Consider the following 72,089-nt stretch of genomic DNA (forward strand, 5'->3'; position numbering starts at 1 on the left):
TAAATATTTACTAAGCACCTAATATATGCTGGCCATCATGCTAAGTATTAAGGATACAAAATAAGACAAAAAGAAATCCTGCTCTCAGGGTGCTCATAGTCTAATGGGAGGAACAACATACTGATAACTAGGTACAATCAGTGCATAAACAAGATGAATTGGAGATAATTTCAAAGGGGAGGCAATAGCATTAAGGTGAATGAGGCAAGGCTCCTTGTAGAAGATGTGATTTTAGCTGCACCTTAAAAAAAGCAAGAAAAGCTAAGAAGCAGAGATTAGGAAGGAAAGGCTGCCCACCTAGCATGGGAGATAGTCCATGATTGACTTGACAACCCATGGTAGATGGAACATCATGTCTGAGGAAAAGCAGGGAGATTATTTGGGCAGAATTATATTTAGTCTATGTATAGGACTAAGTTAGAAAAAGAATAGAAAGGTAAGAAGGGCTCCCGAAATGCAGCCACTGAAAATAGATGCTATCCTCCATAACCTTTACCCCCGACAAGTGAGACCTGAGACTCAAGATCTATGCGTAAAATAATTTTTCTCTCTAGTCTCCCTTTATTCCTTCTATTACATGCTTTGGCCTTGCATATTTTAAGTAAGACATGATGTCTTATTTTATATGAGTTAATATGTGCCCAGAATAAAGACCTACTGATATTACTATCACTGGTTGTTTAATTTGTGAAAGCCGCTAAGTCATAAAGAAGCCACGTTAGGCTAGAACAATGGGTCGCTTAACAAAGAACCAAACATAAAGACAACAACAAAATGGTTCTCTAATTCACTAGAACAGAATTACATAATTGAAAATCTTTAGATTGTCCAAAGTCTGGAAACTAGGGAATTTTGGGACTGAATCTGTCTTAATTATTTTCCTCTTTTTGCTGGACATATCATCTTTTGGTGTTCCCAAGTAGAGATTTAATCCCTTATGTATTGATGAACAGGTTCAATGTTTAATTCAAGGTTTATTAGAATCATATAAAACCATTTTTGCAGAAGAACCCTTAGCCACATGACCCTTTTTTAGTATCTTCCATACTTCCTGATGTTTGTTTTTCTTCTTGAAGGGAAGAAGGGCACAATCCTAATGCTTTATAATGCTTAGGCATTTTATTAAAAATACTAACAGGGTAACCAGAGGTGACTGATAGAATATACAAACATTTGAAGAATATGGTATTGTGGTATACAAATACCTCACAGCAAAGATAATTGAGTCAAAAGCTCCTGAGGAAGACAAAGGTGAATTTCAACCACCATCTACATCCTTGATGGACCATAATGAAGTAGAAATAGTAATTCATAAGGAAAAATAAGACTTATAAATATTGATTCATGTGCACACACATAATTTCTGGTCCAATCCAGTTTATAGACAAATTCTATCAAACATTTAAGGGGCAATTAAAACCTGAACAATGATTTCGTTTTGGACATAGCTAGTGTTTTCTTTTATCTTATGGAACTCCTGATGACAAAAATCCCTCTGACAATTCAAGTCAGTATTGTTCTGATCAGGTTGTAGGCATAATAGGAGTTTAAATATATTTCAACATTTAAAACAATTAATATTATTAATGATAAAAACAAAAATAATAAATCACTTACGATAACTTGAATAGACATAGAAGTCTCTGACAAAATAAGGAACTTGTTCATATTAAAAACCCCAAACAGCACAGGCAAAAAGGGGTACATCTTCTAATATTGTTTGCAATAGAACAGTACTAGAAGATTTTCAAAACCAAAAAAAAAAAAAGTAAAGATACTCAGTTTTCCCATGCAGTTCTAAAACTATTGGCATATTTTTAGGGATTGTAATAAGACAGAAGGAACAAATTAAGGTATAAATGGGTGGAGCCAAGATGGCAGAGTAAAGGCAGGGACTCACCTTAAGTCTCCCCCAAAACCCACCAAATATCTTTAAAAATTACTTTTAAAAACTCTAGAGCAGCAGAACCCACAAAAGATGGAGTGAAATGAAGTTCCAGCCCAAGGCAACTTGGAAAGTAGGCAGGAAAGGTGTGTTGCACCAAGGTGAGAGAGGAGTATACTTCAGAATAGGCCATACCAACAGAGACCAAGCCCCAGCAAACCAAGAGCATTCCTTGAGGCAACTGAATCTCTGGCAAGAGTAGAGATTTCCAGACCTCTCAGCACACAGACACCAAAGTCAACTTGGATGGTCATCAGGAAGGGTCTGTTGCACCAGAGCAAGAGAGGAGAGTAGTCCAGTAGAAGCCGAGACTTCAGCAAACTGGGAGTGACTGAATTAGCAGCAGAGTAGCAGCATCAGTGGCTGCAGCTACTTCTTGAATTCTCAGCCCACAGACTGGGAGTTGAACATCTGGGCAGGAGGAGATTATATGAGTCTTTTTGCTAGCACTGTAGCAGGACTCTATTGCTTTGCCCATACTCTTTTCTAGGTCACAGTCCTGGGTGGCAGTTCGCAGGGTAAGGAGGAGGAGCACTAGCATAGCAAAGCTTGGAGCCGCAGTAGAAGGGGGACTCTCCTCACAGCAGAAAAGAGTGCTTGTATTTGCTCACAGAGAAGAGCATAGGCCATGAGAATAGTAAAAACCTTTCCTAGATCATACCATCTTGGAAAAACTGAAAACTTACAGGTCCTAGAATGCACAAAACCCCTGAAGCTTGCCCTCCACCCTGGAAGCAGAGTGCTACTTTAACAAACAGGTAAAAATCAAGCAATAGGCTGGGAAAATGAGCAAACAGTGGAAAAGGAAAAAAAAACTGACTGATATGGTGACAAAGAAGATCAAAACACAGACTCAAAAGAAGACAACAAATTCAAAGCTCCTGTATCCAAAGCCTCCAAGAAAAATAAGAATTGGTTTCAGGCCATGGAAAAGCTTAAAAATGATTTTGAAAATCAAATAAGAGAGGTAGAGGAAATATTGGGAAGAAAAATGAGCATGTTTAAGAAAATCATAAAAAATAAGTCAACAGCTTGGTGAAGGAGATACAAAAAATACTGAATAAAATAACTGCTAGGGGTAACTAGGTGGCAATGGCCTCAGACATTTGACACTTAGTAGCTGTGTTATTCTGGGAAAGTCACTTAACCCCATTGCCTAGTGAAAAAGACAAGAAAAACAAACAAACAACAACAAAAAAAACCTCTTTAAAAAACAGACCAAGCCCAATTGTAAAAGAGGTCCAAAAAAGTCAATGAGGAGAAGAATGCCTTAAAAAGCAGAATCAGCCAAATGGAAAAGGAGGTCCAAAAGCTCACTGAATAGAATAATTCTGTAAAAATTAGAATGGAGCAAGTGGAAGCTAATGACTTCATGAGAAATCAAGAAACAATAAGACAAAACCAAAAAATAAAAAAAAAGTAGAAGACAATGTGAAATATCTGAAAAAAAAAACCTACTGATCTGGAAACTAGATCCAAGAGAGATAATTTAAAAATTATTGGACTACCTGAAAGCCATGACATCATCATTCAAGAAATTATCATGGAAAACCAACCAGATAGTCTAGAATCAGAGGATAAAATAGAAATTGAAAAAATGCACTGATCACCTCCTGAAGAGATCCCAAAATGAAAACTTCCAGGAATAAGATAACCAAATTCCAGAGTTTCCAGATGAAGGAGAGAATGTTGCAAGCAGCCAGAAAGAAACAATTCAAGTATCGTGGAACCACAGTCAAGATAACACAGATTTAGCAGGTTCCACTTTAAAGGATCAGAGGGCTTGGAATATGATATTCCAGAAGGCAAATGAGCTAGGATTACAACCAAGAATAACCTACCTGAGTATAATCTTTCAGGGGAAAAATGGACTTTCAGTGAGAGAGAGAGGACTTTCAAGTTTTTTTGATGAAAAGTTCAGAGCTGAATAGAAAATTTGCCTTTCAAATACAAGACTCAAGAGAAGCATAAAAAGGTAAACAGGGAAGGGAAATCATGAGGGACTTAATCAGGTTAAACTGTTTACATTCCTACAGGGGAAGATGATATTTGTAACTCATAAGACCATTCTCATTATTTGGGTAGTCAGAAAAAAGTATATATACACAGAGGGCACAGGTGTGAGTTGAATATGAAGAGAAGATATCTAAAAAAATATTAAGAGGTGAGAGGAATACACTGGGAGAAAGAGAAAGGGTGAGGTAGAATAGGGTTAACTATCTCATAAAAGAGACAAGAAAAAACTTTTACTGTGAAGGGGGAGAGGAGGGAGCTGAGAGGGAATGAGTAAACCTTACTCTTATCAAAACTGACTCAAAGAAGGAATAAAATACACACTCAATTGGCTATAGAAGTCTATCTTATCCTACAGGAAAGTAGGAGGAGAAGGGGATAGGAGAATGTTGCAGTGATAGGGAGGGCAGATTGGGAGAGGAGGTAATCAGAAGCAAAATTCTTTTGAGGGGGGAAGAGTGAAAGGAGAGAATAGAAGAAAGAGGGGAGGAGGAAATAGGATGGAGGGAAATACGGTTAGCAATAGTAACTGAAAAAAAAAGTTTTGAAGTAAGTTTCTCTAATAAAAGCTTCATTTCTCCAACATATAAAACATGAAAATGTGAGCCATTACCCAACTTATAAATGGTCAAAATATATGATCAGTTTTCAGATGATATATCTATAGCCATATGAGAAAATACTTTAACTCACTATTAATCAGAGAAATGCAAATTAAAAAAATTCTGAGGCGCTACCTTATACCTATTAGATTGGCTGATAGGACATAAAAGGTAAATGACAAATGTTAGAGGGAACATGGGAAAAATGACATATTAATGCATTGTTGATGGAGTTATAAACTGATTCAACCATTCTATACAGCAATGTAGAACTATGCCAAAAGGGTTCTAAAACTGTGCATTACTTTTGGCATAGCAATACCACTACTAGGTCTGTATCCCAAAAGAGATTAAAAAAAAAAAAGGAAAACCACCTATATGTACAAAAACACATATATGCACATTTCTGGGTGCAATGCATTAGAAATTGAGGGGATGCCCATCAATTGTGGAATAGCTGAACAAGTTGTGGTATGTGATTATGATGTAGTACTATTGCAGCATAAGAGGTGATGAAGAGAATGCTCTCAGAAAAAATCTAGAAAGACTTGTGTGGGCTGATGCAGGGGTGGGGATGCAGCCTCAAGGCCATATGTGGCCCTCTATGCCTCATGTGTGGCCCTTTGATTGAATCCAAACTTAACAGAATGAATCCCTTTAATAAAAAAAATTGTTCTATAAAACTTGGATTCAGTCAAAAAGCCACACTTAAGAACCTGGAAAGCCACATGTGATCTCAAGACCATAGGCTCTCCACTCCTGTATGCAAAGTGAAATGTACTGTGTGCAAAGTAACAGCAATATTGTAAGACGATCATCTGTGAATGACTTAGCTATTCTCAGCAATAAAGTGATCCCAGACAATGATGAAGGACTTAGGATTAAAAATGTATCCATCCCCAGAGAAAGAACTGATGGTGTCTGAATACAGATTGAAGCATACTTTTTTTTTCTTTCTCAATTTTTCTTGAATTTTTTTTGTCTGTTTTCTTTCACAATGTAACTATTATGGATATGTTTTGTACGACTACATATGTTTAATCTGTATGAAACTGTTTGCCTTCTCAGTGAGGGGGAATCAAAGGAGAGAATTGGGAACTCAGAGTTTTATAAACAAATGCTAATTTTTTTTTACATGTAACTGGGGAAAATAAATAAATTTATTAATTAAAAAAAGAAAGAAATTAAGGCATAAATATCAGGAAAGAGAAGACAACATTATATCCATTTACAGATGGATATACTTATGGTATCTTTGTATGGCATACATAGAACACTATAGGAAGTAATGGAAGAATCAAATGACTACAGAAAAACCTATAGGAAGTCAGTAATCCATCAACTGAAAATGAGATCCTACATGTACATATATAGAAATAAATCAAACATATTTAAAATAATTTTTGGGTGAAATTTAGTATCAACTGATGGGAGCATACCAGAAAATGTATAACTGGAAGACAGAGCAAGAATGGAGCTTTGAAAGAAGCTACAAATTCTAAGAAAAGAAGTTAGATGGTATTGAAGAGAAAGTAAATTCCAGACACTACCAGGGAAAAGAGCATGGGCACATGAAATGGAGAGCCATATGTAAAGAAAATTAAGAAGGGAAGTTTTGGTGGACCATAGTGCATGTGAAAATGAATTAATGTATGATAAGACTGGAAAGGTGGGATTGGGCCACTTTATCAGGGACTCTGAGGACCATAAAGAATTCATATTTCATCACAGAGACAATAAAGATCCATTGGAGTCTATTGAATAGGAAAGTGACCTGGTCAGATTTGTGCTTACAAAAAATCACTTTGACAGTTTTCTGGAGAATGGATTGGTATGGAGGTGAGATAACATAGTAGAAAAGCACTCAGCTGTGTTCTTCCAAATTACTCTTCAAACAGCTCTAAAATAACATCTCAACTAGAATTCTGGAGCAATAGAACTAACAAAAGTTCAAGTGAAAAAATTTTTCAGACCAAGGAAATTTAGGAGGTCAGCAGGAAAATAATTTCTCACTGGGGTGGTGGTAGACACTGGAACACAGGTCACAGCTAAGGGTGGCTCCACTGGCCACAAGAGCAACTTTCAGAGCTCTCCCATCTCATAGTCCATGAACGTTGGACAACTGGTTGAAAGGGGCTTGTAGAGGATTCTTTTCTGGTGGTAGGTTCAGGACCCTGTTGTATTGGCCATACTCAGTTCCAGGTCTAGTATCATTTGTGGCTGCACAGGAGCAATGGCCAGGCTCTAGGAAGGAGAGGAATGCTTGTGGTCACCAATGGAGGAGTAAGTACCTTGGTCTCAATTCCAAGCCAGAAGGGAGAACTAGCAATTGTGGTTGCAGGAGAGCAAGAGACCTGGTCATAGCCCCAGGGCAGTAGGTATACTAGTGCTGGTGGTTACTGGGGAACAAAGTCCATTCCTGGATAAACATAAGAACAGAAGTCAGGGAACAGTGACCACACCTCTCCTTAGATCATATCTTCTTTGAAGCAGAAAAAAACATGAAGATCCATAGAGCTAGCTCTGAAAACAATAGCAAGAAAGGCCTGAAGCCTGGGACAGTGGCCACTCCACCCCAGGAGCAGAGTCCAATTTTCAAATGAAGTTGAAAGTCAATAAATATGGTCAAAAATGAGCAAACATCAACAAAAGAATATGACCATAACAAATTATTATAGTGACAGAGAAGATGAAGAAACAAAAACAGGAGACAATGATGTCAATGATGCTACAAGCACATCCTGAAAGAAAAATGTAAACTGAAAATGAGCCCAACAAAATTGTTAGGAGTATTCAAAACAAATTTTAAAAATAAAATAAGAGGTAAAATAATTGAGAAAATAAAGGAGAGTGATGCCAGAAAATTGTGAAAGAGAATCAACAGCTCAAAATATACTGAAGAAAATAACACCTTAAAACCAGAATTGGTCAAATAGTGAAAGAGGTATAAATGGTGAAAAATCCAACTGAAGAGAAGAACGCCTTAAAATCAGATTAGCCTGAAGGGAAAAAAGTGCTACAAAAATTCACTGAAGAAAAAGATTCTTTGAAAATTAGAATTGGACAACTGGAAGCTAATGATTACATCAAGCATTAAGAAAAGATAAAACAAAAACAAAAACAAGATAAAATAAAATAAAATGTAAAATATCTCATTAAAAAAATTAACCTGGAAAATAGATTGAGGAGATTTAATTTAAATTAAGAATTTAATTTCAAATTTAATTTAATTTGAGAATGATTGTGCTACCTGAAAGCTATGATAAAAAAAGAGCCTAGATATTGTATTCCAAAAATTATCAAGGAAAATTGCTTTTATATTCTAGAACCAGAGGTTAATAGTCATTGAAAGAATCCCTCAAACACCTCCTGAAAGAGATCACAAAATGAAAATTCCAAGGAATATTATAATCAAACTCCAGAGCTCACAGGTCAAGAAGAAAATGTTGCAAGCAGCAAGAAAGAAATAATTCAAACATAGCAGAGCCACAGTCAGGATAACATAAGATTTAGCAGTTTCTATATTAAATAAACAGAGGTCTTGGAATGTGATGTTCTTTAAGTCAAAAGAGTTAGGATCATAATCAAGAATCACCCACCCAGCAAAACTGAGTATAATCCTTCAGGACAAAAATAGATATTTAATGATATAGATGACTTTCAAGAATTCCTGATGAAAAGATGAAAGCTGAATAGGAAATTTGACTTCCAAAAACAAGACTCAAGAGAAAAAAAAAGGCAAATAAGAAAGAGAAATCATAAGGGTATCAATATGGTTAACATATTTACATTCCTCTATCAGAAGATCAATTCTGACTCCTAAGATTTTTATCATTATTGATGTGGTTAAAACGATTATACATAAAGGATATGGATGTAAGATTATTATAATAGAATGCTTTCAGAAAAACCTGAAAAGACTTACATGATCTGATGCAAAGTGAAGTGAGCAGAAATAAGACAACATTATACAAAGTAAAAGCAACATAACACAATTATCAACTGTGAATGACTTAGCTAATCTTAGCAACATAATGATCCAAGACAATTCTGAAAGACTTATGATGAAAAATATTATCTGTCTCCAGAGAAAGAATTGATGGCATCTAAATACAGATTAAAACATACTTTTCTGTGTTCTGTTTTGTAAAATAGATATTATAGAAATGTTTTGTATGATTGCACATGTATAATCTATATCCAATTGCTTGACTTCTCAAGAAGGGGGGAAAGGAAGGAAGGAGAAAGAGAATTTGGAATGCAAAATTTTTTTAAAACATATTTTATTTCTTATTCAATTACGTGTTAAATATTTTTAAACTTTTTTTTAACATATTGAGTTCAAAATGCTTTCCTTCCCTCTCTTTCTCCCCTTTCCCATCCTTGAGATCGTAAGCAATCAGATACAAGTTCTACATGTGCAATCATGTAAAGTATTCCCACATTTGTCAGATTTGAAGAAGATTTGAATAAAAGAAAAAGAACGTGAAAATAGCATGTTTCAGTCTGCATTCAAACAACATCAGTTCTTTCTCTGGAGGTGGATAGTATGCTTCATCATTAGTCCTTTAGGATTGTATTGGATCGTTGTATTGCTGAGAATAGCTATCTTATTAACAATTCTTCATAATACAATATTGTTGAAACTCAATTTAAAAAAAAAGTCCAAAATTTTGGTTTATATGGAATCAAAGAAAAAAAATTAAATATAAAAAAAGAATGGATTAGTACAGGAAGACATTTCAAGTTGAGAGACTAAATGTGAACCTAATTCAGAAAGATACCATATAAGCCTTAATTAGAGTGAATAGAGAGGAGAAAACAGATGTGAGTGATTTTGTTAGTAGAGAAATAGCAAAAATTTGAAATTAATTTGATATGTGGAATGAGTGAGAGTGAGGAGATAAAGATGAAAATGAAGTTGCAAGTATAGTTGATTGGAAGGAGAGTGGTGACCTCATAAAAGAAAAATATAGAAAATTTCAACATAGTGGTTTAAATAGTTTCATTTGAATGAAATAAGAAAAAATATCATAAGATAAATTGTAGGTTGTGAAAATATTTACAGTAAATATAACAAAATGAGAGTAAGTAGACTAGATTATATCTCAAGTTCCCTCTAGCTCCAAATCTATGATCATATGATAATTCATAATAGTGACATTATATACATATATACATACATACACATATATACATACATGCACATATAATACATATTATATATGTATATGTGTATGCAATTATGTACTTATATATAATTGATAAAATACTTAATTCCAAGAGCCGTTCTCCAATAGAATAGAAAGTGGTAAAAGGATATAAATGATTTTCAAAAGGTTTTAAAAATTGATGCTAAATAGAATAAGTAGAACCAAAAGAATGACACATAAATGATAATGGCAGTGTAAATGGAGGCAACAGTAAAAGGATATGAAACATATCCATCTTCATTAAAAAGAGGTGGGGGATTCCTAGAACATAATGTATATTTGGTCAAAAGTTTTTTTTTATCAGAAGCTATTGTTTAAGTGTTGTTATGAAGTGGGGTGAGGAAGAGAGATTTTCTTTTACAGAATTGATTGCAATATAAAGAAATCAAATCAACAAACATTTATTAAGCACCTGCTTTATTCAAGGTAATATGTTAGACACTGGGAATACAAAGACAAAAATAAGAGCACCTTGCCCTCATGACCCTTGTAGTCTACTGGGGGTAGAGGAAGCATGATATTTACATAAGTGAACAAATTTTAAAAAATGTATAAAATAATAAGTAAATTATAAAAATAAGAAAGAGAGAACACTAAGACTAGAAGGGATCTATAAGGCCTTATATAAAAAGGTGGCAGATAAATTGAACCTTCCAAGGCGACAGGGATGAAAAGAGCTTATTGTGAGGAGAGAGCATAAATAGGCCCAATCTTGATAGTCTAGCCCCGTTGCCCCCTATGTACTCTATGTTACTATCCCATATCCTCTCATTCACTCAGTCTTAGACCACCTACTCATAAACTGCCGCCCATTCATACCTGGCTGGTCCCAGATTTCCCTGCTGTCAAGTTTGTGCAAGTAAAAGTCCAGAGTTGAATAGCAGCCGGGTGGGGAGGGATAGAAGTTTGCCTCTTCTATGTTATTGAGATGCTTTAAAAAGTAATTCTTTTACCCTTCAAGGTCAATTTGTGTTGGATATCAGCCAATGCTCCTTCCTTGTACTTGGAAAACCAAGGCATTGAGGTGGTAGACATAATCTGATATTAGGTGAAGTTGTTTTCCTAAAAGTTTTTGCCTTCAGTGCTCTTTGTCATGTGCATTTTCATAAGGGAGTTTTCTCCAAAAATAACATATGTATATGTATATGTATGTGTATATGTGTATGTGTATGTATGCACACATATACACATATGCATGCATACACTATATGTACATATATGCATATATATGTATCCAACATATAGTCTCCCTGTTGCTGTTTTTGTAGGGACTTCTCAGTTCTTAGACTGTGTTCATAGATGGTGGGGTTGGGTAGGAGTAGGAGGGGGACAGGCTAGTTCTAAGTAATTTATTTACATTGCGACCTTGCCAAATTTTATGTTTATCTTCCTTTCTCCAGAATGCAAGGAGGCAGGAGAGCTTGCCTTTCATGGCATTTAAAATTGGTGACATTTATTCAGGAAATTAATGAAGCAGAGGCCACTTATTGATATGATTTGTCCTTATTCCCACAGCTTCCTTTCAACAGTGACATTTAACAAAAGAAACTGGTTCAATGCGCACCTAATCAGTCTAAGATCACATGTGTTTTCACCTTGCACATCTGCATATTTTGCCAGGCTTTTGAAAACCTCCTCACCCCTGCTACTCCATAATGAAAGGCTAAGCTGCTGGATACTCTTTTGCCAAGACCACTAGAATGGGCTTACAGATGAATGGATAAATTATAGTTCTAAACTTTCTCATAAACAAGTCTGAGAAAATGAATGATGACCCAGATTTTGATTCTGAAACAGCTTTCAAAATGTCTATGTTGATTCAAAACCAAAGCTTTGACATTCCTCAGTCCATACTCTATAGATGGGCCACATTTTCCAGCAAATTATTTTTTCATAGAGACAAGAACCCTCTTTAGAGCCAAAGCATAGAAGATCATCTGTTCTTTCCTGCATCTGTGTCAGGAAGCAGAGACAACAATGAATGAAAGATGATCATCTGTCTTGGCAGTTGTTAGCCCACAAATATTTGAATATTTTAAATAAATATTGTGATAGATGGCAGAACTTATGGAAGGTTGCATCCACAGAGTGTATTTCTAGGACAGGTAATGACAACTGTGCAAAGATATCTTGTGGAGAAAAAAAAGGACCCATTTAATGCCATCCAATATTAAGTTTCCTGTTTACTCAAGCCTCAATTATGCTCAGTCATGATGACAGATGTAGCATGAATATCTGTACTCTAGAAATAATCTTGAAATTTCATTTAATCCTTAAATGTCAACCTCTTCCCAACCCTTTTTTCTAATCATCTTTCCTCTCCTCACATTCCCATTCCTCTAAATCTGTTATTGAAGATTAAACTGAGAAAAAAAAATTGATTGGCTTATGATTTTCTCATATCCTTTCCCAGATCAAGCTTTGGTCGAAGTGTCAAAGAGGAGATCAGGCAAAAGCCCAGAAGCATGTGTGTGTGTGTGTGTGTGTGTGTGTGTGTGTGTGTGTGTGTGCGTGTGTGTGTGCATGCTTGTGTGTGTGTGTAGAAGACAGAGAGACAGCCAGAGAACTACTAAATTTGATAATCGTATCTTGGATATGTAAGAAACAAATGAGTTCTACTAGAAACCCACAAAAGTTTTTTTTTAAACAATTAAAAAAATTACTGTAAAATGTTATGTGATAACCTTCAGCATCAGAATTGCTGCTACCTTTGAATGAACCCCCACAAAGATATTTCTGGGAATGCAAAGGGACTACCAAGCCCCACTGCTTTGATTTTCTTCTTGCCACTCCCAGGCCTTTCCTGAAGAGATTGAGAAAGCCAAGTCTCATACTCCCTTATTTTAACCATGCCAGGAAATCTCTTAGTATATGCACATTCGTGAGAGAGCTTAGCCTAGAATCTAGGTCTTTTGATTCTCAATCTAGTAATTGTTTTTTCTATCTCAGGCATGTTTATGGAAAATGCTTTTTGTTTTGTTTATAAAACCAGATATTTTATGGAATAGAATATGATCTAAAGTGGTTGGACTTAGTGATTTCTAAGGTCTTTAAGAGCTCACATTTGCATGTTTCCTACCACGTACTTCTATCCTTTTGCATGCTATATCTGTGTACAGTGAGCTCATCTGTGGGAGAGTGTGCTCCAGGTTTAGGAGGGACCTGACTGATTACTAAAATTCTTCCTATTCTATTTCAAAGTAGTTTCTTTGCTTGAGGGAGATAGATAACATGGTGGGTAGAGTGCTGGACCTTGAGTCAAGAAGACATGAGTTCAAATCCAGATTCAGATACTTACTAGCTGTGTGATCTTGAACAAGTCACTTAACTTATGCCTGCCTAAATGTTCTCAACGGTAAAGGGGCAGGCATAGTAACACCTAGCTCTCAGGGTTGTTGTGAGGATAAAATGAGATAATGTTTGCAAAACACATTGTAAAACTAAAGGAGTACATTGGATATGATCCTTTTTACCAGAAAGCAATTCATATTTTGACCCTCTCGTCAGAGGTACTCATAGACTGGATGGGTTAGCTTCATATACAGGAGTAGGGGAGAATATCACTCCTCTCTGATTCAATTTTCTTGCCTGGATATCCTGAGACAAAGTTCTTAACTGGATAAGCAAATACATCAGATAAGATTCTAATGAATCCCCTTGTGTCATCAAACTCATGGACATCTCACAGGTCTCCTCTCCTATCATCCTCTTTGGGGCATGTTCTAAATTATCTACTTTCACCATCCACTAATATGTGACCTCTTCTGATAACCTCTTGTAGGAACATCTAATAGAAATTAGAGGACGATTTCTTTCTGGATATGACTGCATCTAGGAACAGGGGCAGGATATTCCCCATCCTCAGAGAAAAAAGTCCAATCACTTGAAGAACAAACTTTTGACCGGAAAGATAATCACAAGAGCTATATATTAATAAAGTTACACAAATCTCATGTTGCTATTGCTCTTCTCTCAAATGGGCCCAATCTGTGATCAAATATGAGTATAGATCTGATCATAGATGTTGTGAAAAAATAAAACAACAACTGGGGGTGGAGCCAAGATGGTGGAGTGAAAGCAGTAACTTGCTTGAGCTCTCTCCCAAACCCCTCCAAATACCTATAAAAAATGTCTCTAAACAAATTCTAAAGCAGCAGAAGCCACAAAAAGATGGAGTGAAACAAATTTCCAGCCCAAGACAACTTGGATGATTGATAAGAAAGATATATCCCACTGCGCTGAGAGAGGAGCACAGTTCGGTGTGGGTGCAAAGGCCACAGCAAACCTGGAGCAGGCCTCAGAGGACTGAATCATGGGCAGCTGTGGAGGTTTCCAGGCTCCTCAATCCACCAATGCCAAAGACAACTTAAAAGGTCAGTGGGAAAAGTCTGTTTCTGTGGTGCTGAGAGAGGAGCTTGGGGTCTCAGGTCCAGTTCCTGAGAACAAGGCATTGGTGGGGGTAGCTGCCTCCTGAGCTTCCAGCCCATAGACTGAGGGGGAATCCAGTGGCTGATCAGAAAGGGATTGCAGGGATCCCTTTGCCAGTTCTGAGGCAGGAATCTCTTGCTTTGCCCATGCTTGGGTCTGGGTCACAGTTCTGGGTAGCAGTCCTGGGATGAGGAGGAGCTCTGGCATGGTGGAGCTTGCAGTGGCTGTGGAGATGAAACCCTCCTCACACTTACAGGACAGAAAGGAGTACTTGTGGTAACTAACAGATGAGAGAACAGGCCAAGAAAGGAGTAAGCACTTCACCCCCTTATCATACCACCTTGCAAGAAATGAAAATTTACAAGTCCCTGCAAGTATCTCTGAAAACATCTGTAAAACCCCTGAAGCTTGGGACAGTACATTCTCCACATTGGAAGCAGACTCTTACCATAACAAAGAGTTTAAAACTTAAGTAATTGGCTGGGAATCATGAGCAAGCAGTGCAAAAAGAGTCAGACTATATTATCTTACTTTGGTGACAAAGAAGATCAAAATATAAACCAGAAGACAATAAAGTCAAATCTCCTACATCCAAAGCCTTCAAGAAAAATATGAACCAGTCCCAGGCCTTGGAAGAGCTCAAAAGGGATTTTGAGAAGTAAGAGAAGTAGAGGAAAAACTGGGAAGAGAAATGAGAGTGATGCAAGAAAATCATGAAAAACAAGTCAACAGCTTGCTTAAAGGAGACCCAAAAAAATACTGATGAAAATAACACCTGAAAAAATAACCTAACCCAAATGGCAAAAGAGGTCCAAAAAGTCAATGAGGAGAAAAATGCCCTAAAAAGAAAAATTGGCCAAATGGAAAGGAAGTCCAAAAGTTTACTGAAGCAAATACTTCCTTAAAAATTAAAATAGAGCAATTGGAAGCTAGTGACTTTATGAGAAATCAAGACACTGTAAAACAAATCCAAAAGAATGAAAAATAGAACAATGTGAAATATCTCATTGGAAAAACAACTGACCTGGAAAATAGATCCAGGAGAGAGAATTTAAAAATTATTGGACTATCTGAAAGCCATGATCAAAAAAGAGCCTAGACATCATCTTTCAAGAAATTATCAAGGAAAACTGCCCTGATTATTAGAACCAGAGGGCAAAATAGAAATTGAAAGAATCCACAGATCTCCTCCTGAAAGAGATCCCCAAAGGAAAACTCCTAGGAATATTGCAGCCAAATTCCAGAGTTCCTAGGTCAAGGAGAAAATATTACAAGCTGCCAGAAAGAAACAATTCAAGTACTGTGGAAATACAATCAGGATGACACAAGATTTAGCAGCTTCTACATTAAAGGACCACAGGGCATGGAATATAATATTCCATATGGCAAAGAGATAGGATTACAACCAAGAATCACCTACCCAGCAAAACTGAGTATAATCCTTCAGGGGAAAAAATGGTCATTTAGTGAAATAGAGGATTTCAAGCATTTTTGATAAAAAGACTACAGCTGAATAGAAAATTTGACTTTCAAATACAAGACTCAATTGGAACATGAAAAGGTAAACAGGAAAGAAAAATCATAAGAGACTTATTAAGGTTGAACTGCTTACATTCTTGCATGAAAAGATGATATTGATAATTCATGAGACCTTTGTCAGTATTAAGGTAGTTGGAGGGGAAAAATATATGTATGTATATTTAGATAGATAGGATAGATAGTAGATAGATAGATAGATAGATAGATAGATAGATAGATAGATAGATAGACAGATAGATAGATAGATAGATAGATGGATAGATTGATAGAGGGCACAGGGTGAGTTGAAGATTAAGGGGTCATATCTTGAGAATAAAATTAAGGTATGAGAGGGGATTATACTTGGAGAAGAAGAAAGGGAAAAGTAGAACGGGGTAAATTATCTCACAAAAACAAAGTCTCTTACAGTGGAGGAGAAACGGGGGAAGGTGAGAGGGAATGAATGAATCTTATTCTCATAGGATTTGGCTTAAGGAGGGAATAACATACACATTCAATTGGGTATGGAAATCTGTCTTACCCTACAGGAAAATAGGGGAAGAAGGGGACAAGAGAGCTGGGAGATGATAGAGAGGAAGGCAGATTGCAAAAGGGGTAATCGGAAGCAAATACTTCTGAAGAGGGACAGGGTCAAAAGAAAGAATAGAATAAATGGGAGGGTAGGATAGGATTATGGGAAATAGAGTTAGTTTTTCACAACATGTCTACTATGGAAGTGTTTTTCATAACTGCGTATGTATAACCTATATTGAGTTGCTTGCCTTTTCAATGAGGGTGGGTGGGGAGGGAGAAAGGGAGAAAATTTGAAACCTAAAGTTTTAAAAACATATGTTTAAAAAAAGAGTTTTCACATGCTACTGGAAAATAAGAAATATAGGAAATGGGGTACAGAAGTCTATCCTGCCCTATAGGAAAATAGAAGGGGAAGGTGATAAGAGAATGGGAAGAGAGATAGAAGAGAGGACAGATTGGGGAAAGGATATTCAGAATGCATGCCATCTTGGGGTGGGAGGAGGGGTGAGATTGGGTGAAAACTTGGAACTCAAAATCTTGTGGAAGCAAATATTGAAAACTATAAATAAATAAATTTATATTTAAAAAATAAAATAAAACAACATAATGAATTGGTATTTGTAAGTGGCTAATGTGTGCAAAATTTTCTGTCAGGCTATAGGGAGGTACAAACTTTATATCAAATTGCCTCATTGCTCAAAGAGATTATGGTCTGAGGAAGGAGAATCAGAATGCAAGATATGTAATTAGAATACATAATATGATAAAATAATTGTGTAAAGTAAATAAAACAAGGTATTATGCATGGTCAAGGAAAGAAGGCAAAGAACATCAATAGCAACAGGTTTGAGGAAAGAGAATAAGTGAAAACTTTCTAAAGAATGAAATATTTGAGTTGGGCTGTAAAGGAAGGGTAGGAATTTGATAGGATGAAAAGGAAATAGAGGACATTCTAGTCACTGGGAACACCTTGAGCAAAGATACATGAAGGTATAGATGGTTCTCAAAACGTCAGAGGGGTTTAGCCAAGTTTGGCTAAAGTATGGAACACCTACAGGGGAATAAAATGAAATAATTTTGGAAAATAAGGATGATGCTAGAGGGATGGTAGGTAATGGGACTTTTCCTTTACTTGGAAGGCAGGAAGAATGTGCTTAAGTTTTTGAATAGAAGTAAAAGATGATTATATCTGTGCATAAAGAAATTGATTTTGCCACTATGGAGAGCTGGATAGGAGGGGGAAGAATTTGGTGAAGGAAATCTAGGAGGCAATTGAGAAGTTCAAGCAAGTTACAATGAAGACTTGTATTAGAGTAGTGACTGAAGGAATAGAGAGGGAAAGATGGATTAGAGAGGTATTGAGGACATAGAATTGGATGTATTTGGTAGCTAGTTAGACATGAGAAATGAAGGAGAAAGAAGAATCAAAGAGAATATCCCACATACAAAGATGGAAGACTAGGTGAATGGTGATGTCACAGACACAATTAATAAAACCAAGAAGGAGAAATAGAAGGGAGAAAATTAATAAGCTCAGTTGGAGACATTTTGAGTGTGAGATGTCAGTGTAACATCCAGTTAAAGGTATTATGGAGGTAATTGTAAATATAGGTCTGAGGCTAAGAAGAAAGATTAGGACTGAAGTTTTAATTGTTTGGCAAAAGTGTTCTTTACAAAGGTGTTAGTTGAAATTGTTGGAGTAAACAGAATTATAACAATGTTATATGTAGGAAGAAAAAGTACATACACTCAGGCAATACTGAGCTGAAGAAAGTGAGGTGATGAACTAGGGAAGGCATGAGTGATTAAAGGTGTCAAAGTATAGCTAAGAGATCATTGTGTCTCTTTAGCCAGGGTTGGGAAATACATAATAGTAAAGGGTATTCATCAATATCAAAAGTCCAGGGTTGGGAAATACATAATAGTAAAGGGTATTCATCAATATCAAAAGTCATAAAGGACAATTGGAATTAAAATAGAAATTTTAAAAAGTCAGGTGTTTGGCAATTCAGAGGTCTTCGACAGAATAAATAGAGTGCTTAATTCATTGAATAATATTGAATCAGATAGAGTTGTAGAGAAGGCAACCCAATTACAACTAGTTAAGTTAAAAAAAAAGCATGTGAAATGAGAAAGTGAAGGCATCTGTTCTAGATAAATTTCAAGAAATTTGACAGCTGAGAAGGGAGATGAATTAGAAACAGCATGAACAGGAAGAAAAAAGAAACATAAATAGGTAGAAAAGTAAAGGAGGAATCAGTAGATTCTCTTTCTTGAACCTGGGGCAGGGTTTCCCCAACTTCACAAATCTTAATTAACTAGGAAAAGAAACCAGTGAAGAAGTTGTTATAAAGATCACAAAACTCCTGCTCTGTGTTTGTGCCTTCTATAAGCCAGAACTAGCCCTAGGAGGTGCAGGAAGATAGTGGGAAGATGGTCTACCTATAGTGGGATAGTCACCTCTATAGCTTACTAAAATCTGGCAGATTCTAATATGTCATTGTTTTTGGACTTTGGATTATGGGAGTAGGAGAACAGGGTTTCCATTGAGAAGGTATCAAAAATTAGGTGGAATCCAAATAAATTCACTTGTACAGATGGCAAAATGTTAATTACATTTCAAAATGAGTTACTTCTCTTAGGCTACTTTACAATAATTACCAGACACCCTGAAAAAAAAATTAAGAGATACCTTACATTTTGTCAATTCAAAAATGCTCAAGATTAAAATTATATTCTATTTATAATAGGAAATAAATACATAATACTGCTAGACTTCATAAAACCTACAGATAGTTTATGTTAAATTCAACAAATTTGTGTTGCCTGTTATGTGATACAAATAAACAAACAAAACTGCTGTAGGCTCTGAGGAAGCAAAAAGATGTCACAAATTCCTTTTTCCATGAATTTAGGGGTTATTGAAGACATATGGCCCACAAAGAGAGGCATAATACAACAAAATGCTGTGCAACATCTGAGGAGGAAAATTCATTACTTAGAGGGAAATCAAGGAAAACTTCATAGAAAAGCTGGCATTGAATTCAGGCTTAAAAGGATGAGTACAATATTTACAAATGAAAGGGAAGAAAGAGGGATTCCAGGCATATTGAACAGTCTAAAGGAAACCACAGAGAGGGACTGTTCTTGGGACAGAGAGCAAACTAGTTAGCTGGAAAGATGAGGATGACTTGGACTATACGGCAATAGGAAACTATTACTTTATCAACAAAAAAATTTAAGATGGGATGAGATACCAAACACATTGTCTATTAAAATAAGCTATTATCTTACCAATGAACATATGATTCTATTTTAAAAAGACATTCTATGGATAATGAATGAATGAATGAACTGTGAGCTCCTTGAGAACAATAAGGTTTTTTTTTTCTTTTTTTTGCCTTTTGTTATATCGTCAGTGCCTCGCCCACTGCCTGGCTCCTAGTAGGCATTTAAGAAATGCTAATTGGCTGACTTTAATGCCTCTCTATTGATTGCGATATGGGATAAAATATGAACTTAATCTGGCATTGAAAGCCTATCTCCAGAATTCCTTTTTAGTCTTATTTCATATTACTTTTCTTCACATAAAGTATTGTCCAACCAGACAGAAAATAGTAAGGATATCTTTGGGAGAAACAGAAAGCAAATTGTGCCACGAAAATCAAGGAACTACCATTGCCTTGATTATCATCTCTCCTCCTACCCTGATGGACATAAGACTCTGAACCAAAAAAGATTTGGGAAAAGTAGTGCCCTTGAAATCACCAGAAGTGATTCTAGTCCAAACCCTACAGTAATTTTTGAAAGGAGAAATTGTGGTAGAGAAGGGACCCACACCTCCCTCAGGACCACCACAATCAATTACTAAGTTACTGCTACCAACAGGCAGAGAGTAACACAGGAGGCCTGGAAGTATGAGCATAGTGCCCCACCTCCACCTCAAGACCACCAATCCTGTTTTCAGGCTAGGCCTCAAAAATATCATTCTGTGGAGAAGGAAGTACCCATATAGGGCAAGCAAGTCAGCTAAGCTAAAGCAGGAGAGAGAGAGAGAGAGAGAGAGAGAGAGAGAGAGAGAGAGAGAGAGAGAATATGTTTTGCATAGTAACAATAATATTTTAAGGATCAGCTTCTCTGATCAAGACAATTTGAAATAACCTTTGATGAAAAATGCTATTCACCTCCAAAGAGAGAACTGACAAAGTGTATGTAAATTGAAACATAATGTAAAATTTTTTCTCTATTTTTCTTTTTTTAAGTCTGTTTTTTTTAGCAACATGCCTAATATGGAAATAATTTTTGTAGTACTTCACGTATATAATATTATAAAATTGCTTTCTTTCTCAAGGGGGGGGCTGGGTGGGAAGGAGAGAATTTGGAGCTCAAAATTAAAAAAAATATTTTAAAAATTTTACATGAATTTGAAAAATATTTAAATTAATAGAACATATTTTAACAAAAGAACTAAATTGAGAAAAGAGAAACAAAAGTCAAAGTGCTTATCCTGCTAGAGCGGAGTTTAAGAAATGTTGTCAAGACAAAACATTATTTCACAGATATCCTCTATTCTGTGATCTGCAGTTGGAGGAACCATTTACACTTAAATTTAAACCTACATATTTACATGTAAGTGTAAACTTAAGTGACTCACTATTAATAAGGTATTTGTTCAGCTTAGAGGAGTTGAATTTTATTTATAAATATTTCTTCTGAATCATTTCTAAAAGAGTGAAAACTTTAGAAATGACTCATATATAAGAAAAATAGAATCCTTGGCAATAATTCTAACCACAAATGTGAACAATTTTTTAATAACCACCTTGGGTACTTTGGGACCTGCTTAGGAATAAAGACATACAGATTTTCCAACACTTAGATGAAAAAAGACAAAGGAAAAACCATCTAAGAATTCTGATTACTCCTCTTAGGAAGAGTAACTTTTTATCCACCTTTGACCACATTAGACCTTTGGCAACCATTAGAAGGTAAGCCACCTGATGAAATAAACTTTTGATTAAAATACCCAAACACACACACACACACACACACACACACACACACACACACATGCACACACACAGAAAAAGAAAGAGAGACAGAGACAGGGAGACAGAGAGGAAACCTTTTTTCTTACTAGCTAAAATAGAAATAATAAAAAACAAAACTTCAGGTAGCACTATATACCCACTCACTGAGGGAATGTTTAATATAATTGCGGTATATGAACATAATAAAATACTGCTATTTCATAGTAAAGTGAAATGAAGACTATAGGGAAATGTGAGAAAACACATTTATGATGAGTTAAGAAAGTAAATCAGATAATAATATACAAAACCAAGGTTAGTGATGACTGGTTCTACAACTTTGAAGCTTATAAAATTAGAAAAACCAAAGAAAGCACACAGAAGAAAAACAAATATAATGCTTTTGTTATTGTTTTGTCAGAAGTAATATACCAATTTTAAGACAAACTGCGAAGGATTTTGAGTTTATGGCAATTTGTATGATCATTTTTATCGTTTGCTTATTTGAATGCTTCTGTTGATAGATACTAAATTACAGATAATTCTGTTGTTTTGTTTTGGTCTTATTACAAATGCCAGAATACCTAAAATTACAAACCTTCTAACTGGTGCCCTAGTGTGGTCTCTAAGGAATGGTACTTGACTATGTTATATCTGTCTGTTCTATTAGACCTACTAGAAATTGACTAATGTATGAATTAGCACTGTTCAAAGTCAGATGCATATATTGTTTTTTCCTGAAGAGTTATTTAAGCGGATGGATGAGAGGCAATGAAGACTAATGGGTACAGCCTGTACTCATGAACTTCAAGGTCAGTTACTCTAACACTGCGAGAGGAAAAAACCTCATGAAAACTTTGCAGAATCCTTTTTAAAACCTATCATCCATCCTTTTCATAAGATGTTTTAAAGATTTTATTAATTTATTTTGATTTATCCACAATCACTTTCATATGCTTTTGAGTTGAAAAGTTTTCTCCCCATTCCTCCCCACCACCCTACCCAAGATGGTGCACAATCTGATATAGACTTTACATTTACATTCCTATTAAACATATTTTCACATTAGTGAAGGTTTAAATAAAAATTAAAACCAATGGGAGGAACCATCAGAAAAATGAAACAAAACTCAATGGAAGATAAAAATAAGTGATAGTGATTCAACTTCCATAGTTCTTTCTTCAGATATGGACAGCATTTTCCATCCCGAGGCCTCTGGAGATGTCTTAGATCCTTCTAATGCTGAGAAGGGTTCAGTTTAATAATATTAGTCATTGCATAATGTGGCTGGCACCATGTACAAAGTCCTCTTGGTTCTGCTCAATTCACTCAGCATCAGATCATATAAGTCTTTACAGGTTTTTCTGAAGTCAGCCTGTTCATCATTTCTTACAGAACAATAGTATTCCATTACATTCATATACCACAACTTGCTCAGCCATTCCGCAATTGATGGGCATCCTCTCAATTTCCAATTCTTTGCCACCACAAAAAGAGCTGCTATGTATATTTTTGTACATATGGGTCCTTTTCCCATTTGTTTGATCTCTTTGGGATATAGCCCTAGAGGTGCTATTGCTGGATCAAAGGGTATGCAGATTTTTGTAGCCCTTTGGGTGTAGTTCCAAATTGTTTTCCAAAATGGTTGGATCATTTCACAACTCCACCAACAATGTATTAGTGTTCCAATTTTCCCACATCTTCTCCAAGATTTATCATTTTCCTGTTTTGTCATGTTGGCCAATCTGATAGGTGTGATGTGGTACCTCAGAGTTGTTTTGATTTTCATTTCTCTAATCAATAATGATTTAGAGCATTTTTTCATATGAGTATAGATGGCTTTAATTTCTTCATCTGAGAATTGTCTGTTCACATCCTTTGATCATTTATCAATTGGGGAATGGCTTGTGTTTTTTATAAATTTGTCTTAATTCTCTATATATTTTAGAAATGAGGCCTTTATGAGAGAGACTGGTTGTAAAAATTCTTTCCCAATTTTCTACCTTCCTTCTAATCTTAGTTGCATTGGCTTTGTGCAAAAACTTTCCAGTTTAATGTAATCAAAATTATTCATTTTGTTTTTCATAATCTCTATCTCCTATTTGGTCATGAATTCTTCTGTTCTCCATAGGTAAACTATTCCTTCTTCTCCCAGTTTACTTAAGGTATCAGCCTTCATATCTAAGTAATGAAACCATTTTGACTTTATTTTGGTATATGGTGTGAGATTTGGGTCTATGCCTAGCTTCTGCCATACTCTTTTCCAGTTTTCCCAGCAGTTTTTTCAAAGAGTGGGTTCTTCAGACAGTTCTCAGATGAAGAAATTAAAGCCATCTATACTCATATGAAAAAATGCTCTAAATCATTATTGATTAGAGAAATGAAAATCAAAACAACTCTGAGGTACCACATCACACCTATCAGATTGGTCAACATGACAAAACAGGAAAATGATAAATCTTGGAGAAGATGTGGGAAAATTGGAACACTAATACATTGTTGGTGGAGTTGTGAAATGATCCAACCATTTTGGAAAACAATTTGGAACTACACCCAAAGGGCTACAAAAATCTGCATACCCTTTGATCCAGCAATAGCACCTCTAGGGCTATATCCCAAAGAGATCAAACAAATGGGAAAAGGACCCATATGTACAAAAATATACATAGCAGCTCTTTTTGTAGTGGCAAAGAATTGGAAATTGAGAGGATGCCCATCAATTGGGGAATGGCTGAGCAAGTTGTGGTATATGAATGTAATGGAATACTATTGTTCTGTAAGAAATGATGAACAGGCTGACTTCAGAAAAACCTGTAAAGACTTATATGATCTGATGCTGAGTGAATTGAGCAGAACCAAGAGGACTTTGTACACAACAACAGCCACCTTATGCAATGAATAAGATTGTTAAACTGAACCTTTCTCAGCAGTATGAGGATCTAAGACATTTCCAGAGGCCTCGGGATGGATAATGCTGTTCACAATCAAAGAAAGAACTATGGAAGTCAAATTGCTATCACTTATTTTTACCTTCTGTTGAGTTTTGTTTCCTCTTTCTGATGGTTCCTCTTATTGGTTTTAATTTTCACTTACAACTTCGCTAATGTGAAAATATGTTTAATGGGTAAAACAAACAAACAAACAAACAAAAAAACAAAAACAAAGAGTGGGTTCTTATCCCAGAAGCTGGGGTCTTTGGGTTTATCAAATAATAGATTACTATAGTCATTGACTACTGGGTCTTGCATATTTAACCTATTCCACTGATTCACCTCCCTATTTCTTAGCCAGCACCAAGCAGTTTTGATGACTGCTGCTTTAGAATACAATGTAAGATCTGGAATTGCTAGGCCACCTTCCCCTGCATTTCTTTTCATTACTTCCTTTGGTATTCTGGACCTTTTCTTTTTCCAAATGAATCTTGTTGTTATTTTTCTTAACTCTATAAAATACTTTTTTGGTAGTTTGATTGGTATGGCACTGAATAAGTAAATTAGCTTAGGTACGATTGTCATTTTTATTATATTAGCTTGGCCTACCCATGAGCAACTGATGTTTTTCCAATTATTTAGATCTGATTTTATTTGTGTGAAAAGTGTTTTGTAATTGTGTTCATAGAGTTCCTGGGTTGGTTTTGGGAGGTAGACTCCTCAATATTTTATAATGTCTACAGTAGTTTAAATGGGATTTCTCTTTCTATCTCTTGTTGTTGGGGTTTGTTGGTAATATATAGAAATGCTGATGATTTATGTGGGTTTATTGTATAGCCTGCAACTTTGCTAGAGTTGTTTATTATTTCAAGTAGTTTTTTTACTTGATTCTTCTGTGTTCTCCAAGTACATCTTCACGTCATCTGCAAAGAGTGATAGCTTTGTTTCTTCTTTGCCTATTCTAATGCCTTCAATTTCTTTTTCTTCTCTTATTGCTAAAGCTAACGTTTTTAGTACAATATTGAATAACAGTGGTGATAATGGACATCCTTGTTTCATCCCCGATCTTATTGGAAATATTCGGAGCTTATTCCCACTACATATAATGCTTCCTGAAAGTTTTAGATATATGCCATTTATTATTTTAAGGAAGACTTCATTTATACCTATGTTTTCTAGTGTTTTTAATAAGAATGGTTGCTGTATTTTATCAAAAGCTTTTTCTGCATCTATAGAGATGATCATGTATTTCTGTTGGTTTTGGTGTTGATACACTCAATTAAGATGATAATTTTCCTAATATTGAACCAACCCTACATTCCTGGTATAATTCCTATCTGGTCATAGTGTATTATTCTTGTGATAAGTTGCTGCAATGTATGCTAGTATTTTGTTTAAACTTTTTGCACCTGTATTCATTAGAGATATGGCTCTATAATTTTCTTTCTCTATTTTGACTCTTCCTGATTTAGGTATCAACACCATATTTGTATCATAAAAATAATTTGGTAAGACTCCTTCTTCACCTATTTTCCCAAATAGTCTATGTAGTATTGGAATCAATTGTTCTTTAAATATAAGATAGAATTCGCATGTAAATCCATCATTTTCTGAGATGGCGTTAAAGTATTTTACTTCCTCTTTGGCTAATCTGGGCAATTTATATTTTTGTAAATATGTATCCATTTCACAAAAATTGTCAAATTTGTTGGCATATAGTTGGGCAAAATAATTCCTAATTATTTTTTTAATTTCCTCTTCCTTGGTGGTAGCTTTGCCCTTTTCATTCTTGATACTAGTAATTTAGTTTTCTTCTTTCTTTTTCTTGATTAAATTAACCAAAGGTTTATCTATTTTATGGGTTTTTTCATAAAACCAGCTCTTAGTTTTATGTATTAGTTCAATAGTTTTCTTAATTTCAATTTTCTTAATTTTTCCTTTGGTTTTCAATATTTCTAATTTAGTGTTTAGTAGAGGGTTTTTAAGTTGTTCTTTTTCTAGCTATTTTAACTGTAAGCCCAATTCATTAATCTCTTCTTTTTCTATTTTATTTATGTGAGCATGTAGAGATATTAAGCTTCCCCTAAGAACTGCTTTCACTGCATCTCATAAGTTTCAGTATGTTGTCTCATTACTGTCATTCTCTTGAATGAAATTATTGATTGTTTCTATGATTTGTTGTTTGACCCAATCATTTTTTAGGATTAGATTATTTAGTTTCCAATTATTTTTAGTCTATCTTTCCATGGCCTTTATTACATATAATTTTTATTGTGTCATGATCTGAAAAGGTTGCATTTAATATTTCTGCCTTTCTGCATTGGATTGTGAGGTTTTTATGCCCTAGTACATGGTCAATTTTTGTGTATGTGCCATGTACTGCCAAGAAAAAAAGTGTATTCCTTTCTATCCCCATTCAGTTTTATCCAGAGGTCTATCATACCCGACTTTTCTAATGTTCTATTCTCCTCCTTAACTTCTTTCTTGTTTATTTTGTGGTTAGATTATCTAGTGCAGAGAGGGGAGGTTCAGGTCCCCACTAGTATAGTTTTGCTGTCTATTTCTTCCTGTAACTCCCTGAACTTCTCCTCTAAGAATTTGGATGCTATACCATTTGGTGCATATATGTTTAGTAATGATATTACTTCATTGTCTATGGTGCCTTTTAGCAGGATGTAGTTTCCTTCCTTATCTCTTTTGATTAGATCTATTTTTGCTTTTGCTTTGTCTGAGATCAGGATTGCTACCCCTGCTTTTTTTACTTCAGCTGAAGCATAATATATTCTGCTCCAGCCTTTTACCTTTACCCTGTATGTGTCACTCTTTTTCAAATGTGTTTCCTATAAACAACATATTGTAGGATTATGGTTTTTAATCCATTCTGCAATCTTTTCTGTTTTATGGGAGAGTTCATCCCATTCACATTCACAGTTATGATTACTATCTGTGTCTTTTTCTCCATCCTTTTCCCCCATTTATGCTTTTCTTTCTCCTTTTTCCTTTCCCCCTTCACTAGTGTTTTGCTTTTGACCACTGCCTCCTTCAGTCCCTCCTTCTTTTATTATCCCTTTCCTTTTCTTCCCCTTTATCTTACTGCTTCTTCCCCCTTCTTTCCCCTCCCTTTTCTTTCCCCCTCCCTTTTCTTTCCCCTTTTCTCCTACTGCCTATAGGGCAAGTTAGATTTCTATACCTAACTGATTATGTTATGCCCTTCTTGAGCCAAATCTGATGAGAGTAAGGTTCAAACAATGCTCCCCCCTCCTTCTTTCCCTCTGCTGTAATAGGATTTTGTGTCTTTTCCTGTAATGTAATTTACCCTTGTCTTCCTCCTCCTTTCTCAGTACATTTTCTAAGATCAGATTGATCCACTTATTTGGATATATTTAACCCACTTGATTAATTTATTTTTTATCATTACATCAAAGTCAACTAATATCCACCCTCTTTATGTATACTCCTTTAACATGGTGTAATAACAATACAGTTCTCAAGGGTTGCAAGTGTCATATTCCCTTGTAGGGGTTTAAACAGCCCCCCCCATTAACAACATATTGTATCTTTCTGTCCCATTTACCTTTTTATCCTTCTTGAGTCCTGTGCTTGAAGATCTAATTTTTTGTTGAGCTCTGGTCTTTTTATCAGAAAAGTTTGGAAGTCTCCTATTTTGCTGAATATCCATCTCCTGCATTCCAAGCACCTTTGCCTTACTGAATATCATGTTCTACTCCCTGAGGACTTTTAACGTAGAAGCTGCAAGGTCCTGTGTAATCCTGACTGTGGTTCCATGATATTTAAATTCTTTCTTTCTGGCTGCTTGCAGCACCTTCTCTTTCATCTGGTAATTTTGGAATTTTGCTATTATATTCCTTGGCATGTCAATTTGGGATCTCTTTCAGGTGGTGATTGGTGATTCTTTCTATGGTTATTTTCCCTTCTGGTTCTAGGACTTCTGGGCAGTTTTCCTTTATGATTTCCTGAAAGATACTGTCCAGGCTCTTTTTTTCATCATGATTTTCAGGTAGTCCAATAATTTTTAAATTGTCTCTCCTGAATCATTTTCCAGGTCAGTTGTTTTACCATGAAGTATTTTATGTTTTCATCTATTTTTTCATTTTTTTTTCTGTTTGACTCATTCTTGCTCTCTCATAGAGACATTAGTTTACATTTGTCCAATTCTAGTTTTCAACAGATTGTTTTCTTCTATTAGTTTTTGTACTTCCTTCTTCAATTGGCCAATTGTGTATTTTAGGGACTTGTTTTCTTCAGTGTATTTTTTTTTTCGAATTGGCCAATTGTATTTTTGAAGGACTCTTCTACCTCTCTCATTTGACTATTAAAATCCTTCTTGAGCTCTTCTAAGAAGCCTTTTTGGACTTCAGACCAGTTCATGTTCTATTTTAATGTTGCAGATGTGGGTTTGTTGACAATGTTGTCCTCTTCAGAATTCCTGTCTTGATCTTCACTCTTCTCATAATATGAATCTATGGTATTTTTCTTTTTACTCGTGGTGTTTCTTTATTCCCTGGCCTTTAAAAAGAATGAGCTCTCTTGTTGGGGAAGAGAGGGCACTGACCCAAGCTTCTTGTGTTGGGAGCCTAGGTCTTGGTTACTGGCTTTGTGTGCTGGGGCCTCTTATGTGGGCAACTGGAGGCTGTAGGTTTCTGGCATCTTACCTCGTGTTGGGCTGGAATCAGCAAGGCTGGAACTTTCAGGCAATTCTAGGTTGCCTGCTTTTCCTTTCCTTTAGCTTTCTTCAGCTCCTTTTAGATGGGTGCTGCAGGGTATTTATCTGCCTGAGGCCCCTTGCAGTGTTGTCTCCCTCATTTCTGCTAATGCACAGGGAGATTCCTTTGTGGTACAGTGCCGAGGCACCTGGTGGTTTTCTGAGCTGGTTACCACCTGTTCCCCCCCCCACCATCACTGAGGCACTGGGAGGTCCAGGTGTTGGTGTTTCCCTGTCCTGTCACCTAGACTTCAGGATTTCTTCACAAGGCTGCACGGCTGCAACAGCTCACCTGGTGTTGGGCTGGAATCAGCAAGGTCGGGGCTTTAGGAAGACTTTAGGTTGCCTTCTTCACCTTCTTTCAGATGAATGCTGCAGCATACTTATCCACCTGGGGCTCCTTGTAGTTCTGCCTCCCTTATTTTTGCTGAGGCACTGGGAGACCCATTTGCCAGGCTGCTGTACTGCTGCTCCCCATCCTTCTTCTAGTTCAGCTGTTCCAGGGTATTTTTTCTGGGGTGATATTTTCTGGGTTTTCAGAGGTTGATAGGGGAGAGTGAGAGTGACTACCTTTTCATTCCACCATCTTTGCTGTCAAAAATGGAAACTTTTCATAAGATTTTTGCTTCAGTAGTACTAGAAGCAAGGGAATTCAAGTAAAGCCATATGTAAAACTACCGTCCAAATCCTTTTTGTTCTCTGGGATCTATAAAAGGACTCTAGTACCTGCTTCCTTTCATTGAGTTCGTGATCTTTTAGGGAAATGAAATTGAAAAAAAAATCCTCTAAAAATTTAAGCACAGAGTTTAAAACTATTCCACTAAGGAGAGAGCTAGAAATAATTTTGAGGCATCCTATTCATTCACTGAGAATTAAATATACTATTAATTTTTTCCAAGGATATTTTATTTATGACAACAGAGAAAACAAAGACTTTCAATCAGTCTCAGTATGCTCCTTGAATGTACGCCTCTTATAATTTCCCAGGGCTTTTATGATTATTAGTAGTCTTTAATTTTTTTGCAACATCATTTAGTATGAAAAAAATGTGATTAATGTTGATTGTCAAATTTTCTCAACAGACTAAATGTTACCCATTCTATTCTTTTGACAATCAAAATATTAGTATAAAACAGTTTATTTGAACACATGCACTTAATTCTCCTAGAATGTTGGATCCTCTTTGACTTTATCTCTTGATGAGCTGATAATCTCATTGTTTAAACATACAATGATGGTCCAGAATAGAAATAAAATTTTCTAATATTCCTAGATTCTAAGTTGTTTCCAATATTTGTAAAAATATTTTGAAAATTCCCTTAGAGTTCTGAAATTCTCCAGGGCATGTGGAAAGGAAATATATAAGAGAACTGATAGATACTCATAACACATGTGTACACACATTTACAGACAAGGGAACTGAGATAAACAAGGCTAAATGACTTGTCCAGGGTCATACAGTTAGTAAGTGTATGAGGCTGGATTCACATTCACGTTTCCTGACTCCAGGTTCAGTGGTTTATCCAGTGAACCACCCAGCTGCCTTTGACAAGGCACAAAATCTCATCATTGTGGGGATTTCCTTCAGTAATGTAATCACAACCCTTCCATAACTCTGTATGTCTTTCTTCCATGACCTTTCAAAAGTTTGTTACAAGGGATGCCCCTGGAGTTCTGGGGACTCTCTTCTAGTTCTCTTGATATCTGGAATATAATAAATGGTATGGACAATATGTAGCTATCAGATATCCTTCAATGTTATTACATATCCAACATATTATTTCATGTACACATTTTTTGGTTGCATCCTTCATATTATTCTTTTCCTACATAATTCCTTAATTATCATATATTACAGTTTACTCTTATCCACCATTCACCTTTCCTTCATCATTTTGGTGAACCTTAACATCAATTCTTCAAAGGCTATGGGGTTCTATGACATGCTGCCATACAATGCCATAAGAAAAATATTGAGTTTTTTAAAATGGTCATCTATTTATGGAGAAGTTTGAGGTCATTATAAAAACCTTATAAAAACTTTCCAAAGGCAGTACACCCCACTCTATTCATGTGTATGTTGGTGATTAAAGTAATGTATAAAGAGCTGACTTTAAACCCAAGAAAAAGCTAGATTCAAGTCTTGCTTCTAACACCATTCTGTCTGTGTCTAGGCAAATCACTTACCTCTCAGTGTTCTAACCAAGTCTCTAAAATGATAAATTGAAGAGGTGACAACCTGCATTGGTATAGCTATTTGCTCAAATAGGAGTTTCTTGTATAAATTAAATAAAAACAAGTTTTAAAAAATATAAATTAAATATAAGGATAGTGAGGCCCACTCACTATCCCTATATGCACATGTTGCTATTGAGAAATTAATTCAGCAGACAAAAATGCCCCCTTAAAGGCTCTGCTCCATTACCATATTTTCTATGCCAAACTATGGAAATTCTAGTCTGCCCTGCTCACAAAATTGTGTCAGGTTTTTGGACAAAGAGAGCAAGAAGGATCATTTGATAACTGCTGGATTATTTAGAGCAATCAAAATTCAACAAATAGATAAAGCTAAACAAAATTGTCACTAGGGGAAGGTATCCAGCAAAGAGCCAAAATAAAAGACCTACTTTTTTTAAACAATGGTAATGTCCTTCAGATGCTTCTGCTTATATAAAATGTACATTGTGTTTATATACATGTATACATACACACACACATATATGTATATAATTGAAATATAATTGGTTTAGATAATATATTATTAAATATAGCAATAATGTGCTTCATATTTATGGCCAGCCTCTATGTTGTTCATCCAGCTACATACCATAATCTGGACAGTATCTTTCACCTACTTCATTTATCCAGTGTGAATAGTTAGTCCAAACTCCTTTGAACCTCTCTTTAACTTAGGCTTTTTGAAGGATCTCCTCCACGACGATGGTGAACATCTTTAGTGAGTATACATCTCTGGACAGAGGGCTAAACCTGGAGTTGGGAAGACCTGACTTCAAATTCTATTTTAGACAATTACTATCTACATGACCCTGAGCACACCACTTTAACATAGTTTCTTCTGTAAAATAGGGAAGATAATAGTTTCTACCTTCCACTGTTGCTGTGAGGATAAAATAAGATAGATGTGAAGTGCTTTATCAATAATAAGATGTTATAGAAAGATTAGTTATTATTGCTGCTATAATTTTTATTTTAATAACTAATTTTTAAAGTGGGTTGTTACTCTGGTATCATCAGTTGAGAATGTAAACTCATTTGTAAGCATCCTTTGAAGAAGATTGAATATTATGAGCACTATACTCTCATAAATCATTTGAAAAGATGTGGAAAAAGAAAATGTTTCAAAAAATCTTGTCAAAGAGACCCAACCAACTAAAGCACCAAGCACATTTAAGAATGTTGAGATTATTATGAAGATCAAATGAGATGACATGTTTAAAGTACTTTGCAAACTTTTAAGTGCTATATAAATGCTGGGTAAAATCATGACCATAATTTAATGTATCAACTTGAAAAATATATGTGGCTATAAAAAATGATGAGCAGGCAGACTTCAGAAAAAACCTGGAAGGACTTATATGAACTGATGCTGAGTGAAATGAGCAGAACCAGGAGAACGCTGTACAAAGTAACAGCCACATTCTGTGATGACTGCCTCTGATAGACTTATCTCTTCTCAGCAATGCAAGGATCTAAGACTACTCCAAAAGACTCATGATGGAAAATGCTATCTAAATCCAGAGAAAGAACTATGGAGTCTGAGTGCAGGAAGCATATTATTTGCTCAATCTCTCTCTCTCTCTCTCTCTCTCTCTCTCTCTCTCTCTCTCTCTCTCTCTCTCTCTTCTTCTGTCTCTCTCTTTCTCTTTCTCTTATTTTCTTTTTTTTTCTTGAAGTTCCTCCCATTCATTTTAATTCTTCTTTACAATGTGACTAACATGAAAATATATTTAATAAAAATGCATATGTAGAACCTATATCAGATTGCATGCTGTCTTGGGGAAGGAGGAGGGGAGGGAGACAGAGAAAATTTAAAACTCAAAAGCTTATAGAAGTGAATGTTGAAAACCGGAAATAAATTTAAAAATTAAAAAAGTATATGTGGCTAATGGGTCATAACTGAAAATTTGAATATGTGTTTAAATAATTGTTTCATGTCACCAATCATCAGTGGGACTACATGACATCTTGTAAAAGACAATGTACTTTCAGAGATTAAGATATTAATCTACTTTTATCATTCTAAATCTAATCCTCCATTGCTTCCCCCCCTCCATTCCTCAAAAGTGAATCTTTTGCCTTATCTAGTGGAGAATAAAGCTACCACAAAACTACCTCAAGTATCCTCTCTCCCCATTTCCCCTATATCTTTATCTATATCTTCCCTTATCTCATAAGAATGTAAGGTCCTTGAAAGTAGGCAACATCATATTTGCCTCTATCTATCTGTTTAACTATCTATCTACCTATCTTTGAAGATGCAGTTGGTCTGTTACAATGATGATACCCTTAATATATCTATGTTGTAGGATTATACAGGTTCTTCCTAAAATGTTAATGAAGTTTTAAGATATTAAGGTTTAAACCTACACTGAGATTTTTGGTAATTCTTGACAAATATTTTGAGTTATTTCAATTTATCATTTGAAGTAATATTTAATAACTTCTATATATGTAACATTTCTCAGTGAAATTATGTTTTCCAAACAATTTTTTAACATGGAGATCCAAAACATAAGAGATGATGCGTGTGTGTGTGTGTGTGTCTCTGTGTGTGTGTGTGTGTGTGTGTGTGTGTTTGAAGATTCAAATAATAACTGGATATCTTCAAAAAAACTAAAAACGCACTAATGAAATTCTTCAAAGGTACTTGCCACTCTCTTGGTCTGAATATTAGTCCAATTTCCCCCCAGAATGTTTTTAAAGAGATGAAAATATTAATTGAAATTGTTTTAAAAATTAAGAGAATGATTCACATATAAATTATTGATACTTTTTGGTTTTGTATTACTTTAGTTTCCACATATAGTACTCTGTCTCCAATAATATAGAGAATATTCTCTCTCTTAGCAGTAATGAAAAAAAAAGTTCAGTTGAAGAAAACTAACCAAAACACCATCCATTTCTGACATAATATACAATATTCCATGTGCATTACCCCCCACTCCAGAAAGAAAGGATGGAAATGCATCTTTTCCACTCTCATTCTGGGTTAAATGTAGTCATTATAATTGCCCTGTGATCAATTATATTTTATTGTCCTTTTCACTTGCATCATTATGTATGATGTCATTAACTATATCATGCTCCTGCCTTTGCTTCCTTCTGTATCAGGTCATACATATTTTCTACATTTCTCTGAGGTCTTCATATTATTTTTTTTTCTTGCAGCTTAGTGACATTCCATTATGCTCATGTTCTACAATCTGTTCATCCATTTGAAAACAGATAGATACCTAATTTGTTTCCAATCCATTATTACCACAAAGAATGTTTCTGTGAATGTTTTGATACAGATGGGGACTGTTTGTCTTGTACCTTCTTCCAGTATATGCAGTGGAATCTTTGGAGATATGAATATTTTCATTAGATTTTAACATAATTCCAAATTAAGAGCAGTAATAATTTTTAAATAAATGAAAGATATTCCAATTTCTGCTTCTGCACCCTTATGCTGCCTTTTCACTTCTCTCTCTTGAAATTTCTAGCTCTTTGTAGGGTTCAACTTGGGTGTCATCTGCTAGACAAGTCCTGCCTTGATTTCCTCACATTTTTAGTTATCTTCCATACCTGTGAATATACTTTTGTATTTACTCTCTATATATGTTTATTTACATAACCTCTAGGCATAACCTCTTCCTCACAGATGAATGTAAGCTCTTTGAAGTCAGGGATCTTTTCATTTCTGTTATGTCTTGAACACTGAGCACAGTGTCTTGCCTATAGGAGACACTTAATAAATACTTATAGAATGAATGAACTTAGATTTTCAATTCCCCATACAATTCTTTACAGTGATAAATTATAGGACATCTCAATATATAAAATATAGTTTTTTTAATTGAGATTTTAAGAGCATAGCCTATATAAGTGGATTAGTTATATTTAGACCAATATAGCATTTGAATTTAAAGCCCCAACCACCAGACATCAGTTTGAAATTTATTTTTTGTACTTCATAGACAAGCTATACACATGCATACACATTTTAACATGAGAAAGAAAATGTGATGCTGTTGTCAGAGAATTCATTACCTATTGTCCAGCTTCATTACAATGAATTACCAAGCTATGCTAGTCCTAATACAAAAAATTTGCAGTGTCATTGGATGCCATTTGGGGTTTTCTTGGCAGAGATACTGGAATGGTTTGCCATTTCCTTATCCAGGCCATTTTACAGATGAAAAAACTAAGGTAAATACGGTTAGGTGACTTGTCCAGGGTCACACAGTTAGTAATTGTCTGAAGTTGAATTTGAACTCAGTGAGGTGAGTCTTCTAGGTCCGGCACTCTATCCACTGAGTCACCTAACTGTCCCACTACAAAATGTACTTTTTCTGTAACATCATCTCTCTCTTTTTGCTTTTTTTTTTCTTTTACCCCATTATTTATTTATTTTTAGTTTTCAACATTTACTTCTACAAGATTTGGAGTTCCAAATTTTCACCCCATCTCACCCCTCCCCCACCCCAAGATGGCATGCATTCTGAATATCCCTTCCCCTAGTCTGTCCTCCCTTCTATCTCTCCTTCCCTTCTCTTATCCCCTTCCCCTTCTATTTTCCCCTTTCTTATTTGCCAATTGTGTGTGAAAACATTTTTTTAAACATTTGTTTTTAAAACTTTGGGTTCCAAATTTTCTCCCTTCCTCCCTCCCCATGCACCCTCATTGAAAAGTCAAGCAACTTAGTATAGGTTATACATGTGCAGTTATGCAAACCACTTCCATAGTAGTCATGTTGTGAAAAACGAACTCTATTTCCCTTAATCCTATCACACACCCCCTATTTATTCTATTCTTTCTTTTGACCTTGTTCCTTCTCAGAAGTGTTTGCTTCTGATTACCCCCTTTCCTAATCTGCCCTCCTCTCTATCATTCCTCAGCTCCCTTGTCCCCTTCTCCCCCTATTTTCCTATAGGGTAAGAGAGATTTCCATACCCAATTGAGTATTCATGGTATTTCCTCCTTAAGCCAAATCTGATGAGAATATGATTCACTCATTCACTCTCACCTTGTCCCACTTCCCCTCCATTGTAAAAGCCTTTTCTTGTCTGTTTTATGTGTGATAATTTACCCCATTCTACCTCTCCTTTTCTCCTTCTCCCAGTATAATTCTCTTTCATCTGTTAATTTTATTCTCCAGATATGACCTCTTCATCTTTAACTCACCCTGTGCCCTCTATCTATCTATCTATCTATCTATCTATCTATCTATCTATCTATCTATCTATATCTATATGTATATCTGTATCTATATCTATACATACATAAATCCAGATACCCAGAAATGAGACTATGGGAACCAGAAGTGGTCCAGAGTCTCTAAGAAATTCTAATGCCCAATGAATCTATTTTGAGGAAGCTTCTGTATGGAAGTTCTGGGCTAGGAGCAGTTTTCCTTCCTGAGAATCCTAATAGACAAGTAATTCTTAGCAGAATCAAAAGGCTGTTAGCTCCTCCCTGACACACATAAATATACATATGTGTTTGGGGGCCATTGGTGTGGGAGAAGACATAGGTAAAGGATATATTGTAAAAGCTAAAGAAAAGAATCACCCAAACCAGATGAGGCTGTAGAGACTCGAGAAAGGTGATAAAACTAGATAAAAACTTACTTGATGGTTTCAGATATAGTATAAGTCAAATCAGGTCTTTTTAATGTATCACTTATGAGCACAGCACTGCATATTTTCAGGTAGCTAGGTAGCACAGTAGATAGAGTGCTGGGTCTGGAATCAGGACCTGAGTTCAAATTTGACCTCAGACGGTTATAATCTTGGGACCCTTGGTAAGTCACTTAACTCTGTTTGCCTTAGTTTCCTCATCTGTAAAATAAGCTGGAGAAGGAAGTAGCAAACCACAGAAGTATCTCTGCCAAGAAAACCCCAAGTGGGGTCACAAAGTGTTTGTTAAATGAATGAACACATTTTAGAATGCATTCATGAAGATATGTAATAAGCATGCAATATTCTTATATCATTTATCTGAGATAGTGTTACTTCAATGGAATCTGATTAATCTAGAAAATGATATTAGTCCTATTGACCAAAATGAAATCTTTAAAGGGCTGCATTTGTACTTATTTTATCTAACTGTTTCCAAATGAGTACAATTTCTACATTTTCAAGTGACATGAATTTTGTCTAATGGGTCTTTTTAGGAAACATTACCTGAAACACAAAGTCCACTGTTAGGATTTATGCCTGTTTAGAAACTGAATTATCTTGGTTCCTTATTTGATAGCAAGAAAAAAAAATCAGCAACTAAGCAGAATATTTGGCATTGAAGACTCTGATAATCTAATGAAGTATTTCTTCAAGAAAATTCTTGAGTGGACAAAGTAAAGGATCTTTTTCTGGAGATGGTCAAATGCATAGGACTGATAAAGTGTGGCTCTTCTTTTTTAGAGTACTACCTAATTATATGATAAGAGTTATCCTCACTCTAGATGACAAAATACTTCCTTAGCAACAGTGCTATGAAATAGGTATAAATGTTATTATTATATTTTTCAGTTGAAGAAACTGAAATTCAAAGGCTCATAGTGTGTTTTCCATAAATTTTTACTTATTTAGTTAAATATTTTTGAATTACAGGTAAAAATGTTATATTCATTTAAAAAAAATAGTTTCTAATTGTCTCCTTCCCTTCAAAACATGTTTCCTCTTTAGGAAGGCAAACAATTTGATATTGATTTTACATGTGGAGTCATGCAAAACATATTTGAATATTAGCTACATTGCAAAAGAAAAGAAAAACAAAAAAAGAGGAAATAAATAAATGCATACTTCAATCTGCGTTCAGAGTTCATTAGTTCTCTCTCTGGAGGTGGATTGCATTTTTCAATGCAGATCTTTTGGAATTGTCCTGTGTCATTGTCTTGATCAGAATAGCTAAGTCTTTCATAGCTGATCATTGTTATAATATTGCTGTTTGCGTATACGATGCTCTACTATTTATCTCCATAGCTTCTTTCTTGTTAATTTTTTTTTTGTTAGATTTATTTATTTCTCACAGGGGAAAGTTGAGGTTCCTTGTAGAATAGTTTTAACACCTATTTCCCACTTTAATTCACTTATCTCTTCCTTCAAGTATTTGAAACCTATGCCATTTGGTGCATATATGTTTATTATTAATATCACTTCATTTTATTTGGTTCCTTTTAGTAAGATGTATTTTTCCTACTTGTCACTTTTAATTAGGTCTATTTTTTGCTTTTGTTCTATCTGAGAACATGATTGCTATTCCTGCCTTTTTTATATCAGTTACCTCATAATAGATTCTGCTCCAGCCTCTTATTTTATTTTGACTCTGTGTTTCTCTGTTTCAATAGTAATAGTAGTAGCAGTAGAAAGTTTTTCCAATGAATTATTTTACATTTTATTTTATTTATTCTTTTGACAGTTTAATTGTTTCTTTATATCTCATGGAGTCATTAACTTCCACTTGTCCAGTTCTAGATTTTCAGAATTTTTTTTTCTTTACTGAGCTTTTGTCCTCCTTTTTCCTTTGACTTTGCTTTTTTTAAGGTGTTATTTTTATTAGTGAAGTTTGGAGCTCTTTTCCTGATTTGGCCTACTATGATTTTTTTTTTTTTGGCTAGGCAATGGGGTTAAGTGACTTGCCCAGGGTCACGCAGTTAGTAAGTGTTATGTGTCTGAATCCGGATTTGAACTCAGGTCCTCCCGAATCCAGGGTCAGTGCTCTATCCACTGCACCACCTAGCTCCCCCAACTACTATTTTTTTAAGCTGTTCTTTTCTTCAATATTTTTGTGCCTTTCTTTACCAAGATATTGTATTTTCATACTTTTTGTTGTTGTTGTTTGCACATTTTCCACCCTATTTCTTGACATGAAAATGTATTTCATCACTCAATGCATTGAATAACTTTTGAGAATCTCATAACTTATCACAAAGCAAGTATGTCAATATTTATATTGATAGTACCAAAACAACTTGCTATTTATATTTGTAAAAGCATAAAACAACATCAGTCTTTTCATTATTTTCTGTTTTGGAGAACAATTATCTTTGATAAAGATATGTTATTTAGGTTAGCATATATTATCATTTTACATTAATTATTGAATTGTTATTTTAAATGTATCAATGTATTATATGGAATATATTGAAAAATATAACCACTTAGACAAACACAACTCTTCATCTTCAGTAATTTTTAAAAGTATAATCTTGTCCTGAGACAAAAAGTTTGAGAACCACTATTAAAAGTAATGGATTCTATCTATTTTGCCTAATTAAAAAATATTGACAGAATTGTGTGGTCACAACCTGATGGTATAGTTTAACACACTCACACACAAAAATAAAAATAAAAAGATTGAAGAATACCTGGCTTGGTATCTTGGAAGTGGTGATTAGCTTCATCAAGGTTTTAAAAGTCGAAAAGTTCAGCACCATTTATATTTGTCACCAATCATTCACTTAAATCAAGATCTTCCTTGATGGATAATTGGTGTTGATATTGGGTGAATATATGGAAAACAAAAAGTCCAAGAGTGTTTGTAGACTTCTCTATTTGTAAGGCAGAAGTACAATTCTGAGATGCCATTTTATCTCAGTCTTTATATTTCAAGCCAAATCTTTATTTCAGAGGTGATGTAACTTCTGTAATATTCCATTTTATTCTTGTAAGAATAAATGTGAAAAAGACAAATAATATTTTATTATTATTATGAAAATACTTTTGAACTCATAGAACCCCTGAAAGTATCTTGAGAACTCCTAGTAGTCCACATTTTGAGTATCTCTTATCTATAACCTATTGAATGTAATTAAATTTATTTTTCTTGTTAAGGGCATCATTTTGATGGAATGATGATCCCAGATGATTTAATTTAATTATCTTAGGTGGAGTCAATATGTAGGAGTGAGAGGAAGCAGTTTTGACAACTTCTCAGGACACCTCCTCCACAATGACCTAGAAAGCACACCAGACAAAATTCTGATCAGAAAAAAAAAAAAAACAAGAAAACACTGAGTCACTTTTTTTTCCATCCCAGGGAAGCTTAGAAAGACAGATTTAGAGGTCTAATGACATTGGAGAATGGAGCTAGCCAGAAGGACATGGCAACAGCAATGAGCACTTAAGGACTCAGGGATAGAAATAGAGCTGAGAGTTCCCCAACACAGGAAGTATAGGAGCAGAAAGAGATTCCAGGGGATCCCTGAACCAGTGCTTTTTGGGTGCAGAAATGGATGCCACTTGGCAGCTCTATAGCCAATTAACAAGTTTTGGGTCATAGATCCAGGGCAGGAAGGAGAAGTCATGAGCAAGCATCAGCCCTGCTTGTGTACTGAACAAATAACAAGTTCCAGAAGTGTAAGTGTGTGGATCTCAGCCCAGGAGCAGGACAGTGACTTAGTACTAGCCTTTAGCCCAACACGTAAGCCTGTCATGGAATAACTAGGGAAGGAGTTCCAAGCCATGAGAGTTAGGAGTTTAGTCACTCAGAAATTAAAATTCTGCAGACATGATTCAACTCAATCTTCATGTATGTAGCCAAAGTTTTACTTCACAGGTGGTGTGACTTCTCAAACATTCCTGTAAGCATGTAAGAAAAAAAAAAAAAGACTGTAAGAAGGTGGCAAATAATGTCTTATTGTTGTGATGAATATAATTTTGAATTTATGTGTTGGACTTAATTACTATTGTCTCTCCAAAAGGGCTAGTAATAACTGAGTCCAGCAGCAATCTACTGAACCTTTACCAAGCACAAGCCAATAGACCCTAAACTTGGGCCAGAAACTTGTAGAACACAGATCAAAAGATTGTGAACAGACTCTCCTTAGATCACACCATTTAAGAAGCACTGAAAACTCATAGGCCCACATACTGAATTGTAAAAACAGTTGTAGGACATGAAAGGACAGATAGCCAAGGTAGACGTCATCTGCACTTCTACAATCCTTAAGTAGGTAGAGATTAACCGTAACATAAAGTCCAAAGTTGAGGAATAATCTAGAAAAAAAGGAAAACAAAACAAAACAAAATATCACCACCAAAAAGAGCTACTATGGTAATAGGGAAGATCAAGAAATATATACAGAAAAAGAGAACAACTTAAGGATATCTATATATAAAACATCAAAGAGGAATTTAGATTTGAATCAAGCAAAACAAGAATTCCTAGAAGTGTTGAAGACAGAAATAAAAAAGCAAAAAAAAATTAAAAATAAAATAAGAGCTATGGAAGAAGGACATGAAAAAGTATTAATAACTGGCAAAAGAAATATAAAAACATACTGAAGAAATTAAGTCTTTGATAATTAGAATTGCATAAATGTAGATTGATATCTGAAACACAAAAAAAAATAAAAGAAATTCAAAAAATTGAAAATAGAAAAAAAAAGTGAAATGTCTCATAGGAAAAAAAAAGTGACCTGGAAAACAAATTGAAGACAAATAATTTAAGAATAATTTTATGATCTGAAAGCCATGGAGAAAAAAGCCTAGGCATCCTATTAAAAAAATCATAAGGAAAACTTTCCCAGATATCTTAGAGCAGAAAGCAAAATAAAAATTAAAACAACTTACCAGTTAACTCTTGAAATAAATCTCAAAATGAAAACATCCAAAAAAATTGAAGTTGGGGGGATGGGCAACACTTAAACCTCACACATATAAATTGATTCAGAGAAGGAAATATATACATACTCAGTAGAAAATAGACATCTATCTTACCCAATAGGAAATTAGAAGGGGAAGAGGATAAGGAAATGGGGAAATGACAAAAGGGCAGGCAGATAAAAAAGGCAGTAGTCACAAGCAAAACAGATTTTGGAGGATGGAGAAAAGAAAAGTGTAGAGAGAAGGATAAATAAAAGAAAATAGAATGGAGGGAAATGCCCAGTTAGTAATCATAACTGTGAATATGAATGGAATCAACTCACTCATACAATCTAAATAGCAGAATGGATTAGAAACCAGAGCTCAACAACATGCCATATTGAAGAAACACTTGAAATAAAGAGACAAACATAAAGTTAAAATAAGGGTCTAGAGCCAAATCTATTATGCTTAAGCTAAATTAAAAAAAAAGAAGCCAGGGATAACAATGAGGATTTCAGACAAAGCAAAAGAAAAAAAATAGATCTAGTTTAAATGGATAAATAGAGAAACTACATCTTGCTAAAAAGAATCACAGATAATGAAATAATATCACTACTAAACATATATGCACCAAATGGCATAGTATTCAGATTATTAAAGGAAAACCTTAAATGAATTATAAGAGGAAATAAACAGTAAAACTATGCTAGTGTAGACTTCAACCTTACTCTCTCAGAACTAGACAAGTCTAACCATGAGATAAATAAGAAAGAAGTCAAGAGGATAAATAGAATGTGTAAAAGTTTTGATATAATGGACCTCCATCTACAGATGGTGGAGGGGTCAAAAAACTAGTCAGAAGAGATTCTAGGGGACATTTTGTTGGCACTGGGTTCAGGACCTTTTCATATTGCCCATACCAGTTCTTGGTCACAGTCCTAAGGACAAAAGGAATGATAACATTTGTGTCTACAGGGAAGTATGGGGTCCTGGTCATGGTTTCAGAGCAGAGAGGAATGCTTAAGCTCACTGATGGTAGAGTAGTGATCTTAATCTCATTTTCAAAACAGAAGAGAGTACTAGCATTGTGGCTAGGACAGTGGGAGCTCTAATAGCAGTCCCAGGACCAGCAGAAATGTAAGCACTGGTGCATACAGGGAAAACATTCTTTTCCTGGGTAAAGACAAAAGCACAGGCCAAGAGAGTAATAACTACACCTCTCCCTAGATCATATCACCCTGGGAACACTACAGCCTACATACTCCCAGAGATAGCTCAGAAAATAGCAACAAAAAAGGCCCCTTCCACCCTGGGAGTAGAGTCTAATTTTAAAATAAAGTTAAAAGTAAAAAAAAAAAGACTGGAAAACTGAGAAAGCAACAGTAACCAAAAAATAACTTGACAATAAGAAGCTGCTGTGTTGACAAGGAAGATCAAGACACAATGTCAAAAGAAGACAATGATGTGAAAGCAGCTGCTAGCAAAACCACAAAGAAAAATGTGAATTAGATGTAAATCAAACAAAATTCCTGGAAGAGCTTAAAAAACTTTTTTTTAAAAAAATCAAATAGGACAGTAGAGGAAAAATAGGAAAAGCAAATGGAAGTTTTTGTCAAATAGTGAATTCTTGTCCCAGAAGTTGGAGTCTTTGGGTAGATTACTGTAGTCATTGACTACTGTGTTTTATGTACCTAACCTATTCCACTGATCTACCACTCTGTTTCTTAGCCAGTATCAAATAGTTTTGATGATGGCCACTTTATAAAATACAGTTTTACATCTGGTAAGACAAGCCACCTTCCTTTACTTTTTTTTTCCCCATTAGCTCCCTTGATATTCTTGATCTTTTTTTCTTCCAGATAAATTTTGTTGGGTTTTTTTTTTTAGCTGTATAAAATAATTATTGGGAGTTTGATTGGTATGGCACTGAATAGGCAAATTAATTTAGGTAAAATTGCAATTTTATTGTATTAGCTCAGCCTACACATGAGCAATTGATATTTTTTCAATTATTTAGATCTGACTTTATTTGTATGAAATGTGTTTTGTAACTATGTTTGTATTGTTCTTGGATTTGTCTTGGCAGGTAGACTCCTAAATATTTTGTTTACAATTATTTTAAAAGGAATTTCTCTTTCTACATCTTGCTCTGGGCTGTTGTTAATATACAGAAATTCTGATGATTTATGTAGGTTTACTTTATATCCTGTAAGTTTAATACAGTTGTTAATTATTTCAAGTAGCTTTTTTTTTCAGTTGATTCTCTGGGATTCTTTAAGTATACCATAATAACATCTGCAAAGAATTACAGTTTTGTTTCTTCATCATCTATTCTAATTTGATCAACTCCTTTTTCTTCTCTTATTGCTAAAGCTAACATTTCTAGTACAATATTACACAATAGAGATGATAATGAGCATCCTTGTTTCACCCCTAATCTTTTTGGGAATGCTCCTAGCTTATCCCCATTACTTATAATCCTTGCTGATGGCTTTGTATAGATGCTAACTATTATGTTATGGAAGACTCCATTTATTCCTGTGGTCTCTAGTGTTTTTAATGGGAATGAGTGCTGTATTTTTTCAAAAGTTTTTTCTGCATGTATTGAGATAATCATATGATTTCATTTAGATTTGTTATTGATATGGTCAATTACACTGGTAGTTTTCCTAATATTGAACCATTCCTGCATTCTTGGTACAACTCCCAGTTGGCCATAGTGTATTATCTTGGTGAATTGCTGTACTTTCTTTGCTAACATTTTAGTTAAAATTTTTGCCTCAATATTCATTAGGAAAATTGGTCTATAATTTTCTTTCTCTGTTTTGTTTCTTCCTGGTTTAAGTATCACCAACATATTTGTGCCATGGAAAGAATTTGGTAGAACTCCTTCTTCACCTATTTCTCCAAATAGTTTATAAAGTATTGGAATCATTTTTTAAATGTTTGTTAGACTTCACTTGTACATCCATCTGGCCCTGGAGATTTTTTTTTAGGTAGTTCATTGATGGTTCACTCAATTTCGTATTCTTTCATTTTGCCTTCTGTTAATCTGGACAATTTATATTTTGGTAAATATTCATCCATTTCATTAAAATTGTCAGATTTATTGGCATACAGTTGGGCAAAATAGTTACTAATCATTGTTTAATTTCTTCTTGATTGATGGTGAATTCACCCTTTTCCTTTTTGATACTGGTAATTTGATTTTCTTCTTGCCTTTTTTTAAAAATCAAATTAACCAAATTTTTATACATTTTATTGTTTTTCCCCCCATAAAACCAGCTCTTAGTTTTATTTATTAGTTCAATAGTCGACTTTAAACATACTTGCTTTAAGTTTTATCAATATCTCCTTTGAGTTTCAGAATTTCAAATTTATATTTATTTGGGGATATTTGTTCCTTTTCTAGCTTTTTAAGTTGCATGCCCAATTCATTGATCTCATTCTGTATTTCATTCATGTAAGCATTTAGAGATAGAAAATTTCTCCTAAGAACTGCTTTGCCTGCATTCCATAAGTTTTGGTGTGTTATCTCATTATTGTCATTTTATTTGATGAAATTATTGATTAATGAGGTGGAGCCAAGATGGTGGAGTAAAGGCAGGGACTCACCTGACCTCTCCCTCAAATCCCTCCAAATAACTTTAAATAACTCAAAACAAATTCTACTGCAGCAGAATGCACAAAAAGATAGAATGAAACATTTTTCCAGCCTACGATATCTGAGAAGGTTGGCAGGAAAGGTCCACTGCACCAGTGTGAGAAATGAGCATAGTCCAGTGCAGGACACGCCAGCACAGACCTAGATCCAGAAAACCAGGAGCAGGCCTCAGGGTTACTGAATCAGGGACAGCACTGGCTGTTTTGGGACCTCTCAGCCCACAGATGCCAAAGATAACTTAGAAGATCACCAGGAAAGGTCTGTCACATCCAGTTGAGAATGGAACAGAGTCCAGTGCAGGCTGTGCCAGCACAGCCCTGGCCTCAGCAAACCATCAGCAAGCATTAGGAGCCTCTGAATCAGCAGCTGCAACAGCTGCTTCCAGAGCTACCAGCACATAGATGGTAAAGGGGTCAAACAACTGGCCAGAAGGAGATTATAGAGGTCTTTTTGCCAGCACTGAGGCATGATTCTGTTTCTTTGCCTATACTCATATCTGTGTCACATTCCTGGTTGGCTGTCCCAGAATGAGGAGGAGCACTAGCATAGCAGAGCTAGCAGCCACAGTGGAGTGGGAACCCTCTTCACAGTTGCAGGGCAGAAGAGAGTGTTAGAGTGCTTGTGGTCATCCATAGACCAGAGCACAGCAAAGAGAGTATTTAACACCTTTTGGATCATACCACCTTGGAAGAATAGAAAATTTACAGGTCCCTAGAAATATCTCTGATAACAGCTGCACAAAAGCCCTGAAGCTTGGAACAATGCACCCTCCACCCTGGAAGTAGAAATCTACTTTAACAAAGACCAAACAGTCAACTAATAGGCTGGAAATATAAGCAAGGAACAGAAAAAAAAAATCTGAGCATAAAAAGTTACTACGGTGACAAAGAAGATCAAAACACACACTCAGAAGACAAAAATGTCAAAGCACCTACATCCAAAGCCTCTGAGAAAAAATAATATACATTTTTCTCAGGCTGTGGAAGAGCTCCAAAAGGATTTTAAAAATCAAATAAGAGGTATGGAGGAAAATTTGGAAGATAAATGAGAATGATGCAAGAAAATCATGAAAAGACGAGTCAACAGCTTGATAAAGAAGATGCAAAAAATATTGAAGAAAATAACACCTTAAAAAAGACTAGGCCAAATGGTAAAAAAAAAAAAAGGTATAAATAAGAAACAAGGAGAAGAATGATTTAGAAAACAGAATTGGCAAAATGGAAAAAGAGATCCAAAAATTCACTGAAGAAAAAAAAAACTCCTTAAAAAATAGAATTGGCTACATGGAAAAGGAGGTCCAAAAGCTCACTGAGGAAAATATTTTTTTTTAAAAAATTAGAATTGAACAGACAGATGCTAATGACTTTATGAGAAATCAAGAAACAACAAAACAAAACCAAAACAGTGAAGAAATAGAAAACAAATGTGAACTATTTCATTGGAAAAAACAACTCACCTGGAAAATAGATCCAAGACAGATAATTTAAAAATTGTTGGACTACCTGAAAGCCATGAGCAAAAAAGGACCTAGACATCATCTTTCAAGAAATTATCAAGGAAAACTGTCCTATATTCTAGAACCACAGCATAAAATAGAAACTGAAAGAATCCACTGATCACCTCCTGAAAGTGATTCCAAAATGAAAACTCATCATTTCTTACAGTATTCCATTATATTTATTTACCACAATTTCTTTGGCCATTCCCCCATTGATGGGTATGCCCTCAATTTTAAATTCTTTGCTACCACAAAAAGAGCTGCTATAAATATTTTTAAACATGTGGGTCCTTTTCCCTTTTTTATTATTTCTTTTCAATATATATGTTGTAGTGCTGTTGCTGAATCAAAGGGTATCCACAATTTTATAGCCTTTTGGGTATAGTTCCAAGTTGCCTTCCAGAATGGTTGGATCAGTTCACAACTCCATCAACAATGCATTAGTCTTCCAAATTTCCCACATCTTCTCCAACATTTATAATTTTCCATTTTTGTCATATTAGTCAATGTGATAGGTGGGAGGTGGTATCTCAGAGTTGTTTTAGTTTGCATTTATCTAAGCAATGATGATTCAGAGTATTTTTATATGACTTCAGATAGTCTTACTTTCTACATCTGAAAACTGCCTTTGACCATTTGTCAATTGGGGAATGACTGGTATTCTTACAAGCTTGACTCAGTTGCCTATTTATTTTAGAAATCAAGCCTTTATCAGAACCACTGGCTAGAAAAATTGCTTCCCATCTTTCTTCTTTCCTTCTAATTTTGGTTGCGTTAGTTTTCTTTATGCAAAAGCTTTTTAATTTAATGTAATCAAATTTATATCCATTTTACATTTTATAATGTTCCCTCTCTCTTGTCTGGTTGTAAATTCTTCCTTTCTCCATAAACCTTACAGATAAAAATGTCCTCCTCATTTGCTTATGGTATCACGGTTATGTCTAAATCACGTACCCATTTTGACCTCATCTTGTTATATGGTATAAGATGTTGGTCTCAGCATGGATGGTTTTGTAAAGATAGTTCTTTAAGCATTATATCTCTTTTTTTATGTTTATTTATATAAAATTTTCAGATTAATAGAATAAGAAATAGAGTACATAAATGGCCCTATTTCAAAAACAAATTGAATGAGCTATAAATAAACTTTTAAAAAGATTAAATGGATTTATGAGCAAATTCTAGCAAAAATTAGAGAATAATTAATTTTTATACAGAGTGAAATTTGCAGGACCAGATATTTGTTCACATCTAGGGTAATATTGTAATGAAGATCAACTATTAAAGACTTAGTTACTGTGAAACAGTGATAGAAGATAATTCCAAAGCACTCATGTTGAAAAGTGCTATACACTTTCAAGAAGAGAACTTTAATAATCTAACTCAAAATTACTTCTTCAGAGACTTAGAAAAATAATAGTACAACTGAAATGAAGGAATACAGTGTCAATAATATCAAGGAAATCAATAAAAAAGAGAAAGATGGAGCTATAGTAGTATTTGATCTCAAACTATACCACATAGTTGTTATTATTCAAAACAATTTGGTACTGGATAAGAAATAAGCAGATTTATCGACAAAATGGAGTAGCTACATAATACATTGAAACAAATCGCCCTAAACTAGTGCTTGCTAAATGCAAAGGAGCTACAGGAGCAAGAAATAACTATTCAACAACACCAACAAAAAAGTTGGAAGAAACAAGTTACAGACTAACATTCATATCATATACCATGTTAAGTTCAAAATGAGTCTATGATTTGGACATAAAAGGTAACATTATAAGCAAAACAAAGGACATGGAAAAAATCACTTGTGAGATTTTTATATGGGAGAGCAGTTAATGACCAAAGAGAGATTCACAGAAGTAAAATGGATATGTTTGCTTATATTTTAAAAAATCAGACAAAACCAATTAAACTAAATTAGAAGAGAAGGAACAAATTGAGAAAAAAATGATTCCCTGTTAAAGGTCTCATTTCTAAGATATATGGGTAAGTGAGTAAAATGTATAAGAAAAATAATCATTCCTAATTGGTAAATGGTGAAAGAATGTGAATAGTTGGTTTGAGAGGAAGAAATCCAAACCATCTATAATAACATGGGGAAAGTTCTCAATCTCTACTAAGTAGAGAAAAGCAAATCCAAACAACTCTGACATACCACCCCTATACCTATCACTTTGGCTGTTGACTCCCCCCAAAAGGTAAAAGAAGTGATTGAGATATTGTGGGAAAACAACTTCTTTAATGCACTGTGCATGGAGATGTGAAATGGTACCACCATTATAGAAAGCAATTAGGAAGTATTCCTCAAAAGCTATTAAATTGTATATACCTTTTTATCCAGCAATACCACTAAGAGGTCTATACCACAATTAAATCAAAGAAAGAGGAAACAGATTCGTGTACACCAAAATATTTAAAGCATTTTTTTTTCATGATGACAAAAGCCTTGGAAAATGAGAGAACAGTTATCAATTGGGGAATGGCTGACAAAGTTGCAATATATAAATGTCATGGAATAATATTGTGCTATAAGAAGTGATGAAGGGGATGGCTTCAGGAAAACCTAGGAAGACTTCTATGAACTGATCCAAAGTGAGGTGAGTGGACAAAAAGAAAAAAATTATATAACGAAGGCAATATTGAAATGATAATCAACTTTGAAAGCTTTAGCAACTTTGATGAGCATGACCCATGACATTTCCAAATGATTCATGATAAAACCTGCTATCTACCTCCAAATGGAGAAACAATAGAATATGAGTGTCAATGAAAACATATTTTTTCCTTTTCTCCCTTCCTCTTTTCCTTCCATCCCTTCTCTTTCCTTTTCTCTCTCTCCCTCTTTCCCTCTTTTCCTGCCTCTTTTCAACCTTCTCTTCTTCTCTCCCTCCTTTCTTCTTTCTTTTCCTTCTTCTCTTCCTGTTTTCCTTTTTTCCTTAATTTCTTCTTTCCTTACTTTTTTCCTTGCTTCCTTCCCCTCTCTCCTTTTTCCTTCTTTCCTTCTTTTCCTTATTTGTTTCTTTCTCTTTTTCTTTCTCATTCTTTTCTATTTCATTCTCTTTCTTTATGTCTAATGTGAAAATTTGTTGTGAATAAACATACATATTGTAATAAACTTTGTTTTTCTTCCTTTCTCAATAGCTGGTGGAGGGAAAAGTGAAGTAAAGAATTTGGAATTCTAAAAAAATAAAAGAAAAAGATAATAAAAAGTTAATGAATCTGGCTATCACACTGTCTCATGGCTAGATGGTATCTGTTTCATCCTCTAGCAGCTCCTCTTCTCAGATTCCCTTATATCTAATCAGCTACTTTACCTTTGGTGAGTCAGGGAAAATTGGATTTTCAGGTTTCTTAAATCAATAAATTTAATTATCCCCACAAGATTTTAAGTAATGGTTATTCAAGTCCCTTCAATAAATGCTGGGACTTGTTATATATAATTTCATTCCTTAAAAGCTATTTTTTTTTTTTTCTTCTAATTATCTCTAATTTGGCAAAGAGCAACTTTTTATTTAGACTATACTCATAAAGACAGAGGGCCTAGAACAAAGGAAATCATAGATCTGGTACATTTTGCTGTGTTGAGATCTCACTTGAAGTTTTTATGCATTAACTTGTTCTTGTTGACTCAGTGATACCTCATGTTAGGATCATTGCTTGATGATAAAGTGATGCTCTCAGACTAGGTACCACATGATAATTTGAACAACATATTTTATTACACAACATGAAAAGAAAAGAAGCCCTATGAATGGTAACAGAAATTCTAAGTAGAGAGAAAAGCATGCTCTATGAAAACAATTTGAATTAGGTAATTTTTTTTTTAGAATAGGGAAGATGGTGAGGAGGGATAGTGGGAAGAAATGGGGGAGGAAATATAGCTGTCTTCAAGCATTTTGACAGCCCTCACATAGTAGAAATCATAGTCCTACTCAACACAGAAGGTAGAAGTAGCAACAATGCATAGAAGATGCAAAGAAGCAGTTTCAGAATTAATTCACGGAAACTAGTATATTCAAAACCAGAAAGATTTTACTGAGCTCTTGAATTTTCTATAAGCTCTGAAAATTTCTATTGTATTAAAATACTGTCAGTAAAGTACCTGAAATAAACTACAACTGTTTTCAAGGCCCAGCCTTCTTAAGTAGGTAGTGGTATATCACCAAGTAATTAATTAATTTTTTTTTTCTTGGAAGCACATGTAGTTAAGAAAAAGACAAATCAACCTTCAATACACTTATCCCTTTCACCATCTGTCATAATAATGGTAGAGTGAAAGCAAAGGGCAGAGGACACTAAGATTCATCGTTCTATATTTTTATGAATATCAATTTGTCTATTTAGCCTATAAATGTTGTATCTTTACCAATAAGCAACATGTGGACATACTGCACACTGAAGTAGTTGAATTCTGTCAATATTGTCATTCTTTCTATAATAAGAAAGAGAAAGTATAATGAAATTGTACTTAAATTGAGGGATGTCTCACAGCTTTGCCTTGGTAAGGCAAATGATGGAGTTAGTAGAGTATCTTTAACTGTGCACCTAAATGCAATGAAAAATATAATTTCACAAGGAATTTGGTCATCTTGAATTGCAGTACTCATTATAATAATATGCAAAAACACCACAATATAGATAATTCCAGTATATGTGTTGATATCCATTGTGGAAGATGAAAAGGTAGATAAATTTTTATGGAAAATTTGATCTTTCAAATTACATCATCCTACACTTTAATATTTAAGTGATTTCAACACATTACTTATATGTGTGTATTTGTGTGTGTGTGTGTGTGTGTGTGTGTGTGTGTATATATACACATATATACATATATATGTATAAAATATTATAGAAGATAAAAGAATAGCATATGGAGAATCACAGACTCATCATAGCTATATAACATGACTACTTCAAGAAATGGAAAATGCTGTATATGGAAAACACAAAATAACATCATGAAAAATATTTAAGTAGAAACCAAAGAACTATTAATGTGGAAGTCATTATTGACTCAACTTTCTATGTACAGATAGATTGTTGACTTATTAGAATAATGATAAAAATTGATAAAAAAAAAACTAGAACAAAGACTAAAAATGAGGACACGATTTGACATAATCAAAACAACTCTTCTGTCCTACTTTAACAAGTTATTGATTTCAAAATGTAGAAAGAACATCCATCTCAACCACTAGTAGGTAAGCTTCTTGCAAATAGGGGTTGTTTCATGTAACTCCAGACCCCTGAAAATGCCTGACATACAGTAATTATTTAATAAATACTTGTTAATTGAGTATTGGATTGAGTATAATAATTTCATGGATGTTTAAATTAGTGTAAATCAATTACTGTAATGAAGAGATAAAAAGATTGCAAAAACAACCCTAGCAAACAATTGAACTGCTAAGTAGAAGTATATGTAAGCTAAAGGCAGCAGCAGCTTAATAGCATAAAAAATTCATTTATCAAATCTTACAAGTAAGGATGATGGCAACTCTGAGCAGAATTACATCATAAATGAATCAGAAGATGTGAAAGAAAAAGTTATGATAAAGAAAGTTTTGCAAGAAACTTAATTAAGCCAAGACATGAAGTTCATTTAAGGATGGAATCATTCAGTTATGATTACTGTTTATTTCCCTTAATCCTATTTTCCCCTGTTTATCTTTTTCTCTCCTTTTAGCCTGTTCTTTCTCTAAAATGTTTTGTTTCTGATCATTTTCTCCCCCAAGATTTCTTTTCTTTTTGTCAGCCTTTTTTCCCCCTCTTATCCCTTTCCCCTCCTACTACCTTGTAAAGTAAGATGTCTATACTCAACTGAGTGCATATGTTATTCTCTCTCTCAGCCAATTCCAATGAAAGTAAGGTTCATGCATTTCCAAATATACCTCTATGTATCCCTCCACTGTAAAAGATCTTTTATGCTTCTTTTTGGTAAGATACCTCATTTTCCCCTCTCCTTCCCTCCTTCTCCAAAAGCATTCTTCTTTTTCATTCTTTAATTTTGTGGGGGAATATTACCTCATTATAGTCAACTGAAACTGTTCCCTCTGTCTTTGTGGACTCCTTCTAACTGCTCTAATAATAATAAAGTTCTTAAAAGCTATATGAATCATCTTCCTCTGTAGCAATGTAAATAATTTAACCTCATTGGATCACTTATGATTTATATATTTTTTAACTTTTTATGCTTCCCTTGATTCATGTATTTAAAAATCAAATTTTCTATTCATCTCTGGTCTTTTCATCAGAATTGTTTGAAACTCCTCTACTTCATTAAATATCCATTTTTGCCTAGAAGATTATACTCAGTTTTGCTGAATAGGTGATTCTTGGTTGTAATCCTAGCTCTTTTGCTCTCTGGAATGTCATATCCAAGTCCTCTGATTGTTTAATATAGAAACTGCTAAATCCTCTGTTATCCTCACTGTGGCTCCATAACACTTGAATTGTTTCTTTCTGGCTGTCTGCAGTATTTTCTCCTTGATCTGGGAGCTCTATAATATGGCTAATATTTCTGGGAGTTTTCATTTTTGAATCTCTTTCAAGAGGGGCTTGGCATATTCTTTCAATTTCTATTTTACCTTATGGTTCTTGCATATCAGATCAATTTTCCTTAATAATTTCTTGAAATATGATATATTGGCTCTTTTCTAAATGATGCTTTTTAGGTAGTCCAATAATTCTTAAACCATCTGTCCTGGATCTATTTTTCATGTCCACTGTTTTCCAATGTAATATTTCATATTTTCTTCAATTTTCCCCCATTTGACTTTGTTTTATTGTTTCCTGACATCTCATGGTATAATTAGCTTGTCTTTTCCCAATTCTAATTTTTAAGGAATCATTTTCTTCAGGAAGTTTTTGTTTCTGCTTTTCCATTTTGGCCAATTCTACTTTTGAAGGAGTTCTTTTCTTTCATGAATTTCTGTTCATTTTTTCCCCATTTTTGGTGCTTCCTTTACCCTCTTTTATTCATAACTCTCTTGCGGCACTCTAATTTCTTTTTTTTGTGCCAATTTTTCTGCTACTTCTCCTATTTAATTTTTTACTGTCATTTTTGAGCTCTTCCAGGAAATTTTTGGGGGCCTGAAGATAATTAACATTTTACTTTCAGGCTTTGGATGTGGCTGTTTTGACATTTGTCTTCTGAGTTTGTGTTTTAATCTTTCATGTCACCATAGTAACTTTCTATGGTCAGCTTATTTTTTGTTTGCTTATCTCATTTTCCAGCCTATATCTTAACTTTTTAACTTTATGTTAATTTGGGCTCTGCTTCTGGTGTGGAGTGGACACTGTCCCAAGGTTCAGGTTTTTCTTGCTTTTTTTTCACAACTAATTTTGGGAACCTTTAAGTTTTTTAGTTCTTCCAAGGTTATATGATCTAAGGAAAAGTATGGTCACTGCTCTTCTGACCTGCATTCTCCTCTGTGAGAGACCACAAACACCCAGTTGCGAGCTCTACTTTGCTAGTATTTATCTTTGCTCTGGGACTTTGACCTAGATCCTTATATGAGCAATGCAACAGAGTTCTGCACCCAGTGCCAGCAAAGCGTTCTTTGCAATTTCTTCTGAATTAGTTGTCCAGCTCTCTTACCGTCTGTGGTTATAGAGCATATTAGTTGCTTCCCATGATTCAGCAACCCCCAAAATCAGCATTGTCTTAATGGGACACCACCTGTGTTGAACCATGCTCTACTCTCACCCAGTGAGACACAAATTTTCTGCCAACCTTCTAAATTATCATGAGCTGGAAAATTATTTCACCCTGTCCTTTTGTTGGTTCTACTGTTCCAGAATTCATTTTGAGGCATTAAAGTTGTTTGGAGAATTTGGGAGAGCTCAGGTGAGTACCTGTCTTTATTCTGCCATGAGTTTTCTCTATAATATTATCTCTTTGAAAATATGGCTTACCTCCTATCTTGAATTCACCAGGGTTAAAAATGGACCCTCACTATTTGAGGGAGGCATATTGTTTTTCTAGAAGTTTTAAATACCAAAAAATTGTGTGGTTTTGACATGATTTGGATTTTCATTTCTAGTTCTTTTCTAAAATAACTACTTTCCTTATATTGCCTTTACCATACTTTCATTATTCATATTTCCTGGGTCTTATTTTCCAAGATTTACATATTTAAGAAATATTTCAATTGCTTTTTGATGTTGCAAAAAAATGTGATTACAGAATAATGTAAAAATGCTAACTAGCATGCTATCCTTTGAAAGAGCTGTAGATTTTCTTTTTAATTCATCATCCATATTAGGAGTTTTAGCAAGATCATGGTTTCACAGGTCAGATCATTTTACCAGTGAAAAAAATAGAGACCAATGGAAGTTAAATTGCTTCCCTAAGTTCAGACTTATTATTTTCCAGGATCATAAGTACGTAGGTAAGCTGGAATTCAAACCTAGATTTTGTAAGTGCTATTCCTGTGTTCTTTCTACTGAACAGTAGAGGCTTGCATTTATGTTCTTATTTTCTAAATTAGCCACCCTATAAAATGCACAGATGCTTTTCTTCTTAGGAACTAAATTGGCATTTACCCAAACTTGGTGCTTTTTAAAAATTTTACTTTATTTTTAATTTATGGAATAAACCAAGCATTTCCATAATATAGTTTAATAAAAAAGGTGACTGCACATGAACCTCCAAATCTATTATGTACAAATTGTTATTGCTTTTAAATATATGATAAAATTATCATGTGAATTTATTTTTCTCCCCACATGTTTTCTTCCCCCCTTTTTAGAATTAATTAATTTTTAGTTTTCAACATTTATTTCCACAACATTTTGAGTTCCAAATTTTCTCCCCACCTCTCCCCTCCCCCACCCTATAATGGCATGCATTCTAAATACCCCTTCTCCCAATCTTCCCTCCCTTCTAGTCATTCCCTCCTTCTCTTACCCTCTTCTTCTATTTTCCCATAGGGCAGGATAGATTTATATAACCCTTTGCTCGTATATCTTATTTCCCAGTTGCATGTAAAAAAATTAACATTTGTTTTTAAAACTTTGATTTCCAAATTCTCTTTCTTCCTCTCCATATTTTCTATTTAGCTCTGGTCTTTTCATCAAGAATGCTTGAAAGTCTTCTATTTCATTGAATATCCATTCCCCCCCCCAAAGGATTACATAAGTTTGCTGGGTATTGGTGATTTTTAAATGTTACAAAACATCATGAGGAAATTGAAAATCTTGTCCAGTTTCTTGAATGCTATCAATCCCACTCTCTTCCTTTTAATTTATTCTGTGGCTCTGGTCAAAATCTTGATGCAATGCCTATACAAGGTATGGCACTGATGTAACTTATTGGGTTTCTCCTAAAAATCTATTTTTTCTCTTTTTTATTAATTTAGTTTTAGTTTTCAATATTCACTTCCATAAACTTTTGAGTTTTAAATTTTCTCCCCCTCACTCCCCAAGATGGTGTGCAATCTGATATAGGCTCTACATATGCATTCCTATTAAACCTATTTTCACATATTTCACAAACATATTAGTCATGTTGTAAAGAAGAGTTAGGAGGAACCACAAGAAAGAAGAAACAAACAAACAAAAAAATGGAAGGGAAAAAAAAGCAAGAAATATGCTTCAATCTGCATTCAAATTCCATAGTTCTTTCTCTGGATGTGGATAGGATTTTCCATCATGAGACTTTTGGAGATGTTTTAGATCCTTGCTTTGCTGACAAGAGCTAAGTCTATTTATCAAAGTTAGTCATCTCACAATGTAGCTGTCACTATTTACAATGTTTCCTGGTTCTGCTCACTTCACTCAGCATCAGTCCATACAAGTCTTTCCATGTTTTTTTCTGAAGTTTATTTGCTCATCATTTCTTATAGCACAATAGTATTCCATTCATATATTATATACCACCTACATTCATATATCACAATTTGTTCATCCATTCTCCAACTGATGCACATCTCCTTAACTTCCAACTTTTTGCCCACTACAAAAAGAGCTGCTATAAATATTTTTGTACATGTGGGTCATTTTCACATATTTATGTTCTCTTTGGGATACAGCCCCAGAAGTTGCATTGCTGGGTCAAAGGGGATGTACATTTTCATAGTCCTTTGGGCATAGTTCCAAATAGCATTCCAGAATGGTTGGATCATTTCACAACTCCACCAAAATATATTAATGTTCCAATTTCCCCATATCTTCTCCAATATTTATCATCTTCCTGATGTGTCATGTTATCTAATCTAATAGGTGTGATGTTATAACTCAAATTTATTTTGATTTGCATTTCTCAATCAACAGTGATTTAGAACATTTTCATATGACTATAGATAGATTTTATTTCTTCACCTGAAAACTGCCTGTTTGTATCCTTTGACCATTTATCAATTGGGGAATGACTTATATTCTTATAAATTTGACTTAGTTCTCTACATATTTTAGAAATGAGGCTCTTATCAGAGACACTGGTATAAAAATTCTTTCCCAGTTTTCTGCTTCCCTCCAAATCTTGGTTACATCGGCTTGTTTGTGCAAAAACTTTTCAATTTAATGTAATCAAAATATTTTCGATCTTTTGATTGGTCATAAATTTTTTTGGTCTCCATAAATCTTATGGGTAAACTATTCCTTTCTCTCCCAGTTTGCTTATAGTATCAGCCTTTGCATCCATATTGTGTACTCATTTTGACTTTATTTTGGTATATGGTGTAAGATTTTGATCTATGCCTAATTTCTGCCATTCTCTTTTCCAGTTTTCCCAGTAGTTTTTTGTCAAATAGTGAATTCTTATCCCAGATGCTGGAGTCTTGGGGTTTATCAAGTAATATATTACTATAGTCATTGAATACTTTTTCTTGTGTACCTAAACTATTCCACTGATCCAACACCCTATTTCTTAGCCAGTACCAAGTAGTTTTGATGATTGCTGCTTTACAATACTATTTAAGATCTGGTATGGTTAGGCCACCTTCCCTAGCATTACTTCTAATTATTTCCCTTGATATTCTGCACCTTTTGTTCTTCCAGATGAATCTTGTTATTATGTTTTCTGTCTCTATAAAATAATTTTTAGAAGTTTGATTGGTATGGCACTGAATAAGTAAATAAACTTGGGTAGAATTGTCATTTTTATCATATTAGTTTGGCCTATCCATGAGTAACTGCTGCTTTTTTCCCCCAGTGATTTAGATCTAACTTTATTTGTGTGAAAAGTGTTTTGTAATTGTGCTCATATGGTTCCTGGGTTTGTTTTGGTAGGTAGACATTTAAATATTTTATGATGTTTACAATAACTTTAAATGGAATTTCTCTTTCTATCTTTTGCTGTTGGGTTTTGTTGGTAATATATAGCAATGCTAATGAGTTATGTGTGTTTATTTTATGTCTTACAGTATTGCTAAAGGTGTTTATTATTTCAAGTAGTTTTTTACTTTATTCTCTAGGATTTTTTAGGTATATCATCTTATCATCTGCAAAGAGTGATAGCTTTGTTTCTTCTTTGCCTATTCTAATACCTTCAATTTCTTTTTCTTCCCTTATTGCTAAAGCTATTGCTTCTAGTACCATATTAAACAACATTGGTGATAATGGACACCTGTGTTTCACTCTTAATCTAATTGGAAATACTTCTAGCTTGTCCCCATTACATATGATGCTTGTTGAAGGTTTTAGGTAGATACTACTTATCATTTTAAGGAAGTCTCCATTTTTCTTATGCTCTGTAGTATTTTCAATAGGAATGTGTGCTGTATTTTGTCAGAAAATTTTTCTGCATCTATTGAAATATTCATGTGGTTTCTACTAGTTTTATTGTTGATATGATCAATTATGCTTATAGCTTTCCTAATATTTAATGAGCCCTGCATTCTTGGTATAAATCCAACCTGGTCATAGTGTATTATTTTCATGATAAGTTGCTGTAATCTTTTTGCAAATATTTTATTTAAAATTTTTATATGTATATTCATTAGGGAAATTGGTCTATAATTTTCTTTCTCTGTTTTGGCTTTTCCTGGTTTAGGTATCAGCACCATATTTGTATCATAAAAAGAATTTAATATGACTTCTTCTTTGCCTATTTTCCCAAATAGTCTATATAGTATTGGAATTAATTGTTCTTTAAATGTTTGATAGAATTCACTTGTAATACATCTGGCCCTGGAGATTTTTCCCTGGAGAGTTCATTGACCACTTGTTCAATTTCTTTTTCTGAGATAGGGTTATTTAAGTATTTTACTTCCTCTTCTGTTAATCTGGGAAATTTATATTATTTTTTCTAAATATTCATACATTTCACTGATTGTCAAATTCATTGGCATACACTTGGGCAAAATAGTTCCTAATTATTGTTTTAATTTCCTCTTCCTTGGTGGTGGATTCACCCTTTTCATTTTACATATGGGTTATTTGGTTTACTTCCTTCTTTTTTAAATTAAATTAACTGTAAGTTCATCTATTTTGGTGGTTTTTTAAATAAAATCAGGTCTTAGTTTTATTTATTAGTTTAATAGTGTTTTTAATTTTAATTTTATTAATTTCTCCATTGTTTTTCAGTATTTCTAATTTGGTATTTAATTAGGGATTTTTAATTTGTTTTTTTTCTAGTTGTTTCAGTTGTATGCCCAATTCATTGATCTCTTATTTCTCTATTTTATTCATGTAAGCATTTAGAGAAAAAAAAATTCCCAGAAGAACTACTTTTACTGTATCCCATAAGTTTTGGTATGTTGTCTCATTATTATCATTATCTTGGATGAAGTTGTTGATTGTTTCTATGATTTGTTGCTTGACCCACTTATTCTTTAGGATTAGATTATTTAGTTTCTAATTAATTTTTAGTCCTTTTTTCCATGTCCCTTTATTACATATAATTTTTATTGCATCATGATCTGAAAAAACATGCACTTAATATTTCTGCCTTTCTGTACTGGATTGTGAAATTCTTATGCCCTAGTACATGGTCAATTTTTGTGTATGTGCCATGTACCATTGAGAAAAAAGTATATTCCTCTCTAGCTCCATTCAATTTTCTCAAGAGGTCTACCATATCTAAATTTTCTAAATTCTATTCACCTCCTTAACTTCTTTCTTGTTTATTTTGTGGTTCAATTTATCTAGTTCAGAGATGGGGAGGTTGAGGTCCCCTGCTAGTATATTTTTGCTGTCTATTTTTCCTGTAACTCCTTGAACTTCTCCTTTAAGAATTTAGATGCCATACCACATTGTGCATATATGTTTAGTGATGATATTACTTCATTATCTATGGTCCTTTTAGCAAGATGTAGTTTCCTTCCTTATCACTTTTAATAAGATCTATTTTTGCTTTTGCTTTGTTTGAGATCAGGATTTCTACCCCTACATTTTTTACTTCACCTGAAGCATAACGTACTACTTCAGACTTTTACCTTTATCCTGTGCGTGTCCTTCTGTTTCAGATATGTTCCTTGTAAGGAACATATTGTAGGATTATGGTTTTAATCCATTCTGCTATCCAATTCTGTTTTTTGGGAGAGTTCATCCCATTCACATTCACAGTTATAATTATCTGTCTTTCTCTCCATCCTATTCCCTCTTCCCCATTTTTTCTTTTCTTTCCCCTTTTTTCCCTTTCTGTCCTCATTAGAGTTTTACTTCTGACCACCACCTTCCTCAATCTGCTATTCCTTCTATCAGCCCCCTCCCATTTCTTTCCCTTTTCCCTTACTACTTCTTTTCTCCCTTCTGTCCTCACTCCCTTTTCTTTCTCCTTTTCCTTCCTACTGCTTACAGGGCAGGTTAGATTTGTATAGCTAATGATTATGTTATTCCCTCCTGAGCCAAATCTGATGAGAATAAAGCTCAAACACTGCTCCTTCCTTTTCTTCTACTGTAATATGTCTCCGTGCCTTTACATGTCATGTAATTTACCATTTTCTGCTTCCTCCTTTCTTCTTCTCCCATTACAGTTCATTTTCACCACTTCATTAGGTTTTTTTATCATCACATCAAAATCAACTTAAACCTACCCCCTCTGTCTACATATATCCTTTCTAAATATCGCAATGGTGATACAGTTCTCAAGAGTTATAAGTAGTGTATTTCCATGTAGGGATGTAAACAGTTTATCCTTATTAAATAACGTTTTTTTTTTCCCTTTCCTGTTTACCTTTTTATACCTCTCTTGAGTCTTCTATTTGAAGATCACATTTTCCATTAAGCTCTGGTCTTTTCATCAGGAAAGTCTGGAAGTCCCCTAATTCATTGAATAACCATCACCTCCCTTGAAAGATTATGCTCAATATTGCTGGGAAGTTGATCCTTGGTTGTAATTCAAGCTCCTTTGCCTTTTGGAATATCATATCCCAAGCCCTGTGATCTTTTAATGTAGAAGCTGCAAGGTCCTGAGTAATCCTGACTATGGTTATATTTGAATTGTTTCTTTCTGGCTGCTTGCAGTATTTTCTATTTGACCTGATAATTCTGGAATTTGGCTACAATATTCCTTAGTGTTTTCAATTTGAGATCTTTTTTCAGGAGGTGATTGGTGGATTATTTTGATGACTATTTTACCCTCTGGTTCTAGCCTCAAGGCAGTTTTCCTTCATGATCTCCTGAAAGATGCTGTCCAGGCTTTTTATTTTTTTCATCATAGCTTTCAGGTAGACCAATAATTCTTAAGTTATCTCTCCTGTATCTATTTTCCAGGTCAGTTTTTTTTCCAATGAGGAATTTCATATTTTCTTCTATTTTTTCATTCATTTGATTTTGTTTTACCAATTCTTGATGTCTTATAGTAATTAGCTCCCAATCGCCCAATTCTAATTTTTAATGAATTGTTTTCTTCAGTTAGCTTTTGCACCTCCTTTTCCATTGGGCCCATTTTACTTTTCAGAGAATTGTTTTCTTCAGTGTACATTTTTTCCATTTCTTTAAATTAATTGTTCATTTTTCTTCTACCTCCCTTATTTGACTTTTAAAATCCTTCTTCAGCTCTTCCAAGAAGGCTTTTTGGGCTTGACACAAGTTCTTATTCCCCTCTAAAGTTTGAGATGTGAGTATATTGACAATTTTATCCTCTGAATTTATGTTTTGATCTTCCCTGTCACCAAGATGTTTTTCTACAGTCATTGTTTTTCTATATTGCTTCTTACTAACCTTGTTTGCCTTTTTTTTAAACAGCTTTTAAAGTTGATATCTGCTTCAGAGACACAAAGGACAATGTCCAAGAGTTCTTATACTGAAAACTAGGGGCCTGGCTCCTGGTTTCTTAAGGTACGGCTTGCGACTGGCTTGCTGGGATGCCTCCTTTCCTGTACTTGTCTCCCGCAGCTAGAGCAAGAGGGATCTTTCCCCTTAGTTCCCCTAGCCTCACAAGCTAAAAGTCTGCTGTATCTAGTCTTTCTGCTGACTCTACTATTTCAGGATTTTTCCTGGGGCAATATTCAAGGTCAATAAGGGAGAGTGAGAGTGACTTACTGCTTACTCTCCCATCTTGGCTCCCAGAAGTTGAAATAGGTCTCTTTCAAACATTCAGTCTGAGGGCTAATAGCTCCACGAGTAGCCGCTGCTGCTGCTGCTGATACCACTGCTGCTGCTGTTGGTACCACAGCTGCCACCACTAGTGCTGCTGATTCAGTCACTCCCAAGACCTGTTCCTGGTTTGCTGGTGCCTGGGCTGTATTGGCACACCCTGAAGCCCTGTGATAAGCTGTGCTTCTCTCTCATCCAGTTGTGATAGACCCCTCCCATTGACCTTCTAAATTGTCTCTAGCATCTGTGGGCAGAGAAGACTGGAACTCACCACTACCACTTGTGATTCAGTCCCCCAGAGCAGCTTTGCTTAGATCATGTCTGCCACTGCACCCTACATATTGGACTCTACTCTCTCAGGCTGGTTCAACCGACTTTTCCTGTGGACCTTCCAGGTTGTTTTGGGCTGGAAATCTGCCTCACTCTGTGTGTTTGTGAGTTATGCACCTCTAGAATTTGTTCAGAGTCACTTTTTCAAGGTATTTGAAGAGATTTGGAGGAGAGCTCAGGCTCTCCACGGTCCACCTTCCTGGCTCTGCTCCTATACAAATCTATTTTAAGATCTTAGGATTAGAAATCTAAAGGTGAAATCTAATTATAAGTCTAAAGGCCTCAGTGCCTTGAATTCTAACACCTGCCATAGCTGACTCTCAGGGAGAGTAAATAATTTAACCGATGTCATACTCAAAGATAGCTACAGATTTGGGATATGTATCTAGGTCTTCTCATTCCAAATGCTAGTCTTTCCACCATACAACATTGGAGTGTATGCAAAAGGAATTATTTCTTTTTTTCTCACTATATGGATTGTTAAGATTATTAATTATTGACTTTAGTTGGCATTGAGGAGGCCATTTAGTATGGATATGAATTATCAGTAATCATTAATATTAATTATTAAATAATAGTTATATTTCTGTGACTATGCTTGACATTGAGAAGACACTTTAGTATTTTACTTGGTAATTCTCTTTACTCATGCAATCAGCACAATGCCATCTGTAAAACATGAAGTATAAAAATATGAAAAGAAGACCTTATCCTATTTGGAAAAAAACCTCTTTCCCATTTCTACTTTTCACAATATGTGATTATTTTCCAAGTAATTCCATATTGTTGCAAGTCATGAACTCCAAAGAATTGTAATTGTGGGTGACTCAAAAAGTGGTTGAGAAACTCAAGGCCAGCATGAGTAGAACTTACCATACTTGACTTGTCTGCAAGAAGCGGCCAAAAAATCATCATCCATGAAATGTCATATTGGAAAACTAGGTCTTATAGTAAAAACTGGTTAAGCAGGCCTTCCATAAGCATGTATTAAGTACTATTTGCCAACAACACTGCTAGGTATTACAGTTACAAAGAAATACAAAACCAGGGCCTCTGAACTCAAAGACCTTGCATCTTAATGGACTAGATGTAATTGGTAGGCAGACTGAGTGTTTTACTCAAACACACAAAGTGCTAGAAGACTTAGAGGAAAACCTTGAGAAAATTAGCACATTTCCTCTAGAGGAATCTGAAGAAGATGTGGACAAGAGATTACTAAGCCATAATTGGATTGCTATAGGCACTTTAAAAGGGAATCTTTTAGTCAATGAGATCACAGATTCATTAAAGTATAAATACCAGTCTTAATAAAACACCTTTGCCAATGATATGCTTTCTTAATCAAAGCAAGTGATCTATTTCTAAAAATGTATGTACATATGTGTATATATACATATAAACACATATCTATATGTAAATATACAGATATGTGTTTATATGTATGTATATATATTATTTGTGTGTATATATATATATATATGTATATATATATACATATATACATATCTCAACACTATATCATGGTATGAAGTATATAATCTAAATTATTCTCTGACTCAATGATGTTATTATAGTTATTGACCACTAAAGTCAAAAATAGTAATGATTCTAGGCTGCTTACTAATAAGTGAATAGTTAGAAGCTACATTGCCTCTTCATTGTTTAAAAGCTCTTTTTTCCTGCTTCTCCATTCTCCCCACTGCTATACAGTTACTTTATCTTTGGTGAGTTAGGAAAAATCAGATTATTAGGTTTCTTAAATCAGTAAATTAAACTTCATATTGCATTTTAAGCAAAGGCAGTGTTTTTTTCCCCTTTTGTAAAATGTTAGGAGTCAGTAGTTATGTGGCACAGTGGACAGGGCTCTGGGCTTGAAGCCAGGAAGACCTGTGTTCAAGTGTGGCCTTAGTCACTTACTTAACTGTGTTTCCCTGGGCTACTCACTTAACCCTATCTATCTCAGTTTCCTCATCTGTAAAATGAGCTGGAAGGAAATGGCAAACCTTTCCAGCATCTTTGCCAAGAAAACCCTGAATAGGATCACAAAGATTTGGAAAAAAAAACTGAACAAGTTGGTAAAATATTTTCCATAAAAGTTTTTTTTTCCTCCAATTATACCTGGGTTGATAAAGAACAAAATTTTACTTAGACTACAGTTATAAAAACATAGGCTCTAAAACAAAGGAAATGATAGGTTTGAAATATTCAACCATACTTGGACCCCATACAAAGTTTTGTATCCAGGGACTTGTTCTTATTTACTCAGAAACACTGTTAAGATCATTGACTGGTGAGCTCTGATCCAGTAATGATTCCAGCCTGGGTACCATATGATGGTCTGGGCACCACATTTTATGACACACTGATAAAGGGAAAGACATCATGAAAAAGGTAACATGGATTGTAAGGAGAAAGAAAAAAAGTTCTATGGCAGTTATTTGAAAGAACTAAACATTTTTAGGCTGGAGACTTAGAAAACATGATGGAGAAGGGATACTGGAGAAGAATTATAGCTGCCTTCACGGATTTGGAGAATTACCATGCAAAAGAAGTCTTAGTCCTACTCAAGTTGGGATCAGAAGGTAGAAGTAGGAGCAATATATAAAAGTTGTGAAGAAGTGTTTTGCTATGTGGAAACTCCTATATACAATTACCCAACATATTTACTGGATTCTTATAGTCTGTAAGGCCTGTAAATTTCTTTACCATACTGGTAAAGCTTTCAATGTAGTCCCTAAAACTGACTACAATTGTTTCTGAGACTTACTCACTTCTATAGGTACTAATTCATTATCAACAAACTGAACTTTAGCTTGTCATTTAATATCTCTGAGTCTCGTTTCCTTTTTTTATAAAATGAGTTTGAACTGGATGATACTTTTATGTAATTCTTATAAATTGTATCTATAAGAAACCAAGTCAACCCATCAACTCAATTAAAAAACTCAATCAGGCCAGTTTAGTAATTTGGTTACTACTCCTTTTTATAGCTTCAGGGTTACCATTATGATTATCATTTGTTATTTAGCTAATTTATATTTTCATTTTTTGCCTATTTTGTCTTTGTGATAAAAATGTTTTATGAGAATTTTAAACCTGACATTTTTAACTAAAAGCTTCTCACTATAGTCTGATAGATTATTTTGATATAACCTCAGATCTTTGGAAAGAAGTGCTATGCAATGTAAAATTTCCCCCCACCCCCACCACTTTCCAAACTTCTACTATTGTAGCTATTAGTTACCTATAAAATGTTGATCCCTCAGAGTTCTATCACATGACAAGTGACTACAAACTTTTGTAGGTTAATGAACACAAAAAAGAGTTCTTAATTTGGGTCATTTCCCATCTAGACTAATATATTCCTTTCTAGCATTATGATTTTAGTGTATTCTTTTAACATATCTAGAAACACCAAAATCTGGCATACATGATGTCCTGAGTATCTCTCAATGGACAAACCATCAAGGTAAGAACATGCGTATTTTTAAAAATTCAAATGGTAGTGTATAAAGATAGATAGAAAAAAAGGAATTTTAGAAACAATCACAAAATAAAAATGAATTAGAATGAAAAAGGTCAAAAAATTGTGCCAGGACAGTTTTTCCAGGCATTTACATACATTATATTTTCCTGAAGTTTAGAAAAGCATGCCCACCAAAGAAATTGGAAAAGTTATTCTGGATTTCTTCCTTTAAAGTTACATCTTGTACATTAAGCAGAATATGTTAAAATCAGCCACAGAATTTGAGCTCTTAAAAGGGTGTTACAGGGCCATCCACTTCATTTGGACAGTTTTTACAAAGAAATACACTAAAGACTTAAGATGTTCAGTGACATTTCTGAAGTTAATGACAAAGCCATAAATAGTGACCAAATTTCCGAGATGAAAAAAGTAAGGGTTTTCTGGTTATTTCGCTTTATAGTAATCAATATTTTCCACAATACTATCACACTAATTTATACTGAATATTGTGGAGGGTGTTCTCAATATATATTTTTTTATGTCCTGTTTGTAAAGAATATATAAAGTTTTTTTTTTAATATTGCTGTCAACGAAAATTTGTCCTTAACTTCCCATTCTCTACTGCCTAGATCAAATAAACTAATATTTGTAAAGCACTTAGCACATTGTCTGGAATATAGTAGATGCTTAATCATTGTTCTTTTCCCTTCCCCTACCTCAAGCTTTGCAGGCTGTGATTTTTCTTATACTTATTTACCACATAAAGAAGCAACTTACCCCAAAATAAATATTAAAAGAAAGATAATTGACCACAATCTCTACTTGAATTTTTAACAAAATTTCTCTCTGTTCTCTACCAACTATAAACTGTTCTTTGATGGATACATTTCTCACTCACATGTTTTCCAAGTATGTTATATAAACTTGGGATTTTTTGACTTTGGTAAATTGTACATTATGCAGATTGTGCCCTATAATGTATATGTTATTTTTGAAAGAGAAGAATCTAATTTTTTTTAATGTTAGGAGTTATGGGGATAAGTGAACCTTTCCTTAATGTAGTAAATGATAGCAAGAAGAAATATTAAATATGACAGACTAAATTCAGAGGGCTTTTCAACAAGTTCATGGGAAAGGATGCCTATTGTCACCACTAACCATTTACCACAGTACTAAAAATGCATAAGGAGACTTGCATTTTAGACATTTTCTTTTTTTTTTTTTAAGGCAATTGGGGTTAAGTGACTTGCCCAGGGTCACACAGCTAGTAAGTGTCATGTTTGGTCCGAAACCATATTTGAACTCAGGTCCTCCTGACTTCAGGGCTGGTGCTCCATCCACTGCACCACCTAGCTGCTCCTATTTTAGACATTTTCAATGTGGGAATTTGTTTTGGTGAACTCTTCTTTTTCTTTTTAAAAATATAATTGATAGAAAGATAGTGGAAGAAAGAGACTATTAACTTCCATGGTAGGGAAGATCACATATGGAGAGATAATCAGCTATTCTCCCCCTTGACTGAGCAGTGAATATGAGGAAGTGTGTTTATATCCAGGCCAAGTAATGGTAGGTGCCACTGGGATTTGATCTCTCTTGTAGTTTTAATTACTACCTCCAAACAGATGACTTCCGAAGCAATTACTCAGTCCTATACTCTTTCCCAGGGGCCATTTACTCCAGTATGTAGGAAGCCAATGAGTGACTTATTTTCAACTCAAGTTTAATATAGTGCCATCCAAACTGTTTTTCATTTGCCTTATTCTTCATTTATTGTGCTATTGTCTTACCTCTCCACAAACTTAGGAATTGTCTGGTTCCTTATTATTATCTTTGTCATTCTCACAGTTAGAATATGAGCTGCTGATAAATCCTGCAACTTTGTTCCGTATAATGTCTTTTGCTTCCCTAGAGTCTGTTTTTCTAACCTCTCACCATTTCAGTTTATGCATCTGTAAAATAGGGATAATTATAACACCTACCTATCATTGTTGTGAGAATAAAATTAAATAAAATATGTAAGGTGCTTTGTAAACATTAATGTTCTACTTAAATACTAGTTATTAGTATTGTTATGATGATGATGAGTTTTTATACCTAGTTGTTTACATGGTTTTCCCCCACCAGACTATGATTGAGAGATAAGACTGTATTTTGCCTTTCTCTCTAGCCATAAGGCTTAGCATACTGCCTAACATACAGTAGGCTTATCATATCACTGATTATCCTTGGCCAAGCATCAGCCTTATCTCATTTCCACTGTTCACTTGTTTTGCTTTTACACATATGCTGCTGAACAAAGATGAAGATCCTGCAACTTCTATAACTGCACAACCTCAAGTGGGCCCTCACTGCTGCAAGACAAAATTGCTCACTACCTGACTTTCCACAACAGTTATTCCAAACATTTTCATTCCTCCTTAAACTTCCCATATCTCCCCTCCCTTACTCTCTCAGCTTATAAACTTGCCTTATATTTGCATCAAAAACTCAAGGCCATTCACTGTGAGTTCCCTCTTCTCTCCTTTTCCTCATATCCTATCACTCAAATGTCTTCTGTCTTCATCTCTTCTTTACCCTGCCTCACATGATGAAGTGACCTTGCCTTTTACCAAGATTAACTCCTCTATTTGTTCAAGTGAAACCATTCTATCTTGTCTCCTCCAGTAGATTTTCCCTTCTGTCATTCTCAACCTTTCTTTCTTTCTTTCTTTCTTTCTTTCTTTCTTTCTTTCTTTCTTTCTTTCTTTCTTTCTTTCTTTCTTTCTTTCTTTCTTTCTTTCTCTTTCTTTCTTTCTTTCTCTCTCTCTCTCTCTCTCTCTCTCTCTCTCTCTCTCTCTCTCTCTCTTTTTCTTTCTTTCTCTACTTTTTTTGTGAGGCAATCAGGGTTGAGTGACTTGCTCAAGGTCACACAGCTAGTAAGTATCAAGTGTCTGAAGCCAGATTTGAACTCAAGCCCTCCTGACTCCAAGGACAGAGCTTTATCCACTGCACCACCTAGCTGCCCCCTCACTCTTTCAGTTATTTTCAATCTCACCCTTCCACCTGGCTTATATCTTACTGCTTGCAAACATATCCATGTCTCCATCATCACGCAAAACTCTCACTTGATCGTTACATCCCTGCTATCATCTTACATGTCTTTTGCCTTTTGTACTAAACTGAGAAAAAGTTGATTAAGTAGGTGCCTCCATGTTTTTCCCTCTTGCTCTCTTCTTGACCCTTTACAATCTGTTTTCTGATCTTATCATTCCACCAAAACTGCTCTCTCCAAAATAACTAATAATCTTAGTTGCCAAATCCTACAACTTTTTTCAGTCCTCATTCTCCTTAACTTCTCTGCAGCCTTTGAAATTATTGATCACTCTATCCTCCTCAATACTCTTTTCTCTGTAGATTTTTCAGAATACCACTCTTTCCTAGTTCACCTCCTACATATCTGACCACTCTTTTTTTGTTTCCTTTGCTACATGGTGTTCCAGATCATGCCCTCTAATTGTAGGTGTCCCTTAGGATTCTGTCTTCTTTTCTCCCTCTATACTATTTAACTTGTGATTTCATCAACTCCCATAGATTTAATTACCATCTTGATTATTATAATTCTCATATCTACCTATCCTGCCCTAAACTCTCTGCTGATCTTAAAATCCCTTATCTCCAATTGCTATTCAAATTTCTCAAGTTGGATGTCTAGTAGACATCTTAAACTCAATATGTCCAAAATGGAACCCATTATCTTTTTCCCTAAACTGTACCCTTCCCCATCTTCTTTATTACTGTAGAGGGCAACATCATCCTTCTACTACATCAGGCTTGCATCCTGGAGTCATCTTGGACTCTTACTTCCCATATTAAATCTGTTGCTAAGGCATATTGATTTTACTTTTGCATTATCTCTCTTTTTTTTTTCAGCCAAAGACAAGGTTTATTAAAGATCCACAATATTGGCCAAAGGAATCTGAACATGTGTGAGCTATTGGCTAGATTATAAAAATCTGAGCCCTTGGCTAGGTTCTTAAGGAATCTGAGACTGCGTCATCTCTTCAATACTCCCCTTCTCTCCTCTACCACTGCTATCACTGTAGTTCAGGCCTTCATCACCTCAACCCTGGACTATTGCAGTAGCCTATTGGTAGATCTGACTGCCTCAAGTCTCTCCTAACTCTAATTCATCTTCCATTCAATCACTAAAGTGTATATCTGATCATATCACATATATGCAGACGTTCACTTCAGGTGAGACTCAATAAACTCTAGTGGCTCCCTATTGCCTTCAGAAACAAAACAAAAATGCTTGTTTTGGCATTCAAAATCTTTTATAAATTAGCCTCCTCCTAACTTTCCAGTATTCCTGGTCATCAGTACCCTGATGAAGTGACACTGGCCTCCTGACAGTTCAATTTGAACAAAACATTCCAACTCTTGCCTCTGGACATTTTCTCTGCATTTTAATGCATGAAATTATTTCCCTCCTCTACTTGGACTACTAATATCCTTGGCTTCCTTTAAGTCCCAATTAAAATCCCACCTTCTATAGGAAGCCTTACAAAACCCATCTTAATTCTAAGGCCTTCCCTGTATTAATTGTTTACTATTTATCCTGCATATAACTTGCTTTGTATATAGTTGTCTTCATGTTGTCTCCCCAAGTAGATTGTAATCTCCTTGAAGGCAAGAATCACCTTTTGGCATCCCAGTACTTAGCTAAGAACCTGGCACATAGTATATGCTTAATGAATGTTTACTGACTGATTGATTGGAACAATGTGTATTGATTGGCTGATTAAAATCCTAATTCAGATTTTGCCTCATTCTCCTTTCCATTCTCTAACAAAGGGGCCCTTGGTGCTCAGGCTTTTGTTCATTTTTTATTTTATGTTTTCCTACCTCCATCAGTTAGTCCAGAATGCCACTGTGAATGTCATCATCCTCACCTGTTTCCTTGTCCAGATGTTTGAAGTTATCCAATTGCCCTAGCTTTTGAATGAAGCACAAACTGTTGAGAATTGAGTCTGTGTTCACAATGATATGCCTTTAATATGAAATTAACTAGACTGAGACTCAAAATGAGCTAAATCTGAGTTGTACCAAAGAAAAGAAGAAATAATTAACTCTAAACTCCTAATCCTCTCACTTATACCATTTTGTGCTTTAGATTTTTAATTAAAAAAAATTCTGAAAGTTTAAATCCCTTAAAATTTCTTACTATTTTTAAAATTTTGCCCCTCCCCATTCCAGGGTAAATAAGATAAAAAAAATTCTGTATGAATAATTGTGAACATTTTTCAAATACCAAAAAAGATCACTGAAATACTTACGTTTAACAAACAATGGACAAATATCAAATTCTAACTTTAAGATAAGTCCAGAATTCCTTTAATTCAGCAGAAGTGAAGACACTGAAAGAGCTTTGTATTTATACACTGAATCCTTTCTGTAATACTATTCTCAGAGTTCAGGATATGGGACCACTTTACAGGCTTTGTAACAATGACCTTTAGCTCATCAGTAACTAAACCTCCTTGTTTGAGTCAAAGATAAACCCTCTTTACCAAATCATACTTCTTAGTGAATAATAATATTGCTGGAAGGTTCCAGAGGTTCTAGATACTTTCTTCTCCAAAGATAATGAATATTCATCATTTGAAAATTTCCATAATCACATAAGAGACACTACTAATTACAAAATATAGGTAAAAACTTGAAAGCTATATGTATGGATTTCAGCTAAAAAACAGAATCAAATACCTTCATAAAAATAAAAAGAGGAAAATGACCCATGAAATTACCTACATAATACTTAGTTTTATAAGTCCTATCTGGTGTGTGGCTTGAGCTCAATGTGTTAGAAATGACATTTATTACTAATTTAAACAAACAAAAAATAAACT

The sequence above is a fragment of the Phascolarctos cinereus genome, unplaced genomic scaffold (assembly GCF_003287225.1).
Source record: "Phascolarctos cinereus isolate Bilbo 61053 unplaced genomic scaffold, phaCin_HiC Scaffold_5;HRSCAF=322, whole genome shotgun sequence".
Classification (NCBI taxonomy): domain Eukaryota; kingdom Metazoa; phylum Chordata; class Mammalia; order Diprotodontia; family Phascolarctidae; genus Phascolarctos; species Phascolarctos cinereus.